The sequence below is a fragment of the Miscanthus floridulus genome, chromosome 9, assembly GCF_019320115.1.
Source record: "Miscanthus floridulus cultivar M001 chromosome 9, ASM1932011v1, whole genome shotgun sequence".
NCBI lineage: Eukaryota > Viridiplantae > Streptophyta > Magnoliopsida > Poales > Poaceae > Miscanthus > Miscanthus floridulus.
Window position 1 is genome coordinate 20,287,910 of NC_089588.1, and position 60,948 is coordinate 20,348,857.

General features: G+C 45.0%; 3 protein-coding genes, 3 long non-coding RNA genes and 1 pseudogene across 7 annotated transcripts; 4 read left to right on the forward strand and 3 right to left on the reverse strand.

Annotated features, from left to right (window-relative positions):
- Positions 1 to 11,879: 11,879 nt before the first annotated feature.
- Positions 11,880 to 16,752, forward strand: LOC136481509 (cationic amino acid transporter 6, chloroplastic-like). The gene is made up of 5 exons (XM_066478849.1): positions 11,880 to 12,385; positions 13,406 to 13,628; positions 14,562 to 14,913; positions 15,395 to 15,626; positions 15,900 to 16,752. The coding sequence occupies exons 1-5, from the start codon at positions 11,968 to 11,970 to the stop codon at positions 16,484 to 16,486; spliced, it is 1,812 nt and encodes a 603-aa protein (XP_066334946.1). The 5' UTR covers positions 11,880 to 11,967; the 3' UTR covers positions 16,487 to 16,752.
- A 12,928-nt stretch (positions 16,753 to 29,680) lies between these two features.
- On the forward strand, positions 29,681 to 31,080 carry LOC136481512 (uncharacterized). The gene is made up of 3 exons (XR_010764735.1): positions 29,681 to 29,810; positions 30,702 to 30,896; positions 30,998 to 31,080. It is a non-coding gene; the product is annotated as an uncharacterized lncRNA (long non-coding RNA).
- Positions 31,081 to 34,480: 3,400 nt separating this feature from the next.
- LOC136481511 (uncharacterized) lies at positions 34,481 to 40,205 on the forward strand. Its single transcript, XR_010764734.1, has 5 exons — positions 34,481 to 34,587; positions 35,048 to 35,238; positions 37,485 to 37,914; positions 39,367 to 39,428; positions 39,655 to 40,205. It is a non-coding gene; the product is annotated as an uncharacterized lncRNA (long non-coding RNA).
- On the reverse strand, positions 34,578 to 36,166 carry LOC136481510 (B3 domain-containing protein Os11g0156000-like). Of its 2 annotated transcripts, XM_066478851.1 has the most exons (3): positions 35,294 to 36,166; positions 35,030 to 35,207; positions 34,578 to 34,944 (listed from the first exon to the last, which is right to left on the reverse strand). In XM_066478851.1, exons 1-3 carry the CDS (start codon positions 35,910 to 35,912, stop codon positions 34,932 to 34,934), a joined length of 810 nt encoding a protein of 269 aa, XP_066334948.1. In that variant the 5' UTR covers positions 35,913 to 36,166; the 3' UTR covers positions 34,578 to 34,931. The 2 variants fall into 2 exon arrangements, with proteins under 2 accessions (XP_066334948.1, XP_066334947.1); XM_066478850.1 differs by having other exon boundaries at positions 34,578 to 35,207.
- Positions 40,206 to 45,861: 5,656 nt separating the features above from the next.
- Positions 45,862 to 48,366, reverse strand: LOC136481513 (uncharacterized). The gene is made up of 6 exons (XM_066478852.1): positions 47,598 to 48,366; positions 47,391 to 47,503; positions 46,736 to 47,231; positions 46,499 to 46,578; positions 46,339 to 46,388; positions 45,862 to 46,197 (listed from the first exon to the last, which is right to left on the reverse strand). The coding sequence occupies exons 1-6, from the start codon at positions 48,339 to 48,341 to the stop codon at positions 46,064 to 46,066; spliced, it is 1,617 nt and encodes a 538-aa protein (XP_066334949.1). The 5' UTR covers positions 48,342 to 48,366; the 3' UTR covers positions 45,862 to 46,063.
- Positions 48,367 to 48,631: 265 nt separating this feature from the next.
- LOC136481521 (uncharacterized) lies at positions 48,632 to 49,532 on the forward strand. Its single transcript, XR_010764742.1, has 3 exons — positions 48,632 to 48,861; positions 48,946 to 49,001; positions 49,094 to 49,532. It is a non-coding gene; the product is annotated as an uncharacterized lncRNA (long non-coding RNA).
- Positions 49,533 to 52,067: 2,535 nt separating this feature from the next.
- LOC136479396 (protein FAR1-RELATED SEQUENCE 5-like) lies at positions 52,068 to 53,458 on the reverse strand (annotated as a pseudogene).
- Between the last annotated feature and the right edge of the window lie 7,490 nt (positions 53,459 to 60,948).

Below are 60,948 nucleotides of genomic sequence, written 5' to 3' on the forward strand. Positions count from 1 at the left end.
CCCCTTTGCAGATCTGGGCGGACGACGGCGGCGGATCTGGGCGGACGACAGGCGGATCTGGGCGGACGAAGGACGGATCTGGGCGGAAGCTGGAGCTGGTTCCCGAAGCTGGAGTTGGCTCTACAACCTAGATTTTTTATTTTATTTTTTTATTAATGGAGGTGGGCGTTGTAGCCTGTCCGTCTCCGTTAAACAATTAACTGAGGCGGGCAGGGCATCCACCTCCGTTATGTCACGATTAACCGTGACCATTGATTGGAGGCGGTTGCAGTGCCCACCTCCATTAACCTATTTCGCCCACCTCCATTAAGATTTATGTAGTAGTGACGGGTTACGTGCCAGTAAAAGTGGTTCACGTTTGACCAAATTTCTAGTGAATTCTATTCATATTTACAGCTTCAAAATAATTTATTATGAAAATATATTTTGCAATTAATCTAATGATATTTATTTGATATCATAAATATTGATACTTTCTTATCTATAATTGATTGAATTTAGGATACTAAACCATGACACTGTGCTAGAATTGCATTCTTTCCTTGACGGAGGGAGTACTATCAAGCAACTAGCATGCATGGTGGCTAGTGGGCGCACATCACGCGCTAGATGCCTGGGAATTACGTTTCCACTAATCTTTTTACCCTTACAATAAATGCATTTTTGAGAGTCTCTCGTCTCACTCTCTAAATTATCATTTGAAAAACTATTTAAATAAATATCATTCTCTATATCTTTTCATCCTACAACATCTTTTCTATATCTTGTGTGCACGCTAGAAAGGTAGTCACACATATCATTTTGGCTAGCGAGAAATTCAGAACATACTATATTTAGAGATTTAATTAAAGAAACTAAGTGTATTGTTTCACCAAAATCTCTTTTCCTATTAATTATGAAGGATATAAAGAACTAAATACTAAGTCTTACATATATAGGCAAGATTTGTCCATTCAACCGTTGGATAGTTTCTACTTTCTAGAGGCAGTGGTCATTATGCCTACCTCAGCAAACAACAACCTAAGGTGGTGTTTAAATCTAGGGAGTAAAGTTTAGCGATGTCACATCGGGGTGTCACATCGGAGTGTTCGGATAGTAATAATAAAATAAACTACAGAAGTCCTTAGTAATCCACGAGACGAATTTATTAAGCCTAATTAATCTGTCATTAGCATATGGTTACTGTAGCAACACATTGTCAAATCATAGACTAATAGGCTTAAAAAATTCATCTCGCAAATTAGTCGCAATCTATGCAATTAGTTATTTTTTAGTCTATATTTAATACTCCATGCATGTGTCTAAATATCTGATGTGATAGGGAGTAAACTATAACACCCCGGTTGTTAGTCATGAGTTAAGCAGCAAAATTAGATTTAAGTAGGATATGTCAAGCAATGATTACAATCTCTAGTTCATAATCTAGAAGTAATGATGAAGGTATTGAGGTCAAACCTTTGAAAATGAGCTCCAACTTGGACTCGGACAATACACTTTGCTTACATGTGGACCCTGGTTAAGGTTAGGCATGAGTAATGTTAAACATGCTAGTTTCATGTACATTACATCAACATACATCCATCGTGACCAGTGGAAAAGTTTCATGAAGGTAGAAATCAAGAAGTCACATGGAATGATGAATTATATCCTTGCTTGAATCGCTTTATTAAGTGAACTATAACATGGGATGTCAACCAAACCTTGCAACCTTGCTCAAACAACTCTACTTACACTTATGAACAAAAGTTATGAAGGGTTAATGTTGAGCAAGTGGCCAGAAAATGCTTCAATAGATCAAAAAGGATAATTTAAGCTTTTATCGTGATGCTACTTTGACTTGGTTTGAACTATGGCTGAGAATATTTGCATGGCAGTGGAACCTAAATAAAAGTTGCAGTTCATCTTATGTAGAACGAACTTTGTTTAATGGTCAAGAGCTAAATCAGTGCATAGCTTAGCCAAATAGAGCTCACAAAAATCAACAAAAAAATTTTTTGGAATCCCGAAATTTGGCTAAGTCTGGGATGACTGAATCTTCATGTTTCCGTTTTTATGTACCTGTCTTTGGTGAATTTTAGTTTGCAAACCATGTCAAATTTTGCCAAACTTCTTTAATCAAGGTTGTAGTACTCACGTAGAACTACAACAAGGAGAAATTGGTTGATCGAATAATCAAATGGTTTGGGAGATATTCAGGGGAGAAGTTGGAGGTTTCAGTCTGCTTGAAACTGAATTCAGTTTTCAAGTTTCGTTAACCCCACTTTGGAACCTTGTATTTCTCCAACCAGACTGAATTAGACTTTGACACTTTAAGAAAAGTTAGAGATCTTGAGTAGCTATACAACATTTGTTACTACCACTTGTGCCAAAACTAAACAGATTCGGAGTTATGAAGGGACGAAGATTGACGTTTCAGTGTATTTTTGGGGGTTGTATTGATTTTTTTTGAACGGGAGCTCATCATGGCCGACTGAGCAAAGGATGCCGCCGCTGCCACGTGGCTTCGTGCGCTCGCTGCATGTGCCCTCTGCTCGTAGTTTTGGAGAGGCTGAGCCCGAGCCCTACCCCCTGCCCTCTCCATTCTCCCCCTCCCTCTCGCTATCTGTCCCTCTGAACGCGCCCACCATGGCTGGGCAGAGCCGCCGCTGCCGTTCCTCCATCTCGCATGCTTGCAGGTCATGCCAAGCTTGCCTCCAGCTATGAGGCCACTCCTCTGGCCTGACGAAGCTCCAACACCACCACGTCGGTCTTCCCTCCGCCATCACAGCTCGTTGTCGCGAAGCTGTTCTGCCGCCGGTGCCTGTGAGCATGGCCGGCTGGCCTTGGGCCGCCGTGGAGCATGATAGGGGCACCCGCGGATGTGCTCGGACCCCTAGGTGCTCCCCTACCTCTTCCCCACCGTCGCCGGCCGCTTCCTTGGCCAAAAATCGACCTCTTCCCTAACGTCCTCGGCTCTGTTCGCGTGAGAGACCTCGCGCAAGAATTTGAAGAAGTGGGAGGGCCTAAGTACAAATCCGTGAATCAGATGAATAGTGCCAGTAAGGATCTATTTGTTGGTGTTTAATTTGTGGAAACTGCAGGGTCCCCGATGCAAGATTTACATTCCTTTTCTTTTGTTTATACAGATTTGGATGATCAACTTTGAAAATTCGTAGTAATTAGTAGAAAAATTGTAAAATAATAAATGAGGACTTTTTGGAATCCTTATGAAATTATCTATGTAATGCATCTATAATATGGCATGTATTATTTTAAAGTTTTTGCTGTAAAATTAAATTTATGCAGTTAGGTTTTTAATACTAGTTATGTCTTGTCTTTTTCATAACTGCAGTTGTTTTGCTCAAATAAATGTGAAATTTGTATGGAATGCTAATCAGGTGATGGTTGATGTCTGGTAAAAATTTTAGGATTTTAGGCTTGATGGTTTAAGATCTATAAAAATAAAAAATTTCCTGTGTTGCTTTGCTCCTATTCTGAATAGGCCTGAATGTTTGTGTTAATTGGCTTAGCTAAGTTATGAATCATGCCTTGATGATAATAAATGAGTTGTAGTACTTCTCTTAAGATTTTCAAAAATCTAAAGAGCATAATTTTTGGTTAAGTAGATTTTAGTTATAGTTGCTTAAATTTCTATGGTTGTTTCTGCCTAAACCCAGATAGAGTTGCCATGTTGGTAATATGTGGCCTTGTTAATAGTAGAATTAGCTCTAGGTGTTTATAACAAAGTTGTTTACAATTTGCTAAGCTTTATAAAAAGTCTAGAACCACATTTATTGGACTTGTGGAACTCTAGTTATAGCTGTTTAAAGTTGCATATCAGATTCTGTCCATGTTTGGATAGAGATGCATTTATTGGAATAATTGACCTTGTTATCTGTAGAATAATCTTAAGATAAGAATAATAAAGTTGTAGGTAACTTCATAAGCTTTTCAAAAAGTTATGAGTCATGTTTGTTGGAGGTCTATAACTCTAGTTATACTTCTTTGAAGTTCCTATTAGTTTTCTGTCTATAATTGTAACACTATTGTTTGGGCTACACGTGTAGTTTTGCTTGTGCAATTATTTTCGTGGTGTAAATGATGTTTGTTTTGGTTGTAGTGAATACCAAATTTGTAGCTAATTTAATAATATTTCTTGTGTTCAAATTGCATGATAATAGGCCTGATAGTTTAAGAGTTATGAATTTAACAGATTATCTGTCATGTTTGGTCTCTGCTCTGTGCAGATTTGAAGGATTTCATGGTTTGATCTAGTTAAGTATGAAATCATGTCTTAGTGATAATATAAGAGTTATAGTGATTTCTTTAAGCTTTCATATTATCCTAGATCACCCCTTTTCGTGTTGTAGAGCTCCAGTTATAAGCTTGTGAAGTTGCATGACAAAATCTGTCAAAGTCTGAACAGAGTTGCTCAATTGTGCTTGATTGACCTTGTTAATTGTGGAATCACCTTGTGATGATAATAAACATATTTTAGATAATTTAATAAGCTTTCTAGAAAGTTAAGGTTCATGCTTTTTTGATATCTGTAACTCCAGTTATGCATTTTGAAATTACTACTACTTTTCTGTTCTAGTTCTATGTAGATATGAAACATTGGCATGTTTGACCTGATTAGATTTGGAATAAGTTTTTGGTCATAATAACAATGTTGTAGGCAATTTCATTAGCTTTCCATAAAGTCTACGATCACATGTATTGGATGTCGAGATCTCTGTTTATGACAAACAATTTCCTTGTATGCTGCTGTTCAGAATCTATGTTTGTACCTAAAATTATTTGCTTCACCTTGCCTTACTTTGTGTGTTGCTAATTGTGGATCATGCCTTTGATGGTGTTAAGTTAATATACCTGAAACCTTGTGAAACTTGTGTCATATTTGGTGCTACCTTCCTTGCTATCCTAGCATGATAGGTGGTGAGATGTTTAATTAAGTAACATGAAGTGCTTATATATATGTTCGGTGTAACCTTGTACTCATCTTGAATACTTTTATGTGAGGCATCTCATATTGCCAGTCTTCGCATTCATGCACTTGCATTGTTGCATCTCATCTAGGTATGCTAGATGCACCACGTGAAGGACGTGATGTTGGAGCCGAGCCCAAAGATGGAGTTGGTGAATCTATCCAGAAGACGAAAGGACTAAGCAAGTGCCAGGATGGGAGATGCTCGCCAAGCAAGTGTCATCTAATAAATAATGACCTAGGGTTGGATCATAGGCAAGCCCCGAAGTATTCTAAGCCTCCTATGTTTTTACAAATATCACTTGAGTCATTTATGTTTGATGCATTAGGTTATAAGAGTTGATTGGAACCACATGATGCATATAATTTCCTTGTCCAGCAATATACCTTTAACCCTGTATAGGTCCAGGATCGAATACATGCTTAGCCATGCTTAGACCGGTAGAAGTCGGGTGATTTCTTATCACCTGCGAGGTATAGGTGGATACCGAAGCACGGTTGGCTATATTTGCTATCGTGAAAAAGAACCATGGGATAATGTAAATGGAGACCGGGTGGAGTCTATGTGTAGGTTGACTCATGTGATTCCGTCTGTGTCGATTAAGGACCATACTATTGTTGGTAGCTTCTGACAAGATTGAACGCATACCTCTCACTTAGTTGGCCGGATAACTCGTTCCAGCCGCGAAGCCGAGTAGCTCAACTCAGGCCGGGCCCCGTTCTGTAAAAGTGCGCACTCTGGATGGTAGTAAGGATGTACGGAGAGCCAGACGTGAGCCCAAGGGTAGGGTAGTCCTGATCGTCTTAGCAGTTGGTCGTTCCTGATTGTGCGGCGCTTATCGAACCCGTGAAATGTGGACCTGAGTTGTACCAAAGGTGACCTAAGGATATCGTGGCTGGTAGGTCTGGGTTTGTGTTATGAATAAATTCTTAGCTGGTTGAAATCGATTCGAATCGCCATCTCTCCCGGACAGTGAGAAACTTGGCTAGCCCCAGCATCGTAGTAATTGGATTATGGAATATGATGGTTCTGATGAATATGAAAATCTTACACCGGCTATGGTTACTATTGTTATGCTACTAAATGATATACCATATATTTGGCACAGGTTAATTGCTAAAATAGATATGAATAGCTATAATTAACTTGATGACCGAATTATAAAATGTATAGCTGAATTAGTGGCTTTTTATGTAAAATGTTGTCAAGCTAGCTCTACTTATAAAGCATTGCATGACCTTTGGAGTCATTTTATTTATGATTTACGATGGATAAGTCTAGCTGAGTACATTCAAGTACTGAGGGTTTATCCCACCATGTTGCAGGTGAAATTCTCAGCCTGAGGAAGATGATGGCTAACCGTCGGTGGGCTTGGTGACACCATATTTATTTCACATCTATATGCTTTTATCAGATGATGTCACTTATGCTAGCAATGTATGTGGAACTTATATTAACGTAATCATTTGGAAGCTATGTTATTTTCCTTTAACCGGTTTTGAAACTCAAACCTGTACTATTATTTGTGAACCAATTTGTAATATTTTTTCCACTGCAACTCTGTGTATATGATGTGTATTTGCTTAATCATGCGATCTTGGTTGTGAAGTTGATTTATCGAGGTCATTCGTGACACTCGGCGGACTACCAGGTTTATATAAGTGAAAGTATGTGCGTGTCAACGTATTAGTGGGGACATCCATACTTGATCTTGTATAATTTGGACGATTCTATCACATAAACTTTAGGGGAGAACCTAAACAAGGCCTAAGTCTTCTTAAATTATTTTCATATTAGTTAGGCTAGAACCAACTCCTCCTGACAAAATACAGTAACAACTATGTTCACTTCCTAGAAAGAAGCCATTTCGCAAACGAAAGAAAAAATGAACTAAAAAGAGAAGGAGTGGATAGAGTCCACAAACCATGCCTTCACCTGCTCCAACTCCATGCTATATTAATTGCCGCTATAGAGCTAGAGTGCGAACAAACGAGCCCTTAGGGCACCCGCAGTGGCACAAGCTACATACTTCAACCTTACTCCGGGGTGAGAGATGAAAGGAAAACTATTTTACACATTCTTATTTTCTATGTGCAATCAAACCCACATGCTCCTTTCTCGTATTCTTAGACTACAAGAATAGATCAACTATTGAATCGTCGCTAGTGACTACTTTCTCCTGCTTTTTCTCCATCCACATCCGATTGCAGTCCAGTCCAGCTAAATAGCTAGCTGTGGGGAACGCCCTTCTAAGTAAATAGTACACAACATTGAAATCACGCGCTTGTACTATGTAGCAGATAGGATATATCGATACATATCCCTAGATTCTATTACCGAAAGGCGATGCTTGATAACATTCCCAATTGATTTCTTTCTTGGCTTTAATTTATCATAGTACAATTGTTTGTGCGCTGCGAATATCGAAGACGAATTTTTTTTTTCTAGTAGAATGAGGCTACACGGGAAATTATTGAAAGCTTCATAGAGTTAAGATGATCACTCCCTTTCTTAGCACTGCATTGGCTCGAAATTTGTTTATGCATTCCTAAGGTCTTTTGCACATGGGGTTCTTGATCAAAGAACCAATCGTATATATTCGAACGAAAAGAAGTGTCCAAAAGTGTGAAAAGGCCGGGAGCACGAGTCGAGATGGGTGGATGAATGAAAATGGGCCGGGGTCACATGAATAATGCTAGTGGAGACGGTTACGTAGGTTAACAATATATAGGACTCAACTTGCACCTTTTCTTCATCCAATCATCAATGGCCTGATATACACTTATCTATTTCCGTACTGCTACCTTCTTTTTTCCTGATTTGAATCCAACTTGTAGAATTTGTGTCGAATGATTCGTCCTTGCAATTTGACCAACCAATGGCTAAAAAGCACATGAATTCTGCCGTATGTACATGCCTTCCTCACCTCCTTTAACTCGAACTCGGTCTTAGTGGTCACAAACTATGTGTTCGGCTGATGGTTTTTGTGGCAGATAAGCTGACTGTGGCTGATGCCGAGCTAATAAGTTCAAGCGAACAATGTTCACCTATACATTTGTCAAATTATCTTGTCACATTTATTCTTAGATCTTGACTAGAACGAGACCAGATTAAATGTAGCCACTTGGGAAAAAAAAAACATCACTAGCTAGCCATCAGCCCATCACGCGCGTGTGCTTGTCTCTGACAGAACACAGAAGTTACTACTGATGCGCAGAAAGGATATCAGATTATCAATCTCTGCATTATCCCTATCAGATAAAATGTCATGTATTGACTGAATATCAGACATTTAATTGCTCGATCTCAGCAACAAAAGCAAAGACAGGAACCCGTGATATATAGTAAAATATCTCACTATTCAGATCCATTCATAGTAATATTTACTCCATCCATTTCAAATTAAAAGACGTTTTGGCTTTTTAAAATTCATTGGTTTTAATGTGTGTAAGATATAGTTTATATCTAAGTGCATAACAAAAGTTGTGTATCTAAAAGAGCTAAAATGTCTTAAAACTTGGAATGGTTGAAGTATCTAGCTAGTAACTATCTATGAATTATTAATAGCGATTATTTAGGTCCACCTGTTAATAGGTGGTTGGCTAGTTGAATGGAGGTATATATTAGCAATTGGCATCTAGCTTTTAGCACTCCAACAACTAATGAATCAATTGATGGAATCTCCACCACCTAATAGTTAATAGGAGGTCTATTAGCATTTAGGACGGCCCCAATAAAAGAAACTAGTAGTTTCTATAACATAGGATACCGCACAAAAAAAAGTATTGCTTTCCAACCCATGGTTTCTATGAGTAATAATTATTTTCTCTTTCTCTCTCCCAACTCTATCTTCTTCCTCCAATGAGAGTGTGGCACGAGCCTGCTAGAAACTGGTGGTTTCTCTCTAATGACGATTTCATGGTTTCTTGTTGCATTGGATCAAGAGAAGACCTGATTTCTTCATGAGGAAATCATTTCTATGATTTTTGCTCTCTTTCTTCATTAATTACGTTGCCATGTCAGCGTTTTGACTACGTGGTAAGTCATTTAATAAGGATAGAAACCATCATCAATACACCATTGGGACTGCCCTTAGCAAGCATGTTTGGATCTCACCTACTAATTTTAGTTGTTAACTATTACTACTAGATCTGAGCAAATTTAATCCGGTCTGACTCGACCCAGGTGCTTTACTAGACAGGACCTGGACGTGAGCTGAAAAAAATATCTTAGCCTGGTCCAGCTCGAAATATTTCGTTTATTTATTTTCCTAACAAAAAACAGAGGGCGGTCCGCTTAGGTTTGACCTAAAAATGAGGCCCAAAACTCTCAGTGCGGTGTTACTGCTCAAAAATTGTAGTCCAAAACTAAGTTTTTTTTACGAGTCTAGCCTAGCACACAAAATGCTTAGGTCTAACTACCATTAATGGATCCAAATATACCCTTATACATGACGTATTTTGCTGTACTCTAACAATACATTAATGGACGCATGCTATTCGAGGATAAGTAGGAGTGCATGAGCTGTTACCATGTGGATATTGGTGCATTTTCTCCATCCATATCAGTTAAAGCAACTTAAGTTTGACCAAATATAAAAAAACATAAACATTTATGATAGAGAAATACTCCTATATCAATAGATTGATCATGGAATAAATTGTCATGATATACCTGCTTAGCGTCATAACGGTTTATACTCTTCTCTATACAGTTGATAAACTTTATGATAGTTTGACAGAATAAATCTAGAATTAAATTTGTTTGGGGATGGAGGTATATTATTTTGGAGCTAGAATCGCATTGGCTTTGAGACAGAGGTAATACTCCATCTGTCCACAAAATGATGCAATTTCATTTTTTAGGAGTCAAACGATTTAAAGTTTGACAAAATATATATATATATATATATATATATATATATATATATATAAGTGGTTTAATATAACATTATGGTAAATATCCCCGTGTGTTATAGTAACCCAACTATCGTAAATATGTATTGATATTACGGTAAATTAGTATATAAAATTATGGTAAATGGAGGTGGCTACAGAATAACTTATTCTGTAGCCGGCTACTGAATAGCCTCTCCCTATATATATATATATATATATATATATATATATATATATATATAACTTTTGCAAAAAAGAATATAAAAAGTACTAATATTTATAATACAAACTAAGTACCATGAAATTAACTATAAAATATATTTATACGTTAAATCTAGTTTAAGACATAAATAAATACTATTTACTATAAACTTAGTCAAATTTAAAATAGTTTGATGTACAAATTCTATAGTTAGATGGATGGAGGGAGTACTTTGGAGCTTGGATACGGTTTCTGTCATAGACATTTCGTAAGTGACAAGATTCAGTTGTTTCAGCTGGTTTGGTTGGAAGCATCAAGCATGAGCAACATGCCCGATAAAAAAAAATCCTCACCTATTCTTAGAAAAAAAAAAGTTGCGTACCTAACGTATCATCAGATTTTTAATCATGCATTTTCACCATGTTTTCAGAACAATACTACATACGCCGTCCCAAAAATGAATTTGTTTTTGGTAAGTACAATGTGCACATATATATATATACATGATCAGAATACAGTTATATTCAGATGGCGCCAGTTGTTTTTTAGAATAATTTATTAGCAATAATAAATACTCCTATGCTCCACTAATTATTTCATGAAATACATGCAGATCTCGTCATATACAGTACTACTGCATTTACTGTTTTATTTACCCAATGCCTTTCCAGCGAGCCACACGAGAAAATACCAGAACCACCACGTCCTCCTCCGCGTCTTTAAGGGGGCGTTTAGATGCCACAGCCATGCTATGGCATCAAAATTTTTGGTGCTAAAGTTTTGGCATCTTGACTTTAGGTTTAGGTGTTTAGATCCATAACAAAACTTTAGCACCATGTAAATAGAAAACTGATTTGTCCTCATTTAATCCATCTTTCCAGTTTTCTCTCTCATTTCTCTCATCCCCCTCATTTCAGATCCAGATCGACCGAACATTCCAAGGCGAATGGGGGCGGCGGCCCCCTTTCCATCCCGCGGCGGCGCCCTCCTTAGCGCCACCAGCATGGTGTCCTCGGTGTGGCACCCCCAGCTCCTCCCTGTCGTGACGGCTGCACCCCCCTCTCGGCTCCCTCACGAGTTCTGGCGGCGGCGGCGACCCCTCCACCTTCCCGGTGCGCGGCTTCCCATCCCAGATGGTGGCGTGGCCTTGCGTGGAAGGCGCCCGACCACGGGGACAATGCCTCCTCAGTGGCCGTGCACGCGCCCCTCCCCGACCAGCGGCCCCTTCTTGGTGAGCGCACAGCACCCCGACAACGGCGTGGCCTTCCCCCACGTGGAATGTTGGTCGCGCGACCCACGCCCAGCACAGTGGCTCCCTCCCCACTCCCGATAGCAACCTCCCTCGTGGGTGTTGCATCAGGGCCAACGCCGGCGCCTCTCCTCCACCATACCCGCCGGTAACATCTTGAGGAAAGCGGATCCAGGCGGCCAGGCCAACGCGCTCGATGGCCCTGGTGACGGCGTGGCCAGGCCCGCGCGCTCGGCAGCTCCTTCCCCGGCCACGGCGGTGCGCCCTTCTCCCTCCGAGCAGCAGTGAGCGGCAGGCGGAATGCTGAGCGGCGAGGTGGGTGGGTGCCGGGGTAGTGGGTGTCCGGCTCTCTCCAACGCTATTTTTACAAGTTTTGGGCCTCTTAGATCCCAAATGCTAAAATTTTTGAAGCCCCACTTTTAATGTTTTGGGTGTACCGTGTTCAGATCCATTTTGCAAAAAGATATACTAAAACACAACTTTTGGCAAAATTGGACAACTAAACATCCCATAAATACCGCGCGCGGCCTCAAGTCCTCCACTCCCCACTCGATCTCCTCGCCTCCTCTCGTCCCGTGATCCCGTCCGTCCCTCCCGCTCCCCCGAATCCCGGAGAAACCGACGCCCGCATCACCCCCGCGCCCCGCCGCCATGGACAAGGCCGCGCTGGTGGCGGAGAGCAACGACGACGGCGGCGGCTCGTCGTCGTTCTCGGGTCTGCGCGCGTACGGGCGGGCGCTGGCGCAAACGCCGCGTCGCCTGGCGCGGCGCGCGTGCGCCGCGACGGCGCCCGGGGAGGAGATGAGCCGCGTCCGCGCGCGTTCCGGCCCGCGGATGGCGCGCGCGCTGCGGTGGTGGGACCTCGTGGGGCTCGGGCTCGGCGGCATGGTCGGCGCCGGGGTGTTCGTCACCACAGGCCGCGCCGCGCGGCTCTACGCGGGGCCCGGGGTCGTGGTTTCCTACGCCATTGCGGGGCTCTGCGCGCTGCTCTCCGCCTTCTGCTACACCGAGTTCGCCGTCGACATGCCCGTCGCCGGCGGCGCCTTCAGCTACCTCCGCGTCACCTTCGGTGAGTGACCACTACGCCACTACCGCCGCCGCTGCGCAGCCAAAGATGGCGACTTTCGGCGATGTCGTACTCGCCGGAATTAAAAACCTTGGCTGGCCTTTGGCATTTCTCGATCAATCGACTGGGAGTTTTTGTTTTTTATAGTCGCTCGATTTCGTCTCGGTTCGATCCTGTTCGTGCGATTTACGGCATTGGGGACCGAGACTGACGACATACGCTGGACTGATCATACGTTAGTTGAGAAGGATGGTTTTGTTTCTCATTAAATATTTGATGGTTATCTGAGCCAAGTGCATACGTGTTCTCTGCTTTCAGCTCGCCAAGTTGCCAAATAGAAACTACACCTACATATACAAGTATTCATGTGCATCAGTGTATGAGTGAAGCCACCTTAAAGTATCCTAGAGCTGTCCCCGTTGATTCTTTGGATGCCTCTTTTCTTTGAAAAACAAAAACTAGAGTAATTTTCTATCTAGGACACAGTATACTACCTCTGTCCCAAAATAAATGCATTTCTAGCTATACACCTGAACAAACGCTTGTCTAGATACGTAACTAGAAGTATCTTTATTTTGCGATGGATGGAGTATTTGATTATTGACACTGTTTTTGGTTCAATCTCTTCAGCGTTTCTCCACATTTATAGAATCTAAAGAAGCCCAACTTTCTTTAGACCAATTTCCACCCCCTCCCCCCTGATATTTCAGAAACACCAGCATGAACAACAGAGGAAAAAGTTAGATTGCGACTCAACAATTTTTATGAGTGACTCACTCACAAACATCCATATCCAAATAATGCTAGCCGGAGGTCCCTTTCAGCAATCTTCAGCGGGAGGTTCGCCCTTTTGGTCCCTACTCATGGGACCTGGGCTTTCTTCCAAGAAAGAGGTAGATGGATCCATACATGCCACTCGTTTTCCACAACCACCATGAAAACTGCCCTCTGCTTGCTTTGGATGCCACTCCACTCTCTGCACTCTATATGCGTGCATCATGATTTGCCATGGTTGGCATGCAGGGGAGTTCGCGGCGTTCCTGACGGGGGCGAACCTGATCATGGAGTACGTCTTCTCCAACGCCGCCGTGGCGCGCAGCTTCACGGCGTACCTCGGCACGGCGGTCGGCGTGGACGCGCCCAGCAAGTGGCGGATCCCCGTGCCAGGCCTGCCCGAGGGGTTCAACCAGGTGGACCTCGTCGCCGTCGGCGTCATCCTCCTGCTCTCCGTCTGCATCTGCTACAGGTCTGTTACTATGTTGACTACCGTTACTTGTGTAGTCAGAGGTCAATGACTGCTGTGTCATTTCATTTAAATTTGTCTTTTTTTCTCAAAAGAAAAAATTGGTACGGAAAACGTTGTTTTGTCTTATAGAGAGGTTCTGCCTACAAGTGTCATTCTGCTTGTCTTGTCTCTTTGTTATCAGTCTTGTCTGTTCTGCTCTTGCTGTCACAGAACTTGTTGGCCATATCAGAGTCCATTCCTGCAGGGAGTCCAAACTTCAATTCAAATATTTTAGCATCCGTCATGGACAATTCGATCCAATTTTTTGACTGTTTGTAACAGTGTATCTTTTTTCGTCCAATTGTTCATCACCTCAGTGGTGTAGGTGCATCTGGTGGTTTCTTTGCTGGTTTGATTGCTTGCTCCGCTGCTCTGATCTGCAACCAGTTCAGTTGTGATCTTGCTCAGAGCAAGTGGAACCGATTCACATCTCCGGTTCTATCTGTTCTGGGAAATTTTAGAGCCCGTTTGGCCGGGCTCCCGCGGGCTCCAACTCATGTACTGTAGCGTTCCGTCGGCCACCCACGAGCCGATAGGTGCCAACGGAAGCCAGAGCCGCGGGAGCCAGGAAAACGAGCTTCTCCAGCTCCGGAGAGAGGAAAGGATGAGAGAGAAGCCGCCGGAGCCCGGCCAAAGAGGCTTTAATATATTCTGTCAACAGAAAGGAAAGAATCTTGCCCATCATCCTTTGGCATGATGCAAACTTTCTTAAAAAAAATCTTTTGTGGTAATGCAAAGCAAAGTTTTTTTTCCCGGAAGCATCTTCATCTATCAAAATCGAAAATTGGACAAATAATGCCGTCGTAGACGCGTTTGCCAACCATTTCCAGATTTCCTGCCGAGTGCTAACTGCTGACGATCGATGAATTCCTCCTTTTCCATGGTCGGGCGCAGCACGAAGGAGAGCTCGGTGGTGAACCTGGTGCTGACGGGGGTGCACGTGGCGTTCATCCTCTTCATCATCGTGATGGGGTTCGCGCACGGCGACGCGCGCAACCTGAGCCGCCCCGCCGACCCGGCCCACAACCCGGGTGGCTTCTTCCCGCACGGCTCGGCGGGCGTGTTCAACGGCGCGGCCGCGGTATACCTGAGCTACATCGGCTACGACGCCGTGTCCACCATGGCCGAGGAGGTGGAGCGGCCCGACCGCGACATCCCCGCCGGCGTCTCCGGCTCCGTCGTCCTCGTCACCGCGCTCTACTGCCTCATGGCCGTCTCCATGTCCATGCTCCTCCCCTACGACGCGGTACGTCAGTATGCTCACCTTGCCTGCGTGTCATCCCTGACGTACTACTGTTCAAGTCCCTAGTGATAGAGGACATGAGGTCGGCAGCCACAGTGACAATGCCACTGGCCTCCACACTTTTGGGGATGTTGGTCGTGCGATCTGGGACGAATCTGCTCTGCTGTCCCAGTCGCAATCGCAGAGGACGTCCTGCAACTTTCTGGGATTGAAAGAACAAAAAAAAAAAAGCATCTTGGAATTTCACTTTTCTGCTTTCCTAGAGCCTGTTCGTTTGGCTGTGGCTTGTCATAAACGATCATAAATTTTTAGCCGGAATAGTATTTTTCTCTCACACAAACCAGCCAGCAGTACTTCTTCACGAACCAGCAACGATACGAACCAGCCAACTGAACAGCCTGCTAGTGGACATATTGGAGACATGTACTGACATGGACTTGTGGCTGATTTCTCACCTTTCGGATGCTGTTTTCCTGTCGTGCAGATCGACCCGGAGGCGCCGTTCTCGGGGGCGTTCAAGGGGCGGGAGGGGATGGCGTGGGTGTCCAACGTCATCGGCGCCGGCGCCAGCCTCGGCATCCTCACGTCGCTGATGGTGGCCATGCTGGGGCAGGCCCGGTACCTGTGCGTCATCGGCCGCTCCGGCGTCGTGCCCGCCTGGCTCGCCAGGGTCGACCCCCGCACCGCCACCCCCGTCAACGCCTCCGCCTTCCTCGGTGCGTAGCACACGCCTCGTTCCTTCCCTGCCTCTGCCCTGTCAGTCAGCGCCTCGGGCTTCTCGTGAGCAGAGGCGACAGCCGACAGCGGCGAGGCGAGCCGCGCCGCGGGTCTCCCGTCCCGGCTCCCGTGACGAAGCGAACAGGACACGGGTTTCTGGGTCCCGTGTCGTCGTCGTCGTCGTATGTGACTAGATGGAAACGAGTCAACGAGTCACATGAATCGAAGCGCCCTGCGTTGACAATCACTGAGGGTTGACAATGTCCGTGCAGGCCTGCTGACGGCGGCGCTGGCGCTGTTCACGGAGCTGGACGTGCTCCTGAACCTCGTCTCCATCGGCACGCTCTTCGTCTTCTACATGGTGGCCAACGCCGTCGTGTACCGCCGCTACGTGGGCGACCCCTGCCCCATCTCCGGCTCCGCCCAGCAGCAGGGGAGGAGGGCGTGGCCGACGCTGGCGTTCATCGGGGCCTTCTCCCTCATCGCGCTCTCCTTCACGCTGCTGTGGCAGTTCGCGCCGGGGGGCGCCGCCAAGTTCGGGCTCCTGTCCGGGACCGCGGCGGCCGCCGTCGCCGCGGTGGCCGCGTTCCAGGCGCTGGTGCCGCAGGCGCGGGAGCCGGAGGTGTGGGGCGTGCCCGGGATGCCCTGGGTGCCCGCCGCGTCCGTCTTCCTCAACGTCTTCCTGCTCGGCTCGCTGGACCGCCCGTCGTACGCCCGGTTCGGCTTCTTCTCGGCGGCAGCCGTGCTGGTCTACGTGCTCTACAGCGTGCACGCCAGCTACGACGCCGAGGAAGGCGGCGCGGCGGACGGAGGCGGCGGCGGCGGCAACAAGCTGCAGGACCAAGGGTGCGAGGTGTAGCAGAGTGGTTGACGTAGGCAGACAGCTCAGGCGCCTTGATCTACCTTTTGCTTTGTTTGCTATTAGATGTTTTTAAGTAGATTTTTACGACTAGTTGTTGTCGAGTTAGTGCTGATGAATGTCTGACATCCTTGAGAAAGAAAAACAACTTGAAGGAAATAGAGAGAGAAATGACAAGCGGCTCATTCACAGCTGCAGCGGCTGCAAGGCAGAAAAACACTGTTGAAAAAAGCAAAAGAAGAGTTGAAAAAAGCAAAAGAAGAGTTGCAGTGCTGAAAAAAAAGGTAATGCTACGACTCTGACGATCGACGGTTGCAGTGCTGAAAAAAAGGTAATGCTACGACTCTGACGATTGACGGTTTCCAAACGCGCATCAGATAAGGATCGGATACGGCGCCGCACGTCCTCCTTCACTCATCCCTCACGGCCTTCTCCGCTGGCACTGCAGTCATTTCCCATGTATTGCTCCTCCACACGTTCGCTGCCGCTGCTCCTCTCTTCTCCCTCTCCTCCACCATAGTTCCAGGAGCGCCGCGAGCCAGCGGTGGCACTCCTCCCTGCCTTCCTCCCATCCTCCACACACCTCGCTCCCTCCTTAGCCGGCGGCGGCGGCGTCCTCTCCCACTCCGGTGTCCTCCCCCACCACGGCGGCTCCTTCCCCCACACCGATGTCTCCTTCCCCGACGCCGGCGTCCTCCTCCCCAACACCGGCTCCCTCCTCAACACCGGCGTCCTTCCCCACCACGGCGTCTCCTTTCCCCACACCGACGTCTCCTTCCCCGACCCCCCTCGTCCTCCTCCCCCACCTCGGCTCCCTCTTCCCCACCCCGGTGCCGCCCCTCCTCGACACCGGCGTCCTCCCCCACAGGGAGCTCCTGGCTGGCCTCAGATCTGGTGGCCATGGCGTTCCCCGTGTAGGCCCTCTCTCCCTCCTATATGTTGCAATTGTATCTTTTAGTTGTTTCAGACACTTTAGAGGTATGTTGCAGTTGAATCATAAGGATGTTGCACAAGTAGATCTAGGGATGTTTTGCCCATGTTGCATTTGTTTCAAAGGTTTGTTGAAAGCACTGTTTTAAAATGTTTCACTTGTTTCTAGACGATGTTGCAATCGTTCTGATCTGGATGTTTTCATATGCTTCGCACAAATGTTGCAATAATACTTTCAAAATGTTTCAGTTGCTTCAATCTCATGTTGCAGTAGTTGTTCCATGTTGTTGCAAGTGTTTTTTATTAGTGTTGTTTCATATGCTTGACACCAATGTTACAATAATATGTTCCAAATGTTTCAGCTCCTTTAACCTAGTGTTGCAGCAGTTTGTCCCGTGTTGTTGCAATAATATGTTCATGGTGTTTCAGCTGCTTTAGCCTAATGTTGTAGCAGTTGTTCCATGTTGTTGCAATAACATGTTCATGGTGTTTCAGTTGCTTCAGCCTAATGTTGCAGTAGTTGTTTCCGTGTTGTTGCAATAATATGTTCATGGTGTTTCAGCCGCTTCAGCCAAATGTTGCAGGGAGGGGCGAGCCGGGGCGGGCGGGGGCGCGTGGTTCGCCGGGGGCCTAGCGGACGAAGGTGCTCGGGCCGGCGGACGCAGGGTGCTGTGGCCATGGGGCGCGTTGGGTATGCAGCATGCTCGTTGCGGGCGTGGGGCGGACGCGACGGACTGCGGGGCGATCTGGAGGCGTGCGGATGGGGGTTGGGGCGTGCTGAGGGTGTGCGTACTGGGAAGGAGCGCGTGCTGGGGGAGTGCGTCCATGGAACCATATCCATCGAACGTGCGGGTGCCGGCGCTCCCCAAAAAAAAAAGAGCATCGAACGATCTGATTCCTTTTCTATTATTACGGGATGGACTAAAAACAAAAATCGTGCAATTCTGCTTATCCGATAGACAACACACAGTTGGTGTCCGTAGATTTACCATAGAAATGTTTTCACGATATAAACAAATAATTCAGTTTTGCAATATCATGACTCGGCGAAAAATGTCTGCTCCACACCTGGATTTTCTAAGCAAGAGTTCCAAACTAATATTAAGATCCCATTTGTCACAGCTTCACTTTACTAGTAGAGCCATTATTTTTGCCTTCAACTTAAAACAGCTCCATACGTAGAGCTTTTTAAAACATGCTCATAGACCAGAGCTAAGTGAAGCCATTATTTTTAGCTCCACCCTCCATATATTTTTTTATGAGAGCACGATTTAAGAGACTTTTTAGGTGGAGCAATTTGATTTTACCTCGTTTGGCACGCCTTCAAACGGCTTCAGAAGCCGAGAAGCCAACGGGGCCTAAATGTGTTGTAAGAATTATGTGAAATATTATGTCCCTATCCCTGAGTTTTTAGTTAGACAACTACCCATAAATTACACTAATAATAACCATAACTCTAGCACAAGTATAAGGTAAATTCGACATAACTTAACAGCAGGTAAAATTGGGTTGTTGGAGAGGAAATTTTCGCCTGAATCTTTAGTTGCACCGTACCAATTCTACTTAGAAATTGCACCCAAAGTAAACACCACAACTCTAATACAAGTCCAGTCTAAATCTAGCACAAGTTAACATTAACTTCTTCTTTTTTCCGAACGGGCATTACTTAAAATTGTAGTGTGGTAGTGAAGATTTTTCACTCAAATCTTAGCTTATTCCTTTTAGTATAATATATTTTTTTCAACAAGACATGACATTGCAAAACTAGGATTGTTTTTTCTTATAGCATCCTCAGAGCATCTCTAGCAGACTACTTATACTATTTATGGGTAGTGAAAAAAAAAGTCACTCCAACAGGCTATGTATTAGGCCACCCAAATTTGTTGCCCCTCTACTCTTCCCCTCCCACTAACCGTTCCTACTGGGCCAACAAGTGGCTACCTAAAACTTTCTTTGGTAGTTTCCTCCCCGCTACCAGATGTTTCTTCGCGCGCTCGTCCTGACGCCAACTGTCGACCTCCTCGCTGGCCGCCGCTGGCCTCTTCCTCCCCGCCAATGCCCAACGCCTCCTTGAGCATGCATCTCTACCCCGTCAGGCCATCGTGCCTCCTCCCTGCCAGCATCGTCGCGCCTCCTCCCCGCCGTCGCATCCCTCAGACCCTACTCCTCCCATCCGTCGAAGGCCATGGCGAGGCTGCGTGGAGCGCCCCACCGAGTTCCTCTGCCCCTTCCCCATCGGTGGATGCCCTAGCGATGACCCTCCCGCGCGAGCACTCAAGATGGCTGAGTTTCTCAATGGCGATGGGGAAGGAAGATGATGACAGGTGGGTCTCACATGTCATTCTCTATCCGGATGGATTTGGGAGGCCTGTTTTTTTGCTGGAGAAAATAATAAAAAATTAATAAGTAGTATTAAAATGTGTGGCTACCCAATTATAAAAGTAGGGGGCCTGTTTTGGAGATGGTGTCACAAAATTGAGATGAGGTAAGATTTTCAACGGGGGTGTGAAAAACTAGGGTCGGTTGCAATTAATCAGTCCATGGAGGTGACGAAGTCTCGCACGGCGCGTTGCATTCTCCTCGTCGCTTACCTGTGACTACCTGACCTGAAACCTAGCACTGGCACTGCACCGCACGCGCGGAAGATGTCCACTGCCGCCTGCCGCCTGCCGAGGACGGGATATATAATCTTGACCTGAAAATTACGTCGCCGTCAAGATGCCCCGGACAAGCGAAAAGCCACCATGCTGCGTCTGCATGCGTGCGGGAAAATCAAGATCACGTACGGACGGCCCGCCGCGCGCGATCACCATCACGTCGTGATCCGCCTGATTCCCATCCCAAACGAAGCCGCCCTCCCATATGCCGGCGGCCGGCGCGCGCATGGGTGCTGGCCACGCGCGCAGACGTCGCTGCCCGCGCGCCACGCCGGGGCGAGCAGCCGCGCACGCGCCCGGCGGCGCCGTGCGAACAGCAGGGACGTCCATTCGGCGGAGCCGCCGGACAGAGAGCACGCACGAAGACGCAGTGTCGTCGAGCTGGCTGGTGGTGCCGTGGTGGCGGAGGGCCCTTGTCCGGCCTCCGCACCTTTTACGCGCATCCACCGAGGCCCAAGATGGGCGGGGCGGCTGGGTGGAGACTGGAGAAGAGAGAACTCCATCGCCTTCCACGTCCTGACCTAGGCTCCATCTTCCACACCCTGCGTGCAGTCTGGGAGAGTGACACGGGCAGCTAGCAACAAGTCAACCACGGCGCTCACTCAATCTGTAATTATGTTCTACTTGCTTTGTTCAGATCATTTTCCGGTCGGTCGTTCGTTCCACTTGCCCACGGCCCGACCGGACGCTTTCTAATTTGTCAGCTGACTAGCTGTTTTTTTAATGTTATTTACGCGGTATATAAATTTGGTATTACTTGCCTACAGAGTAATATCTCTTTAAGGCTCTAGTTGGTACAGTACAAGTTGATTTTACAGGTTGAATGTTTTTTTTTCTTTCGTTTCAGCTCTATGAGCAGCTTAACTCAACTGGTGGAGTTAATAAAGCTGTGTTGAAAAAAAAATGATAAAACAATTTGTCATAACAAATCTAGGAGACAGAGCTGGAAGTGGTGTATTTTCAAGTACATCTAGCACTCATCCCTGTAAGACTAAGAGCGGGTTTTTAAGAGTTTCGCTCAAGGAACTGTTTCGTTTTACCGAATCCTATGGTAAAAAACAGCTCCAAACAACTCTTTAAGCTACTAGAGGAGCTGTGTTAAACAAAATCTACGTAATTATAATTGTTAGTTGTCTAAAATTATTGTCCGGAAATTCAGCCATCTCTGAGATCGGCTTCAATGGTTGAGTGCTGACGGGTGAGCAGATGGCAGTTAGTTGCTTTCCTTTCCTTTCCTCTTGTGGCAGATGTTGTGCCTTTTCTCATTACAGTGCAAACAGGTAGCACTCTTTGACGTCGTCGGGCAAACAATGCAACCAAACCATGGATCGATCCGACGCCCAGCTCAACAACATGCACGTACGTTTTGGATTGAGGTAGTAATATCAGCTGAGCCTTGGGCCCTTGGATCTACGCCGCTACGCGTCGCCATTATCAGATGAAAGCCGCGGCCGCCCCGCCAACATCAGGGATAAACGCGTGGCCGCATTGGGCTCTTCACCTTCCTGGCAGAAAAAAAATGGACTATATCTGCCGCTTCTGTTGATTTCACCTTCCTGGCAGAAAAAAAAAATGGACTAGCATCGGTTTCCATTCCCTTCTAGTTGACCTCCGAACCACACCACATCCGTCACCAAACCCTCTCCTTCTCCTATTTTACCCTGCACCACCACCACCACAATTTTTATAGGTGGCGTTGAAAGCATATTGTGTCATGTGTCTTTTATTAGCGAATATGTCCGTGCATTGCAACGAAATCCGATACTTCTTGGAATCATACTTCATGCTACTGTTGACTGCGAGTTGTTCTAACTCGTATGAGCACGAATCATGAGTCGGACCACGTACGGAACATATAGGGTGTAAGGGTAGGGTGGGGTTGTCAATCAGATTTGGATTAGGTTTATTGACATGTGGAGGATCGACTTGAGCCTCAAGGTGAGTTTCTAGAAGGGGCGGAAAAAGAAACTCTCCCTCTTTAATATTGGGTAGGTATAGGTATGTAGGTTTATTGACAATCCCGTAATACAAATTTAGTATAAATTTATCGTAAGTTGATATTAAGTAAAATTGTGTAGGAGAAAAGATTTTCACCCAAGTCTTAGTTTTATTCCTTTCATGCATACTATTTTAGGAGGAAAAAAAAGGGAAAGAAAAAAATTGGTGCGGGAGAGAAGATTTTCACCTAGGTACCTAGTAGATAAACCTTATTAAGCTGGATTTAGACCCAAGTACCTAATAAATAATATCAACGAAAGGGAACTAAGATTCAGCTGAAAATCTCCATTGAGCATACAAGCAGAGAACCAAACCAGGTGGCACATGGAATTAGCTAGACGAGCAATGCTTACTAAGGAAAATTGTATCTGGGAAGACAACCCCCTAGTTTATTCTTGATTTCTTATCGAACGATGTAACTATTCTCAATCAATAAAGCTCGCCTATTGGTTTGTCAAAAAAACAAAAGAAAAGAAAAGATGTAGCTGAAAATCTTATGTCAGATTTACAATCGACACACGCGTACTAGAGTTACGGTGATTATTTTGATGTGATCTGTAGGTAAAATTTTGTAACTTAAAATTCGAGTGTGGGTAAGGACGAAGAAATATTTCACCCAGCTGTTACAAAATCTATAGCGTCAATCCGGATATAGGGGAGAGTTTTTCAACTGGAGCAAAAGTGTAAAACTAACCTCGGTTGCAATTAATCAATATACGTGGACTTGTGGGGACGGATGAAGTCTCAACTCACAAGGCGTTGCATTCTCGTCCCCGCTGACCTGTGACGAGTGACGACCTGACCTGACCAAGCACCGCACTGCACGCACGGAAGATAGATGTCCACTGCCCACTGCCGGGGACGGAATCCAATCTTGACCTGAATTACGTCGCGGTCAAGATGCCCCGGACAAGCGAAAAGCCGGCCACCACCATGCTGCGTGCGTGCGGGGAAATCAAGATCACGTACGGCGGGTGCGTGGTGCCGGCGGCTGGCGCGCGCAGACGTCGCTGCCCACCCCGGGGCGCACGGCGGCGGCCACGCGCGCGCGCGGACAGGGACGTCCATTCGGCGCGGCGGAGCCGGGGAGCCAGCACGCAGAAGCAGACGCAGCATCGTCGAGCTTGCTGGTGGTGGCCGTGACCTTGTCCGGCCGCCGGCCTCACCTTCCTTCCGGCGGCCAACGTTTCGCTGCACGAGTGGCCGCTGGAGACGAGCATTAGGATCTGTGCACCTTTTCATTCTCCCCGTTGTGTCGTGGTGATGGAGATGAGCATTAAGGTTATTGCACGACGACGATCGCCATATCCAGTCGTGTTGTGTCATGCTAATCTTGTGGAGATTTGTAGTGGAGCTGAGGGCCAGTTGAGTAAATAAAGCAGGTTGCTTTTCGTGCGTCGGGAACGGTAGGAGAAAGCCGTCCATCTCGCTCGGAGCCGGAGGAGCCGATCTGGATGGATCATGCAGGTGAGAGGTGGCAACGCAGGGTTCACCCAGACCAGATACAGACACAGACACAACAGAAAAAGATGTAGAATGAGATCTCAGATCAGTGTCATGGTGACGCGGAGACCAGCAGGCAGCAGCACTCGAGCTGAGGATTCCCAGGTGCGCTATGCATGATCTTGCCAAGCCACCTCTTCCTCTTCCTTCCTCGAAACACAAGATGGGTGGCTGGGTGTTCCACCTTCCCGAGTCCTGATCCTGACCCTGACCACCATCTCCGTCACCTCACCGCGAATTGACGTGCGGGCCGCCGCCGCCGCCGCCGCCGCCGGGGGAGTGACAGGCAGCAAGTCAACCACGGCGCTCGCTCTATCAGCGATTCTGTTGTGCCTGTTTCGTTCGGATCATTTCCGACCGATCGTTCGTTCCACTTGCCGATCGACTGGGCCTGACGCTTTAGGGCTCGTTCGGTTATCACAGATTTGTCTCCTGGAACAATTCATAGCCGGATTGTTTCTCTAACTTATATAAGCTTTCATCATCTGGAACAACTCCTGGGGCAATCCAGACTAACGGAACAGGGCCCTAATCAGTTGGTAGAGGCTTACCGATCCTGGCATCAAGCAACAAGTGAATGGTGATTGACAGAATGGTGATGAGCAGCGGACGGTTTCTTTTTTTTCTTAGCAATTGTGAGGCAGTTGCTCTGCCTTTTCATTATAGTAGAATCAGGTAGCAGTAGAAAAAATATTCAGTAGCCCAGGGTCTTTGACATCGGGCCATGCCGCAAGGCCAATGGATGAAATCACCCTTGGCATGCATTCCATCATGCATCACCTACGCTAGCTATTGCTGTCAAGTGTCCATCTTTTTTTCTTCTGCTCATGGGACCGGAAAGATGCATGGCATCGACAACGAAACTTGCCGAAGCAAAAAGGGGATATGGATCAGAACGAGAGGACCGTAGGAGAGTGAGGGTCGCGTTGCCGCAGATTCGAGGAAACCGGTTGGCATGCATGTGTAATGTGTTGCAAGATTTTCTAGATTCGGCATGTCATATTGTCTAACCATAACTGTAAACGGACGGAGTGTGATCTTGCATTGGGCTCAGTGTGTGCGGTGCCCCTGCTTTTGATTCATAACAGAGATCCAACGCAACCCACGGCTTTTCCTTCTTCTATGCAAAGCAGGTAGGTTGCTTATGAACTCATAAATAGACTTAAATTTTGATGGGTTATTCAAAAAATTAAAACTATTCACAGGTTCACGGGCAACGTGTCCCTAGTTCTCCTCCTTTACCTCCGAATATCGCTTTGATTTGTCATCAAACCTTCTCCCTCACTGCCGCCTAGTCTTGGCGTTGTGTCGCTCAAGGTTCTGGGATTCGCACCAAATGGACCAAAGTTCCTTTGAAATTCATCTAACTTTGGCCTCCTCTTTCCCTCCACCTTCTTGTTTAATCTCCTATTCACGGAGGTTTCACGAGATGAAACGGTGAAGCTGCAGATGTCTTCAGTTCCCTTCCCTCTCATATATATTCTCTTTTTGTCCCTCGTATTTACCTGTGATGTGCAGTTTAGCACTGAACAATATGGTTATATGTGGTGATGTGATTAAATCATAGCAGTGCCATTTGTGTAACCAGAGGCAACTATGAATTTGAGTCAAATTTGTGCCAAATTTTTATCAAAACATGACTTTTTGACTGGTTAAATAGCTGAACCCGGTTTGGTCTAAATTTTGTCTGTTTGGGTAGGCTCAGAAATTTTCACTTTTGAATCCTAGAACCGTGATCTTGCTTTGGCGGAGTAGAGATGCGTGAGTACTGGTCTGATGCTCAACTGATCCCCTAGCCCACTTCCGGCGACCTCTTCTCGCCTCCTCTCACCATCTCTCACTATCCCCGCCCGGCCGCCCCCACTTTGACCCTGCAAGTAGGCCTGGGCAAAAAAATACCGAGAACTGAACCGAAAATACCAAGAACTGAACCGAAAATACCGAAACCGAATTTTTTGATACCCTATTAGGTTCCTAATTCCCAGGAACTGAATTTACCGAACTATGTGAAATGTGTTGAGTTTGAGTGTTGTTGTATTATTGATTGTACTATTGTCCTCTATGAAATTAGCTTTTGAACCTGTTATTACATATCTCTGTGATAAGCTTGGTATTTTTCGGTAAATACCAAAACCAAACTAAACATACTGAAGCCGAATTTTCTCGGTACCGATTTTTGGAATGAACCGATCGGTACCTATTTTCCGAGGAACCGAATTTCTGTGTGATCTGAAGATCGGTTCGGTAATACCGAATGCCCAGGCCTACCTGCACCATCAACGACTCTCTCTTTAAGGACACCACCTCTCCCATAAAAAATCCACCACCTCAACCTTAATATCACTAGATCAAGTCGTCCTTGCCAAGAAGTTGGTGAACATAGTTTATAGATTAAAAAAAAGGTGAAGAAACCATGAAGCACACGACCACAAGATTTCCCACACGCCGAGGGCAAGAAAAAATATTGACCTGAAGCAAGCACCGAAGCGCATGCATGCATGTCAACATCACACGCACGCGGCTGCGTCTCGATCGCGTCGTAGTCCAATCCGGGCGCAAGTCGAGATCGAAATCCGGGCGTAGATCGACGAGGTGCCCCACCTCGTCGCTCGATCGTCCCTCCGTCTTTCCGCCCGCCAATGTTCCCATTCGCTTGCTTTTCGCGAGCGGGGCAGCAGGCTCGTGCGGAATCGGGAATATGGCTGGATCGGCGAAACGCCCGGCGCACTGATTCGGATAGTGCGGAGTGCCGTAGGTACGTCATTGCGTTGCTCGCATCTGCAGGTGGGTGGACGAGGATTGAGGCCTCGGCTTCTTCGCCGATTCGCGAGTCCTTTTTTTTTTTTTACCATTTACCCGTTTTTCATTAAGAGGGATTCAGTACATAAACTGTTTCTTTTCAAAGTCAGGATTTTTTCCCCACTAGCGTAGCGGGTCATAGAAAGAAGGTGCCACTAAAAATAAGTGTGGACTCATGGCTAAATGGGAAAAAAAGGATGGTAAAAGAATCACAAGTTCCTTATAAAGGGAGGTAAAAGAAAAAAAAGCCCGAGCGGATCAGTTCGAGATATTTCAGGAGTAGTTTTCGAGAGATTTTTGAATCATCCATAATCCGCAAAAGCCCTAGAAACGCTAGAATTGACCCAATGTCCTTGCAAAAGACATGATGTACTAGAACATGCATTTACAAGAATGAAATTTCAGCTCGATAGTACTTGGAGACTAATGGATGAGCTACAAACAAAAAGAAGCTAGGTGATTGTTGTCGACAAGGTGAATAGTCGAGCCGCAATCACAACGAAATGTCATTGTCACCAAATTGCTTACACGCTTGGAGACGAGCTCGTATGGGGACTTTCACCTCCGATGCGCCCGCCCTCCGTGTCTTCCTCACTGCCGGTGGTGCCATTGGCAGTGCCATCAGCAGGGATCTCAGCCACGCCTTCGTCGGCTTCCTCGCCGGAGACCAAATCAACCAAAGCTCCGTGTCTCCGGGGATGCCGATGGCAGCGCGGTTGAGTTCGTGAAAGAGCTCCCTTGCAAGCTTCTTGTCACCGTTGGTGTCGGGCAGCACCTCCTTTCATTCGGGAAGACCAGTATCCAGAATCTTCGTTAGCCGTTTATTGCCTTCTGATTTAGTACCAACCAGATAGATTGGCATATCAATTAATGTATAAATAAAAACCTAAACATGCTGGAATACTAGAATAGAAACAAAAAGACAAAGGCTACCTTTCAGTTTTTATCTGTTCGGTCATTTTCGCCCCTGTACCGAAAAGCGAGGCATCACAGGCTGCCAAGGGAATGAGTCTCCATCAGGTAAAGATTTCGCCCACGTGAATAGCAGCAGTTAAGCTTCATTCCAAAGAAGCTTAATCCATTCAGTTTGTTTTTAGGGGAGGAACTAGCACAAAATTTGAATGACGACTTGTTATTTATGGACCTCGCAACTACACGAAAGAGGGTATATTTTATTTGGAAATCAAGAATTAGAGTGGGGCACGAGCCCCCGCTCATGTGTACTAGGTCCACCCAATCGCACTACTACACGAAACTTTACCGAGGCGAGCAAATTCAGTTTACCGAAGCGGGCAAACCGTCCGCCTTGGCAGAAAGGTCACCATTAATCAATGTTAACTGAGGTGGTCCAAATGCCCGCCTCGGTAAATCAACCAGGAAAAACAAAAAAGAAGAAAAACCTAGATAAGCCCGCCAGCCCATCCACGGCCACCAGATTCGCGCGTGCGCGCCGCCGCTCGTCGCGGCTGCCCTCCACCGAGCTCATCGGCGCTGGAGGGAGCTCGCGCATTGCAGGAGAGATCCACGCCGCTGTCGGAGAGAGCTCGCCCACCGAGCTCACGCCACCACCGCAGGAGATCCACACCGCCACCACCGAGAGATTGCCCACGCCACCGCCGCCAGGGGAGAGTGAGAAGTTGGGGAGAGAAGGGGCGCCGCTCCTTGAGTGCGTGCTGTGACGGAAGGAGAGGGATGGGCGTGTGAGTGCCTTTGGAGACAAAACCCTAGTGCCCTGTTTATATATGAAGCCGATAGCGTGGAATGGGCCGCAATTTCTTTGGGCCGCGGCCTATTAGCGGAGGCGGGAGGTCTGCCTCCGTAAATAGCCTGATTTTCCCAGTCAGGCCTCTTATAAGGTTCGCCTCGGTTATTATATTTTAGCGTCTCGGTAAATCGATTTTGCGAGGCGGTTGACTATGACCGTCTCGGTTAATCCCAGACATTAGTAGTGTCGCAAAAGATTTTGTGTAGTAATGTCGGTGGGCACACATGAAGTGGCGTCGTCGGGCTTGACAAGCTGCAAGCCACACGCGGCTGCTTTGATGTGTCGTAGGGTCATGGGGGTCTGGACTGAGGAGGAGCACGTTACGACATAGTAGAATGATGGCACCAAGCTGCATGAGTCATTGGGAGCAGGCCACAACGACAGTGTGATACGTGGTGGAATCTAGCCCATGAGACAAATCTGGGAAGGACATGGAAGAAAAAGAGATAAGGAGGTGAGGCTGTTTGCTTTGATTACTGATGCAGGCTCTGCAATGGCACCTACGACATATTCAGCAGCGTCTGAAGACTCTAGACCAAGACCTTTCCTATGTTAACGTCGGAGGAGTATGTTACTATGTTTCATACCCAATATAAGGGGTACAGGTACAAGTGTGTTTAGTCACTCAAGAAGCATAAGATGGTGGGAGTCACATATATATTTAGATATAAAATATTTGTATGATTTTATTACTCTCTTTGTTTTAAATTATAAGTTGTTTTGACTTTTCTAGATACGTAGCAAAAGTTTTGCATCTAAGTGTATGTGTAATGCATAACCAAGACTATGTTCCTTAAAATCTCAGAGTAACTTTTTTTTTTTGATAGGAAGTCAGAGTAACTTATACTCCCTCTGGTTTCATAAAGGATGTCGTTTTGAGGTTGTCTTAAGGCAAACATTTTTAAACTTTAACTATAAATAAATTCTTTTGGGTTGAGTTTAAAAATATGAAAGTGATGTAAGTAGATTCATCTCGAAATGTAGTTTCATAGAAATATATATTGACTATATTTTATAGCAAAAAGTAACGGTCAAAGTTATTTTTTTAGATCGTGTTGCTGTACAAAACGATATCTTTTAGGAATCCGGAGGGAGTAATTTGGAATAGAGAGGAATATTTCTCGCTCTATGAATTCTCCTTATGTAATAATGCTATACAACCCATGCAGCAACATTTGCGATATCATTTAGTTTTCTGTTACAAGAAAACAACCACTCACGATTGACGCTCCTGGAGAGCTGTTTTTTTTTTTTTTTTGGAGAGGAAGTCAGCTATTCTGCTTGTGCGAAATTGATTGAGATCGCTTGGGCCGATGTAGCAGTTCATGTCCCAAAATCCAACAACTAAGTGGCGCCTAATAAAAGGCTTATATAACTACCGGGCCTCTGATTTTCCCAGGAGAGATGGGCATTTTCCAACCTTTCCCCCATGATGATAAGCTGGGCCGGCCATACCTTTGTTGGGCTTCCAGGACCAGACTCCAAACGCCTAACGCTAGCACCCCAAGGCCCAAGCTAGCCCGGCCCGTCATTTCCATCCACTCGCTGTCTCCCGCACACACTGGCCGGCCGCGCGGCGGATCGCCGCCCCTCGCATCCTCGTCGCGCCGCCACACCGCACTGCGCGGGTTGCTCGTGTTCGACGGAATGCTCCCGCCGGGACCCGGGAGAGGTACTAGTCATTCCCCTCCCCACGCGCGCTAGATTGCAGGTGCCGTCCAGTGTGTTGTCGCGTCCCGTTTGTGCTGCCGCAATTTCTGCATCACTTGAAAAGTTGAAATCCCTGTGATTTCGAGGAAACATGAGCGTTTTCGAATTTCGACGGAGGGTTCTTCACGGGGGACCTGTGTCGTGCTGCCCCATGCGCGCCACGGGAACGCCTTGCGATGAGCTCATCCTGCTTGCTGGCTGCTCTGTATTGGCTCTCGTGCACCAGTTGGGTGTGAGATGGATATGTTGTGGGTGGTGGCTGTTTCAGTTGGTGCACAGGTGTTTCGCAAGTTGTCAAGTAGATGTTTCTAGGATGGGCCCGACTCATTGATGGATGATTAATAACAAGCTGAGGAAAACTCGGTGTTTGGTTCTTTAGTCGCTCCTAAAATTTATGTCACATAGGATATTTAGATACTAATAAAGAGCATTAAATATAGATTAATTACAAAATAAATTACATAGATGGAGGCTAATTTACGAGATGACTTTTTTAAGGCAATTAATATGTCATCAGCATATGTTACTGTAGCACTATGTTGTCAAATCATGGACTAATTAGGCTTAAAAGATTCGTCTCGTAAATTAGTCGTAAGTTATGTAATTAGTTTTGTAATTAGTCTATATTTAATACTCCATGCATATGTCCAAATATTCGATGTCACAGGAATTTTAGGCGCCCTGCAGAAACCAAACACCCCCTCATTTTGATGCAAGAAACTTGCTCACAAGATTAACTGCAGATGTGATTTGCCACTGCCTAAATGAATAGCCACTTTAACACCACATTTCAGAATTGGCATCTTACTTTTGGTTTAGTCTGCTTGTCTTCTAAGTTCTGATATACATACAGGATCCTCATAACCTGCAGAGACTCCATCCACACATTCCTTCCCGAAGATGGCAGCCCAGGTTACTGGACACCTAGTCATCGTCGTCGTCGTCGTCAGAACTCAATAGGTTTTCTACGTTTTAAGGATGGATGGTGGTCATGTGGGGACTCCTGCTGATTGAGAAGGACTGAACGAGGAGCAATCACCTTCCCGTGGTACTGCCTGTCATCATGTGCCAAATTATTGTCACGTGAGTAGTGACACTGCTTCTCCAAAGATCTATGTCAGGGCTTACATTGACAGGTTCCTCATCCAGGTCAATAATGTCGTGCTACCGACCCCATCTAGCGTAATATCAGCACTATCATCTTGAACTGTGCGTAGCAGATGGAAGCGCAGGTGTGTGGGGGCCGGGGCCTTACTCATCTGAAGTTCTGAACGGATCTCCATCTTGTACATCAGTTCTGTTATTATCGTAACGCTGTATGTATGTTCTTAGCTATGCAAATTTTGCTATTGTAGAAGTTCATGTGGAAGTTGGATCTCTTTTCCGCTTTGCTTTCGTTTGCCCAAGCACTGCACTCGCTGGATACTGTTACTGTACTGCAGTACACGACGAGCTCTGGAAATTTCGTTAGGTTCTCCTTTGCTCAGGTGCTCTTCCTTTTATGCCCTTCACAATTTCTTATCTTTAGTAGTTAGTTAAATTCTGTGTTGCAGTTAACTTCATTTTTATTGGAAAAGTATTGGCGTTGAACATACCCATCTAGGTTTTATAATTTATATCCATATTGCTTTTTGCTTGATTATTTAATTAATTGTTCTGGCTTGAGGAATTGGTATCCAAGTGTCCCTGAGGCTCTTAAGATCTTGACATTTATTTCATTGCAACTTTAGTTTTGCAGCAGTAATTGTTTACTGTCTGCCCTAGCACCAGCATGGCAATGAGCAAGAATATTCTAGAAATGATAAATAACAAACACTTTTGCTCCACTTTTAATTATCTAATGACACGCAATTGTTTCCATTTTGGAAGCACATGTTTTTTCATTTTTGCTTTTTTTTTTTAATTTTTTGAAAATGAATTGTGCTATTCATACTATGTCTTTTCCTTCTTTAAAAATATTTCTGTACTTTCATTGCTCATAAATAAACATTACTGTGATTTCCCTACTAGTATGTTGTTTCTGTTATGATCACTGATTAGTCTCCTTTGAAGGTCTTGACTCTTGAGGCATTCATTATCATTGACTCAAACATCTGTTCCCACACATTGTAGTACAGAAAGATTCGAGGCCCTGTTCGACTGGCTGAAAAAACGGCCGATGCTGATGCTGATTTATTGTGAGAGAAAAACACTGTTATTTCGCTGAAACGGTACGGCTGATAAGTTCAAGCGAACAGGGCCCTCGGATGATGTGAGGAAACACAATCCACTCTGTTTATTTATTTTTCATTTGTTGTCATTTAACAACTTATTAATAGCTATGGGTGATTTCTGCACCATAGTGCGTTGGATCATATGCCATGTCCTTACAGAGTCCATTGGTTTACTATCCGTCCGTGCGACACCTGGTTCTCAAGGAAAGTACTGGGTTTATGCAGAAAAGCTGGCTCAAGAACCATTAGCAAGAATTTTAAAATTGACAAACATTGCATTTAAAAGGCCAGTTATCAGGCTCACCACTAGCCTTTTCTTGAAGACCATGCTTGTTCATAACCTTGAGGAGGCAGTGGCTTCTTGGAAAGCAAGGAAATCAAGTGGTTGATTGCCTGATGGATGTATCATGGGCATTTTGTTGGTCCCGTCTGAGTTGGCCCCCCTGTGCCAGTTTGTGGGTCGGGCCTCTGCTATACATTTTCCCAGGGGGACCATCTCTTATATCTGCTGCATTCTCATCTTGGTGGCTTTCAATCTTGTGATGGTTACTTCTAGTGCCCCACCATCATGGCGTTGTCATATGTATTCTTTCTTTGGTAGCCCCAAGTTTTGCATCCATGCAGTGAGTCTGCAATGAAACTGCTAGGTTGAGCATCAAAAGGTAAAGGTTGAAGATTTCTATGCATATTTTACATGATGACGTGATTAAACTGTACTTTGTAGTCGGGACCCTTTGATATTTTTCTTCTCCTCGGTATGTGTTAAGTAGGGTGGGTCTACTTTACCATTATGGCAGTCACATGACCCATTTGCGCTGATGTTAAGATAAAAAAATTGGTGTTCAAAAGTCTTAATCATGTAACCCTGGGATAAGGCTCATCTTTTGCCACTAAGGAAAGAACCCTGGCACATGGCTTGTGCTCTAGACTTCTTAGTAAGCAGACAGGAAATCTTGTTATTGATACGGTAGTTAACCTACTTGTTTAATCATCATTACCGCACTTGCCACAAAACCCATTCAGATGAATCTGAAACCTGCGCAGTCATCGTTCCATTAATCAATCTAATGCTCTGGGACCATGTTTAACAGTTGTCTCTGTTCTGTATCTATATATAGCAAATACATACCTAGCTCTCCAGATACTTACAGTATCCCGTGGTCTTTAGGCTAAGAACTAACAAGTGCATGCTACTGAGTTACATGAAATACTTGTTAGTTAAGTATATTATAGACTCTTTGTGCATGTATTTGTCTTTATCTTTGATGTGTTTCACAAATTGATGCCACAGTAATCCTGTTGGCTTACCCTTGGGCCTCGGTTAAGAGCCAATGTTTAGTTAGTTGATACTCCTCTAGGTGTCTACTTCATTTTATTGACTGGTTGTCTAAGTAATAAACTGTTGTTAGCACCGTACGAGCTATTTTTTGCCCCTTCTTTACATAAGCAACAAAAGTAGGAGACAGTCCTCTGTTTTTCTTTTGATACATGCTGTAAGGAATCTTCATGCTTATTGGAGTTTTGTGGCCTTTTGTGTCGAACCTTGCCCTTTAGACCATCAACTTAGCCAGCCTTTTCTTAGTATCCTACTAGGGCAATTGATCCCACTTGCACATTTAAACTTTTGTTGCACCTTTCCTTACCCAGGGAACAAAAAGGTGGATACCAGCTTTAAAAAATTAGGACATGAAAATCCCCAGGTGTCGGCATCGCTTATGCCCTCATCATTTCTTTAAAGTTGAAGGTTTGTGATTTTTCTATGTAAATTACCACTGTGTCTGTATCCTTATATGCCATTATTTTAAGGTCATTTTCTTTTCTTCCTTTGATTATGCTCCTCTCATGGTTCCCTTAGCCACCCGAAAATTTATAAACACAACACTTTCATTCCATTTTTCGCGATAGTTCCATCCATCAGCCAAATAACCATTGACTGTTACTTTGTTGTTGGCCTATTTATTTTTCTACTAAGTAGGCAAACTACCCATAGATAACCTGTTACGTTCAAGAGGAAGCACACTTAAATGCATGGTTAAATAACTCTGAGTCTGATGACACCAACAATGAAAAATCTCCACTACCTTGGAATAATTGGAATTGGGTGATGAAACAATACATATTTGGGCAAAACTCAAACAGAAAATTTGTCATTTATCTCACACAAACGTCCTATCTGACGGCGATGGTGTGGAAGGTCATTGCTTACAAAATCTTGGGCATGTAAGGCAGCATAAAAGGATTAGCACTCAAAATATTGTTATAGAGGTGACTAATTTTCGCCTATAATCTTCCAAAACAGATTGCCACTTTTTTTGAGGAGAAAAGGTGAAATACATTACTTTTGCACTATTGCGTACTTATCCCTTTATGTGAAAGCATTGCACCACTAATTGATTGCAGGATAGAACAGTAGAAGTAAGGAGACGGGGGAGGGAACAAAATCCCCATGGGGATATTGCATTGTTTCTTCAGGAGGCAGGCGCATCAACTCACAGTTTGTTCTCTATGGGACCCACATAGACATAGGTACAGATGACACATACATACACATCTCTGTCTGTCTCCTTCGATCTCCTTCACAACTTGATGTTTCCTGAAACCTCCCACACATGCCTGCTGCCAGATCCCATACAGTAAGTAGGGTTTCTGGAAGCCATGGAAAAAAAATAAAAATGGAACAGCAAAAGGCAGCATTCTGGGGATGGAAGGAAGATTGCCCGGGAAACAAGGGATCTCTCCACTTCCTTCCTTTTCCTTGCACAGGTCAATTCAAACCTGTCACTTTGTGCAAGTAGTACTAGGCTGCTGCTAGCAACTACTTTGGTTGTTTGGATTCTGCAAGCATAGTCTTAAATCTCCTCATCATGTTGTTATGGACTACCCCTGACATATTAAAGTTCCAAAACTCGTTAGCTAAAGGAACATTTATATATGACGCGTCAAATTCTGATGGATTTTCAGTGCTAACCAGTTATTGGAAGTGTAGGGGCTTTGGTGCATGTAGCCGTACATTGCTGTTGGTGTCTCTGGCTCCAGCTCCGGTCCCGGACCACAGTCAAGGTTCACGCCGAACAGCCGGAGCCGCCGTGACGACGGTGCTGAAGCCCCACTGCAACTCCTGTTGTCTCTGTCCGATTGAGATTCTCCTGCAATTGTTCAGCAGAAATGGTGTAAGAGGTATCAGAAGACTACGTTGCAGATCTTTCTTTACTTTTTGTTATCAGTCTTTTACCTGCATGTTGCATGTTGCTATGATCATGGTCCACCGAGTGACGGTAGGCATGGGAATTGGCCGGGCTGGTTGGGTATGAGCCTGATGTGCTGTAGCACATTGGGCTCCAAGGCTGCTGCTCTCCGCCAGTGCTCTGTGCAGGCGCCACTACGCGCACGGCAGGTGGTGGCGGTGCCGCAGCCACCGTTGCACTCTCACCGCGACGCCTGTAGCTGATGAATAGGCGGTCGACCAAGCCAAAACCACGCATCCTCTCGAAGTGCACCACGTCGCCGGCGTCAAGTTGCTTCTCCTTGACGTACCGGCTCCAGCCCTTGGTGAGCACGTAGCTCTGGCTGCTCGTCCAGTACGAGTACCGGAACCGCCATGGCTTGCCAGCCTCGTCCTCGAAGGACAAGATAAGGCCTTTCTCACCGGAGTCGCCACTGAGAGGGAAGTACCTCTCGGCGTGCTGCTTGGGGATCACCAGCCTGTTGAGCTTGCCCACGTCGCTCGGCGTCAGGGTCTTCTCGAACAGGTGCTCCTTCTCGTAGTGGTGGTGGTAGTGTAGGTTTGTGTACATGGCCACATCCCAGGGCCAGGCCTGGGGGTGCTCTTGGGAGAGATGATTCATGGCCATTCTTCTGCTGGAGGAAAGAAAGAGTTACAGAGCGAAGAAGTCTGTGTTAGGTTCCTGTCTGCAGCGAAAGCTTGCCGGTGGGGAGGAGTAGCAGTGATGGTGTGTCGCGTAGAGAACCATGCAGGTGTCTTGGTCAGGCATTTATAGGCTCCCAAGCAGGACTTTGGGAGCGTCTATGCGATGTAGTATTAATATTTCGCTGGTACATAACATGAGGTCTTGATGCATTTGATCTAGCTTGGAGGAGGGCAGGAATTTTTAATCTGGGCTAGACAGGAGGAATCAAAGTGACGGGCTTCAGAGGTGCTGAGGTTAGAATATGTAGTCTGAGCTAGCTGATGAGGGACGATCAGGTGGTGGTACTTCAAAGTTGGTGCCTGGCCATTGTGGCCTAACCACAGCCATCCAGGGAGGTGGAGAGGAGTAGGCCCTACCATTGTTTTCCATGTGCTCTGGTGGTTGGAGCCTACATGAGACCACTGTCATTAGCTCCCCATTTTTATCTGCAGGAGTGTAGTTTTTTCAGTTCGACCCGTCTCTAGGACGGTGAAAGAAAGTCCTGGTTGTATTAGGAGCTGAAGCTTGTGGAGTGTGGACTGTGGAGGCATGAGGTGCCCTAGGCTAGATTAGGTGAAAAGATGCATCGATAGATTGGCAGCAGTTTCATACCTGTGGTCCGCATGGAATAGCTGGTGGGCAATTACTTGTTGAGGGTACTGATCTCGCAGGATGTGACACTTGAGGCGTATGGACCGTGTGCTCTAACTATCACGCACTATTTTGTACTAGTACCAGCCATTTTCTGATCTCAGATTCAATACAATCAAGGGTTTTGTCAGGCCTGCCTCATTGAATAGGTGGCTGACCACCTAATAGGGCAGCAAGACTTCCATGTAACAAGCTGGTTCTGGTTGGATTCTTACACAATTGATGGAATTGGCTGTAAGATATTATTTTCTCATTCAAACCATCCTTGTAGGACAACCTGCCTGCCTCTGTTGAGGACCAATTGCAAAGAGAGACTACTCTATTTCTCTCTGTTATTAGCTAACCTTTTGTAAGGACCGGTGCTCTTCTCAACATGGCATTGGGCATTTGGGGAGCACCTCTTGTTGTTGGAGGATTGGGATGCAGAACAGTTTATGATCTGTTTTCCTACATTTTTAATGACAGATCTGTATCAAGCGCTGTATAATACGAAGGACAAAATCAGCGATGTCGCTTTGCTTGGTACTTTGGAGACAAGTATTCCATCACATGGTTATGAGCGGAGCAGTACATGGTTGGATACATTGTATGCTGACTAATATATGCTCCTGTGATTTGTGAAGTATTATTCAGTTTGTCAACCTTTGGGAAACCAGAGGGACCATTAGGGTCCCTCGTTCTGTTAGTAGGTACGGTCAAGAGTCCAGTAGTGACCGAATGGATCTTCAAAGATGATCACTCCGTTCATTCTGTTACTTGGCTGTTTCTAACATTTATAATTAGATTATTAGGTTAGTTCCATATATTCGAATATCACAGATATTTATTTTTTCTTCTGATCCAGCCCTTTTCTTTTGGATCCAGGACCAGAGAATTGGTGATATGTGATTATTATCTCACGTGGCATTAGCCTTATCTGTCCTGCTTTCTGTTCCTGGGGCTTCAAGTTCCCAAACACCACAATATTCGAACATTGGAATGAGAAGTAGGATCAAGATCGGACCTGGACAAAGATCTGCCCTGTCCAATTTCCAAAAGCTTTTCGAGTCAGATGGTTTGATTTCTGTCCCAAGCTCGTCCAGCTTTTTCCATTGATGTATGTATACAACTCACAGCCCTCACAGTTCCCTGCCTCCATTTGACGCAAATCCCCATAAGTTATTCTTAACTTTGTTGTTTTCTGTGTTCATGAACTTCGGAATATGCAACAAGCTAGTGAAGTTGCTAATCACTTGCTACATGTACAGATGCACTGCAAAAGACTAGTATTCTCGATGGCATGGCAATGGCATAGGTAATCTTGATTAAACTATAATTAGTCTATATTTAGCATCTCTTGGAGTATGAAACGGTATGAAACAATTGAGTTCAGTTGGTGGAATCTCTTAGCTTTCAAGGGTACTCCATTGCATCTCAATGCAAATGATGAGCCCTTGCTCGCTAAAGTCGAATAGGCTTGTAGAGTCCCATGTGTTACATTTTATAGTGGCCTCATGAGGGTGGGATCATGAGAGGGAGACTTCATAAACATGTCCCATTCAAACCTAACAAGAAGACTTTGTGAAAAAAAAAAACTGAAAGATATATAGGTACAGAAATTTACATATCAATTCGATACTCTTGTATTAGTATTATTGGCAATAGCATATTTGCACGTATTACGTTGACCAAGAATGAAGATACTATATGGTTGAATGCGAATTTATTAAACATGTGGCAGGATGTCCTAGTAGATTGTAAACTACACGGGTACTCATTTTGCAGCACTGGAACAGTGCATGCACTGGGCTATGAATTTTGACCAGAGTGCGTGATATTTAAAAGATGACCATGCGAGTACTAGTAGGGAACCACGCAGCAGGGTCCTTTTGCTAACTCAATCATGCAGCTCACCTGCCCCTCCCAAGACCAAGAGAGCTTTTGATAATGTAGGTTTGGTTTCTCCATGCACATGAATGATTTGGTATCTTGTGGAATTGAATACAAGATAACTCAAGATAAGGGGACACATGCTATTGCCCCTGGTTTTGTTTATTGTTGTGGTCTCGGTTTCCCTTTTTCGTACGGCCATGCCTGTCTGGCCAGAGTTCATACATGCATATGCATTGGGCTGAAAAACCAAACCTTGAGCGCCATGTTACTCTCCCCCCTGTTCATTCTCCCAAATGTGGCGCTGGAAATGCGCAATCAAGCCTTACCCATTTGGACTTCTGATGGCATTCTTTTTTTTTTCTTTTTTTGGCCAGGCTGAGTTAAACTATTTACACTTAGAAGATACTCTCTCCATTCCAAAATTTTGAGTCGGTTTTGGTTTTCTTAAGATACATCTAGATAGTGTATATTATATATCAAAAGCTATGCACTTAGAAAAGTCAGAACCACTTACAAGCTGGAACTTGGAATGGGGGAGTACAAGATCTGCCATTGAAAAATGCTTGCATAACCTTTTAGCATTGCTCATACTATTACAAAGCATCATGCCTAAATGACATGTCGTACTTACTTATAAAACTCTGCGCCTGCTAGGATGGATGCATGCATCAGTGTAAGCTGCACGAGCGTGAAAAAAAAAAGCGTTTATGTACGCCGATCCTCTGTGGTTGCTGCATGGCATTGGCACCAATAATGGCGGGCATCATGTGGCTATCATGGCAAATGCTCACTCACATCACATGCCCTGAAAACCTCTGAACCGCAACAGTGAATCCGGCCCGCTGAAGTCTCTTTCTCTCTGTCTGTCTTGCAGGCAGTAGGAGTATCTTGCAGTCGCAGTCATATTGGGTGGGAGAAGAAGAAAAACTGAAGAAGGTAAAGATGCCGCCGATTTTACATTATTCCCCCTTGCATTGCATATATAGTTGCCTGCCATCCGTTGGTGCTTTGCTTGGTTGCCTTTTGTAATGAGGCAAGCAGCATCCAGGAGCACATCTTGCAAGATTTTTTCGTTCTCGTCTTTGGTGCGTACTACGTGGTGGCAGGGACCATTCCTCCAACTGATGTCATTTCATTTCTCACTTTACTTGTGCTGCTGTAGGCGACGCGGGCGAGGCTGCAAAAAGCTTTTCTCTCTTGTACTGCCTCGTTGCGTTGGAGACTGCAAGTGCGCGCGTGTGCACAGTGCACAGTGCACAGTGACTTGTTCTGTGATCTCTGGAGGTGTACTATCCGGCTAGCGTATCTTTGTGTGCAGTGCAGGGCAAAGCAGAGGCGCAGACGATCCGTGCCTGCCGCCGGCCGGCTCGCTGACGTGCCGTGGCAGTGCCTGCACCTGCGTTGCATGCAGGCCGTGGTGCGGTGCCGGCTCCATCGCATTCTTTTCGTTTCGCCTGTCAGCGAGCACTGGTGAAATGGACTAGTATTGGAGACCGGGTGGAGGCCTCGGTGGTGCGGCTAGCAGCAGGCAGAGCCGGAGGGGGACAGAGCGGACGCGGGCGGTTGTGGCGAGGCGTGAGCGTGTGCACAGTGCCCGAATCTGTAGTAGGAACGGCTCCGGTTTCTCTGACTTCTCCGGTTCATCTCCTATATCGATACTGTTCATCGAAGCTATTTTTCTCTCTCCTTCTTTCCTCTCTCACTGACCGCTACAGTGCTACAGGGTTGGGTGGGTGGGTGTGGGAGTATAAAACACTGGTTGGATTTTATTCTTGGTGCCTTGTTGCCCATATTCATGTGGGTTTGTTGGACCATTTTGCTGTCTAGCTTGAATCCCTAGCTAGCTAGTGCTTGGATTCTTTGCTAGCCCTTGTGTTGCCTTACTAGGTGAGAAATCAAATGTAAACTTAGGGTCTGTCTTGCCTCGCCTCGCTTGGCTGCGTCAGCGCGATCGATGAAAAGCTTGCTTAGGCGGGCGAGCGAATTTGGCTCTCCCATAGGAGAGAGGTGAATCTTACCACTCAGGTAAGAAAAACCAAACAGGCATTGAGGCTAGCCATGCTCACTCGGCAAGGTATAATAGTGTCCATCAAACAAACTAAGCAACCCCTTGTGTTTGGTTCTTGAGTCAGCTTACCTCGTCGTCCGTTCGTGCGAACAAGTTTTTGCCTTGTTCTTGTGGGAGAGCCAAATTGGCTCGCCCACCCTGGCACGGTAAGGCAAGGCTAGCAGCCCTAACCGTGCTCGTGATGTGGATGTGGTCCGGTGCATTTCATTGCAGAGAACACCTTGGTGCAGAGCGCGGGCATGCATGAGCAGAGGAACGAGGCGGCATGGATCTAGTATGGACGATCGAGTGAGTGCTCAAGTAAAGAGCAGGAGGAAACATGCAATGATCGATCGCACACACGCTCTTTCCGGACAGGGGGGAGTACAGTCAGATGTGATGAGCAAGGCTGGCGTCAGTCAGGCGAGGGGGGGTAACGTGCGGCAGGTGGATACGCACGCACGCTCTGCGCGCCATTATCAGCTAGCATCCGGCCGGACACGTACAGGTACTGCACCTGCATCTACATGCATGGTCCATGCATTTGTACGTACGTTTACATATATAGGTCGGTCCCTTCCCTTCCCTCCTGGCCGGCTCGCCCACTCGGCTCCTGGTCCGGCCGGCCTCGGGCCCCTAACGTACGTACGCCTGGGCGATGGCGTGCGTACGTGGCTGGTGGCCGCTGCTCGTGGTCCGCCGGGGGAATTAACGTGCCCACACCTGGCTCCCTCTCCCTATCTCGATCATCTCCCTCCTCCTGCATCGTCGTCCTCTGCTGCGGTGATGCAGCAGCACCAGGCCACCGGTACGCCGTATCCATCTCCGGCTGTGTGCCTCAGCTTGAGCGTACACTACAGCAGGAAGGAGCGAGTCTGGCGTCTGGCCGACGCGACTGTTGGTGGCCGGCTCGACTATTGGCTCTGCTCCTGGGTCCTGGTCCTGGTGTACGTGCGCAGAGGCGGACGCCAGGCGGTGTGTGGCACATGCACGCGCGCAAGCGAGCTCATGCTCATGCATGCACGAATGATTTCCCTCACTTGCTTGTGGTTGTGTGATGGCGCCTCCAATGCAATCAGGTGACTGAACCACCCTGGCCTGAACGAACCAACCAAGGCAGCCGCGCCCTCGTGTGTCCATTACCCATGCTTGCCCAAAGGGTACGGTGGGTGGCAGCGCGGTGACAAGTGACGTCGTTGTCGTCGTCCCTCTCGACTCTGTCCTGTCTCCGTCCACCGTCCCATTCACATGCATATCGTCATTCATGCGTGTATGTACAGTATATATATATATATATATATATATATATATATATATATATATATATATATATATATATATATATATATATAGAACTACTATCCTGTAGCTGGCTACAGAATAACTTATTCTGTAGCCACTTTGAGTTATGATAATTACTATGTTAATTTATGAGATTATAGTAACTCCTTACTAAGTGGTTTAATATAACGTTATGGTAAATATCCCCATGTGTTATAGTAACCCAACTATCGTAAATATGTATTGACATTATAGTAAATTAGTATATAAAATTATAGTAAATGGAAGTGGCTACAGAATAACTTATTTTGTAGCCGGCTACTGAATAGCCTCTCCCTATATATATATATATATATATATATATATATATATATATATATATATATATATATATATATATATATATATATATATATATATATATATATATATATATATATATAAGCACACATATTGTTTTCCAAGGAGTGAAATAATCCTAAGTTTCATTAAACATATGAAAATACTGAGAGGAAAACGAAGGAGCGGGTCCTTAAACTTGTCTCATAGTGTCACCTAGGTAGGTGACTAGGTCCTCAAACTCTCAAAAAATATATTTTAAGGTATCTGAACTTGTCTTAGTGTGTCATCTAGGTTTAGATCTCTTAAATTTTATTTTTAGGTCCTTAAATTTGTCGTAGCATGTCATCTAGATCCAAACAAGCTCCAGTTAACCCACATGGTTGATCTCTAGCACTCCATCTACACGCTAGCTCTCCCTCTCTTCTAGCTTCATCTCCATGTTTTCAGCTCTCCCTCTCTCTTCTAGCTCCATCTCTCTATTCTCTATGCTTTTCCAATCTAGCGAGGCATCGCATCATAGTCGCCAGCTCACCATTCCTAACCTATGCCTTCGTCATTCTCCCAGGCCAAGCCGTCATCAGTAGTGGTGGCGGCAAGTCCAAAGCTATAGATACTTAGGCAGCAGAGGTATGCGGAACAATTGCTTTGCCATTAAATTCCTGCCCTGGTCAAGAATGATGTGTGGACGATCCAACTGCTATGTTATGTGATGTCGTGATGCGGAGTAGAAAGGGCCTATTTGGAACAAGTTCAAGGACCTAAAAACTACATTTCAAGAGCTTGGAGAGCCTCGACGACACACCGAGACAAAGTTCAAGGATTGACCATGTAATTTACTCAAATATTATTGTCAATATTATTTTAATTATACAGATCTAGTCAAATTTAAAGTTGATCAAATACTCGAAAAATAAGATGTGCACTTTTTTAAGGGTGCGAGTGTATTTGCGGAGATAAAGAGGATGCATGGACAACCGGACATGATGGACACATGCGATGCAATTGGGCGCATGAAAAGGGGCAATCAAACTGTTGTTCCGGTAGATCCAGCATCCGTCCGATGATGCTATGATATTATTGATCCATCCATCCATACACCCAGGCGTGCTTAGTAGTGGACCGTAGCTAGTTATTGCTGTGCTGCCGCGTCATCCACACTCCCTCTTGCCGTGTTCCTCGTGCTGTGCCTGCTCCGATCCCGTTCGGTCAGCTAGAAAAGCAGCCGCGCAAATTAAAAGGCCCGGCCTCCATGCATGACTGACCCTAGCTCAAGCGGGGCGTGCAGTGCAGGTACAAATAGGCTACTACTTCCTCCGTTCTAAGGCTGTGTTTAACTACTCCAGCTTCTACAAAGTGTTTCTACTGCTAAAAAAACAAAAAGGCAACCAAACGGATGTAACCTAAAGTTATTTTTTCAGAAGCAGTTACTTCCGTGTAATGCAATTTCTGTAGCACTTTGAACCCTACTTTTGGCTTTCATTTTTTTCGAATGGGTGGAAATAGAGATATATTTTACACATTTTCAAAGTAGATAAAAGAGGGGTAGGTTTCATAGTAGTTTCAACCAAATTGGTTATAACGTTTTCACAACATATAACTCACAACAGGTTTTCCACAGCTCGTACTTGATCACAGCAGTTTTTCCACACCACATAACCGAATCAAACATATCCTAAACTGTAAGTCGTTCTGATTTTTTAAATACATGGTTTTTACTATTATACCTAAACATATGTAAGATCTATATACGTAGCAAATTAAAAGCTATGTACCTAGAAAAATTAAAATAAGTTACAACTTGGAATGGAGGGAGTGGAATTTTCTTCAACACTAAAGGACCAATCATCTGTGAGTCAAATAGAATAAACAGTTAATTAAACAAAAATGATAGATCATACTATAGTGTTTAAATATAGTATTTAAATAGGCTAAACGACCATTTAAATTACCAGTGGAGCTTCCTGTCCCTAGCTCATGCCTGGTAGTAATTCTCAAGTCTGGACTTCATCCATGCTTGCCTGGTGGTGGCCATTCTAGAGTCCAGACTTGTGATCCATGCGTGGGTTTGGTTTTGTTCAGGGTATGCTTGGATACAAAGACTAAAATTAAGTTACATAAAGTTTACTCCTTAACCATCCAAACATGTAAACTAACAATTGAGTCTATACCTTAACTAATTATCATTTCACTGGTTGGCATAGGGAGACCAATGTGAACTAAAAGGTGCAATCAGAGAAAAAATGACCAAGATATCCCTACCCTATATCCTTGTGTACGAGGTTTTCTTGTTTCCCTCTTGTGTTACTCTCTTGGTATCCACCTCCCACTTGTCGCCGCCACTGCCTTCAGGCATCCTGACTCCGACTCCCATCCTCTCCTTCGCTGCCGCCACCTCAATTTGGAGTTTCAAAGATGAAGTGGAGGATTTTGTTGGACTTCTCTAATCATCCAATGCAGAAAGAAAGTAAGGTAATGCATGCATATAAATGGCCCTGCATAACTCTGTTCGAGAAAGTGCAAAGGCCGATGCGGACTTTTGACACGTGCGATCTTAATGAAAACAACATGCCATTATCGGAGCCATCTACGTCGAAGTGGTGGAAATGATACCCATTTAGGAAACGATGATCAATATATGAATGGTTTTTCATGACAATATAGCTAACACTTTGGTTGCTAGGCGAGACTGACGAAAGAATGGTACTGGTTTTGACAAATAAGTAGTTTTTGAACAGATAATCGTGTTTTTATAGATTTTGACTACATATTTCCTATTTTTATGCACTTTGACATTATTTTTTATTCATGCCACAGGAGGATAACCAAAGGGTGTTAGGCAGTGTTGTCACTAGTAGAGAAACGACTTTCGGTTCGCACCTTTAGTCTCGGTTGTATTGGAGTTCGGGACTAATGTGAGCATTAGACCCGGGACTAAAATTTACAGGCACCAAAGACCTTTTTATCCCGGTTGGTAACACCAACAGGGACTAAAAGCAACCCTTTAGTCTCGGTTGGTGTCATCACCAACCTGGACTAGAGGTCTCCCACTCGGGACTAAAGATCTCCTACGGGTGAATTCAAAAGAAGAGCGCCTAGGACGTTGGCACATGTGGTGTGCAGTTAAGTTGGTAGGGAAGCTACGCGCGAGGCAAAGCCAGTTGTCAACCGGGATTGAAACCCACCTGTCTACTGGTGTGTTCTCTCTTCTCTGTAGAAAAAGAACGTCCGACGACCCTGCACACATCGGCCAAATAAACGGGATATGAAAATGTGCCTACCTGCAAACACCAGACGTCCAGACACCCAGGGGTCTTATTAAGACTATATTTTTACTACCTACTAGTAGTCTAGCTATATATGTATCTAAACAATATAAGATTAAGCTATATATATAGTCACTGTAGGTTTTAGTTCCTAACAATTAGTGAATGAACTAAGAAACAGTGCTAGACGATATAAATGTCATAAGCCGCCTTTTTATCAACTGCACACATGTGCCGTGCCGCCACTTGTGACCTTATAATAATCAGCTTTAGTCCAGATGTGGCGTCTGCATGCTTGCAAACAGAAGAGGCTATATCTACTTCCTCCTCGGTGCCTATGGATTAAGCAACGCTGTTTCTGACCAATCTACCAAACAGGGCCTCGATCTAAGTCGTACGTGTCTTATGACACCCAAACAACATGATAACATGATACTTTGCATTGCATTGGAGGGATGATGTGTTATTTCTCTGCAAATGTCTTGATCCGATACGACAGTCTAATAAAACCACCTAGAAAATTAAAACGAGATTATGCATCTGGACTAGCCTGCCTAATCTACTAGTCTACGTAACAGTAATAATCAAAGAACACGAGGAGCTAGCTAGCTGAGGAAAAAAAAAATTAAAAGCTTCGATCAGGTTGCAATGCCCTCGTCACTGTAGTATTGCTTGAGCCAGCGCGCTATGATCCTCGTCTCCTTCACCCGCACCTGCTTCAGCCACTCTGGGTCATCCTTGCTCGAGAATCTCAAATCCACGTGGTGTGCCCCTGCACATCATGTACACCATATATATGTGTTTTATAAACAATGTCCAAATCTTATTTATCTTATTATTAGACAGGCAAAAACATATGCATGCATGGTCAAATATATTACTAGGAAGACATAAAGCTAAATTGCTCACTGACCTTTGGGCTCCACCAGCGCAATGATGCTGTCAGAGATGCTCTTCAGCACGCTGCGAATATAGCCAAAATTTGAATTCATTTTTAAGTTGGAAAGATTCTACTATATATTTTCGTCGAATCCGTAGGGGAAAATATATTTTCAGCGAATTCGGCCCATTACCCTCCAGTGCTCCACGGATCGCGCAGCCCGTTGAAGAAGATGATGTTGCTAGCAGATTTCTTCATGACATTCGCAATATCCTGAAACAAAGAAACCATTTTCATATATTTTGATTTGACAAAAAGAAAAAAAAAAGTATACCAACAAACCAGAAACTGACGGCCATTTTTCAGCGAGCTGCGACTGAGCCCAGCCCAACAGACGGCCCGGCCGAGTACGAATGTCGTTGCAACTTACGTATCCGCCGAACTCGGTCTCGATCCAGAACGGGCGCGGCGGCAGGCCGGTGTCTTTGCGGCAATCGTCGACGAAGTCGGTGAAGTTGAAGGGCGACGGCGGCAGCACGCTGCCGTCGCGGACGCCGTACGCCATCATCATCACCTCCGTGCACGACTGCCAGTTCCATCCGTCGTAGAAGCCGTAGGGGTCGTCGTCCTCCGCCGCGCCGAAGCACGACGCCGCGCCCGTGTGGTTGTAGTAGACGTTCATGGCGTCCCGGACCTGCTGGGACAGCAGCAGCAGGGCGGTGGTGCTGTTGCCGTCGTTTCCGTCGCCGGAGCCGGAGCTCGACGCCGCTGCCGCCGCCTGGCGGTCGTCGATGGCGCGGCACATCGAGCGGACGGGGTACGCCGGCAGCGCCGTCAGGAACCCCGATGCCGTCGGGTAGTCCGTCATGGCCGCTTCGGCCACCGCGTTGTCCAGCAGAGACGGGATGTCCTGCACGCTGCTGCCCCTGTATCCATGGATGTGTGTGTGTGTGTGTGTGTGTGTGTGTGTGTGTGTGTGTGATCAGCAAGCAGATCGGATCGTATAATGTCATCACTTTGATTGGAATCCACTGTTGTTTTGTATGAAATTCGTGCAAAAATCTTGCTTAGTTTTGAGCACTCACTTGCACATGTTGAATGTACGTCTCAGCAGTGCCTGGCCTTCCTTGGTTGCGAGCGCATTGTAGAGAACGTCCCACGACTTCCGAAGCACGTCGTAGCAGTTCTTGCTCTCGCTCTAATCACACACAATTATTAAAACAAGAAAATGAATCCAAAGTTCAGATTTTTCCCGTACAGTATAAAATACGAACGAATCCTGAGGTGTGTACCTTGAAGTCGTCGGTGATGCGGTCGTAGAACGCGTAGGGATCCACGATGCCATAGAAGCTGAGGATTGGCGCGGACGACGCGACGGCGCCCATGACAACATGCGGGTACTTGAGGCGCATCCACGCCGCCAGCATGCCGCCGTAGGATCCGCCGAATACGAGGACGGGCGCCGCGGGCGCGCTGAGGTTGGCCTTGAGGCTGAGCACGAACGAGGCGTAGTCGGCGAGCGCCTGCGCGACGGTGAGGTAGCCCTTGGTGGCGGCGTCCCGGAACGCGGCCTCCCGGGTGCCCCCGAACGGCAGCGACTCGCCGTAGTAGCGGTGCTCCACGAAGACGAGCATGGCGCGGAACCGCGGCGCCGCCTCCCACATGAACCCGGTGTTGTTGGTGAACAGGTCGATGTCGGCCTCGTTGCCGGCGTACAGGAAGATGGGCGCCGTCGGGCCGCCCCAGAACGTGTCGTTGATCAGGTACCGCTGCTGGAACGTCGCGTAGCTCGCCGGTAAGGAGTTGAAGTGGTCCAGCCGCTGCGTGTACCGCCGCGTCTCGTACTGCACCGTCGGCGGTAGGGACACGCCGCCGTCGTCACCCGCCGCCGTCACGTGATGGCTGTGGCGGCGCGCCCATGATGAAACGTAGTGCCTCGCCAGCGTCGGCGGCCGCCGGACGCGAGCTGCTCCGGCGGCTGCTGCTGCTTGGCACGAGAAGAGGAGAAGAAAGACGGCGGCGATGATTCTCTCCATGTTTGTTGATTAATTAATTAACTGACGGTGAATGGAGACTACGAGACAACGTAGGATATATAGTGACTGACGTCGTTGTAACTAACTGCCGATATGATCCTCAGGTTGTGCCTAAAGAATAGGTAAAAAAATTTCCCTGGATCGCGTCTATAGAGTCTATCCGCTACATACGCGCATCAGACGCCGCCTTCTCCCGTACCACACCACTGCTTCAATTCACCAGTCCTTCGGCTCGTATGCTGACCAGCCTTTCCGCTCGCTACACGCTCGGCTCAGCCTCACCTGCCGCCGCCACTGAATCCCTCATCTACTTTGTGGTCCCGTCGCTTCATCGCTCATCCACCGGCGCCGATGCTTTCATCCCTCCGTGCCTTCCCCTTCACGCGCCGACCTCGTGTGGCGCAGCTTATGGCCATCGACCCGTCGTCCTTGGCAGTCGTCTCCTCCGAGTTCCTTTGCCGCCCCCTCTGCTACAATCAGAGTATGAGACCCACGGCCACCTCTCGTCTGCTGCCGTGAGGTAGAGTTATCAATCCATGATTCCATCTGGTTAGATTCGATATATTAGCTGATGGATTTCTAAAGTCTTGTTTCGAACCTGCAGGTCTGCATTGCAGTTTTCAGCCTCAGTCTAGACTCCAGCGGTTCAACCATTTAGTGGTATGCTATTTTGCCATTTTAATCCTTTATAGATGTTGATCCCTATATGGCCATATGCTGCAAAATTCTACCACAGTAACTCGTGACTTCAGGTGAGAGATCAGTATCAGATAACCCAAATCCAAACAAGAAATTGGACTGCCCACAACCAAAGATTGATGATGCAGATAATGGACAGTACTAGTAGCAGTAAGATTTATGCACCAGAATTTTTTTTCCAAAAGAAAAGTTGTCGATTTGATAGCAGGAGCAAATGGCGCTGTCATTTTTTTTAAATGAATGTTGCTGCTGCATCAGTGGAAGGATATTGAATATCATACAGTGCCTCTGGCATTCTCAATATCTTCCTAGCTTCTCTTACTGAACTGGTATACTCTGGACAGAACACAAGGGAGTCAAGTTCTGTACACAGGGAGCAACTGTTTCAAGGTCTTAGCTGTTTCAAGATGTCTTCCCAGCTTACTTAACTTGCTCAGAAGTTTGGTACGGTTGAATCAAATAGGTAGAATCAAATAAACCATATATATGGTGGAAAAAGGAGAGATTTATAGAGATAGGATCAGTGTTGATTACTGTTGTGTCAAATGACCTATTTGTAAATGATCTGACATGATTAATTTACAATGTAATTTTTTGAATGTGAAATACATATTCCATTTTGGATGGTTTTGAAGTCTGGAATGCGATGGCTGTGTTAGAATGTAAAACAACAGGATCTTTGTCATCAGTTAAGATGGTGCAGATAATCTCAAATGTACATGGAGCTACAATGAGATTGCCTGCAGTAGGGGCGCCCCCCTCCTGTTTTGCCTCAAAAAAAAAAAAAAAAAAACAATGAGATTGCCTGACTGATTTCTGAAATAAATGCAAGACTGACATTACTGAAAAAAGGAGTTCTAAGCTGTAGCATTACTTTTTTTTGACGAAACTGGAGGGGCCGCAGCCCCTACAGGAAATTTATTGAAAGGAAAAGAAACAACAGGTCTTTACAAATAGAACAGAGCAGCTCCACACAGGGAGATTAGGAAACAAAAAAAGAAACAAAGAAAATAAAACAAAAGCGAGGACTTAGATCATTTCTAAGGATTCTATCCATTGATCAAACTGTAAAGAGAGACTAGTCCTCACTCTCAGCCCCACAAGTTTCCCTTCTCTGAGGAAGTTGTGCCTGCAATCAAGCAGACTGATTTGATTTGCTTTGAAGATTAACTCATTCCTGGCTGTCCAAATGGTCCAACACATCAGTATGATTGTCTCCATGAAGAACTGAGAGTGCAACTGACTTTTGATTGCATTGAAATTATCAATGATTCCACCAGCAGGTGAAGTTTCCAAATTAAACAGACCCCAGCATTGTTGAGCAAATGGGCAGTGAATGAACAAATGTTCAGATGACTCCTCAACTCCTTGGTTGCACAGCTCACAGTTGTAACTTTCAAGGTGCAAGTTCTTTCTTCTTAGGATGTTTCTTGTACTTAACCTGTCCTTTAAGAGTAACCAGGTGAAGACTTTATGCTTGAGCTGACAAAAGCTCTTCCATATCCAATTAAAAGCTGGGTCATTTGGATGGTGCCCAATCAATTTTTTGTACATTTTTTAAGATGAATATTTGGTAGACCCTCCAATGTAGGCCCAACTATCATCCTCAGTTTCCAGAATCATTGTTTCCATCATCTGCTGGAGTGTTTGCATTTGATTGAAGGCAACTTGGGATAGTGGAAGATTGAACATTTCGGTTAAAGAGTGCAAACTGAAAGCCTTGTTTACTGAAATTGACTTATTTTTTACAAAGGAGTAGCTTTCAGGGAATTACATTTGCAGAGTCTGATTTAGCCATTTGTCTTTCCAAAACATGCAGGATTGACCATTCTTTAGCTGGATGATTGTCACCTCTTTAAACTGTGGGATCAGTTTCAGAACATCTCTCCACCAAAATGATCCTTTTCTGATTTGATCTGGCAGTTTACCATTCTTATAGTGCTTCTCCCAAACCAAGTTTACCCAAGGGATGTCCTTTTTGTTGAAGAATTTATCTAGGTTTTTCATTAGAAGAGCCTGATTTTGGGTTTCAATGTTAATTACACCCAGACCACCTTTCTCTTTTGGTAGGCAAACCATTTCCCATGCAGCTTTTGGTTGTGACCTTCCATTGATGTCAGAGCCCCTCCATAAGCAATGTTTTCTGAACTTGTCAATTTGCTTGATAACTGCTTTGGACAACTCAAGAGAACACATGTAATAGGTTGGCAAAGATGAGAAGACTGCATTGGTGATCTGTAGCCTGCCAGCCTGACTGAGCATTGATGAAATAGCTCCCAGCCTTCTCTCACATTTGTTTATCGGTGGAAGAAAGTCTTGGATTTTTTTTTTTGTTTTGTCAGTCCCAAAGGAAGGCCAAGATATGTGAAGGGAAGGCTTCTGTTGGAGCAACCAAAAGTTCTTGCTAGGTGCTCTAACTTTTCCTCTAAGATGTTGATTGTTGATTGGCAGCATCATTAACTTACTGTAGTTGACCCTTAGTCCTGTTGAATCAGAGAAATTCTGGAGCAGAGATTTTAGAAAAAAAAAAGCTGCCTGGGGTCACCTTCCAAGTTGATTAGGGTGTCATCAGCATATTGGATCACAAGGAAGTCCCTTGAGGATTGTAATGGGATTGGCAGTTTCAACAGATTCATGTCTCTGGCTTTATTGATTAATACCTGAAGGTAGTCAGCTGCAAGGACAAAGAGTAATGGGGATAGAGGATCTCCTTGTCTCACCCCTCTCCTACAATGAACTGTTTCTCCAGGGACTCCATTCAACAGAACCTGTGATGTTCCAGAGCTAAAAATATTCTTGATCCATGATATCCATTTCTGACCAAAGCCTTGTGCCTCCATTATTGAGATTATTGCCTGGTGCTCAATTTTGTCAAAAGCCTTCTCAAAGTCCAACTTAAGAATAACAAATTTTTTTTGGAGTGATGACAAATATGTAAATATTCAAATGCCCAGGCTAGACTAGATACAAAAAATAAACAATTCAGTTGTAACATTCCATAATTCATTACAAAGCAACACATATATGCTACTTATTTTCATGATTTGGCAGTCCACCAAATTGTAATTTCCTAGCAGTTGAATGCAGTGTAGCAGCTTCACCAACTCCAAGTAAGAGACTTGTATATCCTCCTTGGATATATGGAGCGCCCATTGTAGAAGAATTCGCATACATATGAAAGTCTGGCATTGTGCCATTAGCATACCCTTTTTGGATCAAAGGAGGAGATATGGTTGAAGATTGCTCGACCCCAGCAGCATGAAGTCCCTGTGTCAAAGAATATAAAACTGTACCTAAAAATTGCCACGAAGTAAGTTAAGGAAAAAAGGAATGGAAAAATAACTCATGTCTTACGATCAATTGATCTGGATCAGCACCATCTCTATTTTCTACAACATCAACTGGAGCTTTTCCTATGGTATGAAAAAATCAGTACAAAAGCAGTCATGGCAGAAACAAAATCAGCTAAGAATGAGTAGGATGAATACCTTTTTCTTATCACTTTTCTTCTTTTTTGTGTTCTTTTCAACTGCGCTTTGGAGCCGTTTATTCTTTGTGCTTTTTACGACCCGAGGAACTCTAAATGATATTGATCCTTTCAATGTGTCTGTGTCACAATTAGTCGAAACTAAATGAACCTCATCTGATTTTTTTGCACCTTGCTTAGAGAATTATCCGCTTCCAAATCCAAATTATCAACGGCTTTCTCCAACTGAACAAGAAGTTCTTTTGACACCGAACACTTCAGTGCAAGGGATGTCGCCTTTCGTGAGACACGTGCAGCATGTGTTTTCATAATTTTCTTTGTACATACTTGTTTCTCAATATAAAATCCTCTTTTAGCATATTTTGTCCATCGGTCTACTACATATAATTTGACGGCAAATTGAAAACATCATTTACACTGAAGACATTGAAGGCATGCTTGCATAGTGTACCTACATGATAATGATTCAGTTTTACATCTTTATTTATGACAAACTATATTGTAATTTAAAGTGTGTGTACACACCTATGGACTCATACTTCCTGCAGGAACACGTAATGTCCATATCTGCAGTGTTGAAGATGACGGTTGCTCCATGAATAGATTTCATATGTGTAACCATATATGTCAAAACTGAACCATCTGTTTACAACAATTTACAAGAGATTGAGAAATGTAGTTTAAATACTTCTTCAAACTTAGAATACATCCACCTTGTATATGATTCAGCTGTAGTCTTCAACAGAGGCAAATTTGGGCTATAAGTAATCGGGGGTTTTCGATGCGAGTTAAATTCTGTGTCTAACTCATTTTCATGAAGGCTAGTAGAAACCTTCTCACATTCCACAAGGAGCTCTGAAAGTCCGAGTTTCCTACGAAATCTTTTCTTGAATACATTATTCATACCTTCACTCCTTTGAGTCGAGGTCATATCAGCTGTGAATGAGCGAGTCACGGTACAAAATAGCCCACTTTTTCCTCAAATCACATGCATTGGTTCTTCTCAAGGTCATACTACTCAACAATTCATGCCACTTCTGGATGAACATATCTTCATGTCTATCTTCATACACACATCTCTTAAAATCAGGTAGTATCAGGGTGCTTCTGAATTACATGCCCGAGATGTTTAGCGGCATTAAGATAGATGTGCCAGAAACAAACACAATGGCTTGTATTCCTGAATACATAAGCAATTGCTCCTGCCATGGCCATGTCTTGATTGGTGAAAATTGTACTTGGATGTTTTCTAGACATTGCTGGAAGAAAGGTTTCAAAGAGGCAAGAAAATGATTCAATAGCCTCATTAAATATCAATGCAACACCAAAATTATTGTTTAATTATGATGGTTGGTTCCAACAAATGGTGAAAAAGCATTTCAAACTTATTAGTTTGAAAAGTGGTGTCAAATGACATAGCGTCACCAAAGCATGCATAATCCATGATGGATTGACCGTCTAACCAAAAGAAATTAGCTATCCAACTACCTTCCTCTTCAATTTGAATGGCATAAAAAAGGTAGGATCTTCTATTTGCTTATTCTTCAAGTATTCTAATAGTGTTTGTGCATCATTTGATTCTGAGTACTTCTTGCGCTCACGATCAATCTCATTTTTGCGGTCCATCTTTGAGAATGGCATTTTGTCAGATCCTCCATAAAACTCCTTCATAAACTACTCATACACCTGTGTTGGCTTCATTCCAGCTTGTCATATGTGGCCTATCAACATCCTGTCCGCTTCTATAACACGTTGTTGGGATCTCAGCTTATGTGATTTATTTAGACTAGCAAGGTAATGATTGTAATCAAGTACAACCTTTTGCATTGTCCAAGTCCCCGCTCTACTGGCACTAAACTGAACACGTGCATCACAACCTGTCCTTGTACTGTCCTTTGATGTCTGAGTTTCTCCATGTCATTGGCTACTAGAAACAATATATTATTGACATATACTACCATCTCCTCGACGCCTTGTCCGGCTCTTTCTTATACTGAACCCAATAACCCAATATTGACCTCTGATTCGAAAGTCATACCAACTTCAGGAATTATTCCAACTTTATCAACCACCTGTTGTGCAATCGAATGAGAATTAAAGCTATATTGCCACAATATATTTATAATTTTCTTCACCCTATTTAGAGAAGAAAAAGATTGTTACCTTATCTAGTACTCCATCTATCACTTCTTCAGGTACCACATGATGGAGTGCTTTGTCAGTCGATAGCAACAGCAGTGTTCTATACAGTATAATATGCACACATTTATACATGATGAAACTACACAACGCAATCGCCTATTGGCCAACACACTTTAGGATAGTCTCACCCTAGCCCTAAAAAGGAGCAGGCCCATGCACACCTCGTGGCATGGCAGCCAAAATCTCCAGCGTCTCAGCAACTCCGATCTCGCCAACAGTCTCGAACTCATAGGCATGGACCAGGCCTTGAGGCTAGACAGATCAAGAAAGGATACAGAGGACAAATAATCTGCCACCATGAATCGAGCTCCATATAGAGAAGCAGAAGCCACGACCCTCCACCACTGTATGACGTCGCATTATTCTCACAACAAATGGTGCTCGATGCTTGGCCCACGGCGCGCTGCAGCTCTCTATGCTCGTGTCGGCGCACACATCCTCCAACTCCTCCATTTGCTCCGTCGGCTGCACAATACAGGCTCTAGCTGATGTGCCCGAATAATTGGTCGCCCCCTATTTGCTAGCCTACAAGAAGCAGCGGTGGTGCGATGCCATGGCATGCATATGGTACGGTGCCAAGACGAAGTGCTGCATTGATGACGGTGCAGTTGCAGTGGACCTGCTAACGCATGAAAGGGGTATTCCAGGATTTAGAAGGAACAATTTTGGTCGGCGGCTAGTCATTGGGTCGAGCTGCATGAACAGATAAGATTTGCTATCTTATGGACCATATACGGCTTTGATTGGCTGCACACAAATCCACCCCAATCCACGTAGTTTGGGAGGGATTGAGGTGTGTGCAGCCAAACAAGCCCTACATGTAGGTCTGGTAGCTAGTATACCGGTGACGATTACCTAACATTAGGGTTATGTAAACCCCTTACTAAATGCCCTTATGGTGAAGTTAACCCCCTGATTAATTCTATTAGTTAGTTACAGGCTCGAGGGCTATAACTAGCGGGTGCGCTCGCGCCCCCCTCCGGCGCTGATACTGACCGAGGTCCCTGGGGCCTAGTTTTCCTGAGTGACAGGTCACACACTCGGCTCCTAATCACTGGTGGGGGGGGGGGGGGACGTGGCTCGGAAGACGGAGGTCTAGAACCCATCGCTCAGGGATTCCTGCTAAACAAACATGGCTCAATGGACGGGGCCAGAGGCCCTCGCTCGGGCCACCTTATGGAAGGGCTCGACCAGGCAAAGTTCCTTTGGTGTGTGGCCTTCGGGGGAACCGGCGTGGATGTGCGCACTAGGGGGGAATAAGGAATCTTCAAACGAGCACCTGCCATAGGGCAGTCGTCTGCCATCTGAATATATATTAGCACTACTCCTTCAGCTTTAGCCAGGCGTTGTTCCTTTGCTTTAGCTAGGCTCAGCTTGCCTGATTTAGCAAGGATCATGCCCGAGGCGTGAAAAAACACAAGGGGATTACGCGCTGACTGAAAGGATCTAAGGATACCTAGAGGAGGAAGGTGAATTCCCTATTTAAATTCTCCACAGATATAACAACTTTACGCAAGATGATTAGTATAAGAGACAAACCTAATAGCCACTACTTACCTAGCCTATTCATTTCAATGCAAGCCATTCTACACAAGTCTAGTAGCAAGAATAACTACAACAACTAAAGCACACAAGCTATTAGAGGTAACAACTACAGCTAGTGAGCTACACAAATTAAGCTACTAAAACTACTCTACTCACTAGAGAGCTACCACTACTCTAACTATGACACAAGCACAAGTAAAGGTGCTAAAATGAGAAGGGTGGTGGCATCGATAGGGGGGGGGGGAGAGAGAGGGGGGGGGGTGAGAGGGAGGTAGAGGTAATGTTCATGAGAAAGAGAGTGAGGAAAAGAGACATGGAACCTCATATGTGGGCTTATGTTAACAGGTGGGCCAAAATTCATCTGAAAACCACCAAAACTAGGTGGAGAGTCCAAAATTGAATGGTACTAATAGTTGAAGTGCCAAATTTATCTTTGTAGTTTGTGATAAACTTTGAAAAAACACTAGAGTTGGCGAAATAATTGGACTAGATTCAAATTGTTGGGGGTGTATCATATTTTAGGGAGCCCTGAGTGTGTTCAGGGCCAATTACATATCCTAGGGCTTGTGAGATAATGTTTAGGGTCCATTTTCAACCCCAAAAGACTTTTTTTTATAAATACAAGCCCCACTAGGAGAAATAATGAAAACCTTCCCTCCCACCTAACCTATAAAAGAGGGAGAGAGGCAAGGTGGAGTGAGACCTTTTGCCCATCACTCAATTAGCTCTCTGCTTTTCGTTCTCCTCTTCTCTCTCATGTTGGTTTTGTACACCAACACAAATAATTATAATGCATAATTAAGAAACTAGGATGTTACATGTCTCACATCTGACTAGGTGTCCCTTATGGAACAATTAGTTTTTACTATATGCAAAACATTTGTATTTACCCTCACATCTGACTAGGTGTCCGTTACAGAATAATTAGTTTTTACTATATGCAAAACATTTGTATTTACCCCTTTGTCGTGGAACATTTATCTTGTTTAGACATAGCTAATTGTTGTAACAGAAGAAAAATATTATATGCAGAGGAAAGACATATTCTCATAAAAAATTGTTCAAGGATGTCACTAGTTTGTTTCTAGTCGCATATGCAATAGTCAAACATTTACATAAGTAACTTTCTATACAAACAGACATAAAACTTGAGGTGTAGTGGCTCCTCGCCAGCATCGGCCGCTACATAACGCGGTTGGCTCCGGCTGCTCTGGCTGCTGGTTTGCACGAGAGCAGAAGGAAGACGACAGCGATGATGACTCTCTCCATAACGTTGCAGATTGATTGACTTTCGGTGAATGAGACTACTCGATCTCATCCTACAAGAGAATGCACTGATCTTTTTGTTAAGAGAAGATCGAAAATACTGGCACTATATAGCAACCGATGTTCTTGGAAGTTGGAACTAACTAGTTGCCGATGTGGCCAAGGGTAGATGTAGTAAAGTGATATGGTTGTACACATGTACTATCACCAGTACGAGTCAGGCGGTGCCGGCGGTGCAGGAAAGATAGGAATGTGAGTTGCGAGGGATCTGAAGTGGTGAACGGTTGGGTGCGCTCCTCCATCAAAATCCCTTCGGTCTTGCGGGCCCCACTACACAGTCGGCATTTGCTCTGTCTCCCCACGCCTCGCCCTAGGTTACGTTGCATGCCCACATGCAAAGGTGCAAAGCGCTGCAGAGTCTGCGTTTCCTGAGATACGGAGACGAGACCGAACCGAGGCTGTTGCATGCCCACATACAAAGTGCCGGTGCAGAGTCCTATTTTTTTCCAAAACATTTTTTTGCGCCCGCTCATGTGAATGTGTAGACAGAGAAAAGATCACCTGTTGAACGGGAAAAAATCAGAGACATAATGTGTGGATGGAGAAAAGATCGCCTGTTGAACAGGAGAAAAAAATCAAAGAAAATGGTCTTTTCTGTGCGGTGTGTGAAAAAAATCGAAGAAAAGATCACATGATTTTTACCGGCGCGGTTTGTGTCTCCATAAACGGGAGACAGAGAGTCAACAGGTGAACGAGAGGAAAGATAAAGGAATAGTCTAAGTGTGGATCCCATATGTATTGTGAATAAAACTTATATAAATTGGATACTAATGATGCTATGAATTTTATTTAATATAGTAGATTGATTTTTGATAGTCTATATGAGAATGTTAGTGCCATCTTGTTCGAACTGAAACGCTCAAATTTTGTTGTAATAAGAGCCGCAATGGATAAAGCATCAACATGTTTTTGTCGATCTTGACTTTGTTTGTCCCTTGGCTTGTGTTGAGGTGGTCTGACATTATTTTGTTTATTTTGTTTCAGTTGTAATGCACGGACATAGTGCAGTAGTTATTAAATTCTAACATACACAACTTTTTGTTATTATGAAAATATAAGTCCATCTATATGGACTACACGAGTCATATATATTGTTCTTACCCATCTCTATCTCTAACTAATATTATATTAATTAATTTAATATTAAGACCAAACATTTTTCTAATCTGCTTTTCTTCCCAAAAAAAAATCATTACTTGTTTACTTCCTCCCTTAAAGTTTACTCCCTATCCCATCAAATGTTTGGACACATGCATGGAGTATTAAATATAGACTTAAAAACAACTAATTACACATGTTACGACTAATTTGTGAGACGAATATTTTAAACCTAGTTAGTCCATGATTTGATAATATGGTGCTACAGTAACACATGTGCTAACTATGGATTAATTATGCTTAATAAATTCGTCTACGGATTACGTGATGGATTCTGTAATTTATTTATTTTATTACTATCAAACACTCCATACGACAACTCATGTGACACGCCAAAACTTTACATCCTAGATTTAAATAAGGCCAATAAGGCCTCAGTCTTCTTAGGTCGCCTTCTTTTTTTTCCCGCGTCATCTCGTTTGTGTTCCTATATGTCACCTCTCTTTTTTTTCCACTCGGGCCCATTATGTCTCATTGTATCTTTTTTTTTTGATCGGTTACAACTTTGGACCCACACAGCCCACACACACCATACGCACACACATGCGTGCGTGTTTGTACACACGCACACACACGCGTGCGTGTTCGTACACACGCAAAGAAGAGATTGGGAGGCTCTCCAGCCTCCGGTGTGTAGGAAACGTGCAATACCACCGAACATGCACGCGTGCGTGTACCCTAAATTTTCCAAAAAAAAATTCTAGAAAAAGATGCGAACATACCGGGGTTTGAACCCTAGTGGATAGCGTCCCACTGGACTATCCTACCACTGGACCACAATAGTTCCTGTATTCATTGTATCTTGTATACATAGTTGCTGTATTCCTCTTGAACATAATACGCAATCGGCTATTGGCTTATGAGCAACCTGGTGTATGGTTGTCTTGGAGTCTAAATTTAGTTTTTTTTAGGAAAAACAGGACACCAACAGGTATTGTAACCAGTAATCCAAAATAAGAAGCCATATATTCCATACTTCTCGCTATCTAGAAATAGCACGCCGTGACCGCTTGCTATTCCTCTTTCATTAGGCCTCGTTTAGATTGAAACTTTTTTCAACCTGATGAATAGTACCACTTTCGTCTTATTTGATAAATATTGTCCAATCGTGGACCAACTAGGCTCAAAAGATTCATCTCGTGATTTTCAACTAAACTGTGTAATTAGTTATTTTTTTACCTACATTTAATACTCCATGCAAGCGGTTAAAAATTGATGTGATGAAGAGAGAGTGAAAAAACTTGGAACTTTGATGGAATCTAAACAAGGCTGTGAATTTCTGTTCGGCACTCCCCTCTCCGCACGAATTTCTATTCTCGCTATCCAGAAATAGTATGTTTTCAAATATACAAGAGGCCAGATAGCTAGACCGTTGTAGAGTTCTCTTTTTTTTTTGGACTTTTCTATTTTATACACAATGACTAAAACAATAAATTTGACTATTAGTTTTAGGTGAACACTTGGAGTTGGCCTTAGGATAGCCAGAATGGCAGCCAAAATCTGAAGCATCTCAGCAACTCCGATATCGCCGACAGTCTCGAACCTAGACATGTCGTACCAGGCCATGAGGCTAGGCAGATCAAGAAGGGATGCAGAGGAGAAATAACCTGCCACCATGAATCGAGCTCCCTAGAGAGAAGCAGAAGCCACGACCCTCCACCACTGTTTGTCCACTACCGGAAACAGTAGCTTTGCCGTGTGCCACAGGCACATGGCAAAGCCTAAAAAATACTTGGCAAAGGATTTGCCGAGTGTAACACTCGGCAAACAACACATGGTATCTACAGTGCCGGCAAACGTCATTTTGCTGAGTGTTTTTTATCGGGCACTCAGCAAATACTTTGCCGAGAGCTGAAACCGATGCCCGGCAAAAAAAAGTAACGTGGCGGCGCGGAGACGGTCACGGCGTGTTTGCCGAGTGTCCGGGATTTGACACTCGTCAAAGCAGCCATGTTTGTCGAGTGCCCCAACCCTAACACTCGGCAAATATGCCCTAGTTTGCCGAGTGTCCAGGCAATGACACTCGGCAAACATGACTGATTTGCCGAGTGTCAAATCCCGGACACTCGACAAACATGGCTGCTTTGCCGAGTGTCAATTCCTGGACACTCGACAAAGACCGGCCCAGAATGTATAGATTTTGGCCACGTGTCCTCTTTGCTGAGTGTTTTTACCTTGGTACTCGGCAAA

Coding starts and splice junctions, on each gene's coding strand:
- LOC136481509 (XM_066478849.1), top strand. CDS start 11,968: ATGGACAAGGCCGCGCTGGTGGCGGAGAGCAACGACGACGGCGGCGGC. Junction 12,386..13,405: donor CTACCTCCGCGTCACCTTCG/GTGAGTGACCAC, acceptor GTTGGCATGCAG/GGGAGTTCGCGGCGTTCCTG. Junction 13,629..14,561: donor TCCGTCTGCATCTGCTACAG/GTCTGTTACTAT, acceptor GGTCGGGCGCAG/CACGAAGGAGAGCTCGGTGG.
- LOC136481510 (XM_066478850.1), bottom strand. CDS start 35,912: ATGGCCATGAATCATCTCTCCCAAGAGCACCCCCAGGCCTGGCCCTGG. Junction 35,208..35,293: donor TAGCAACATGCAACATGCAG/GTAAAAGACTGA, acceptor GAACAATTGCAG/GAGAATCTCAATCGGACAGA.
- LOC136481513 (XM_066478852.1), bottom strand. CDS start 48,341: ATGGAGAGAATCATCGCCGCCGTCTTTCTTCTCCTCTTCTCGTGCCAA. Junction 46,579..46,735: donor AGACCGAGTTCGGCGGATAC/GTAAGTTGCAAC, acceptor TCTTTGTTTCAG/GATATTGCGAATGTCATGAA. Junction 46,389..46,498: donor GATCCGTGGAGCACTGGAGG/GTAATGGGCCGA, acceptor CTATATTCGCAG/CGTGCTGAAGAGCATCTCTG.